Source organism: Phragmites australis, chromosome 16 (genome assembly GCF_958298935.1).
Source record: "Phragmites australis chromosome 16, lpPhrAust1.1, whole genome shotgun sequence".
NCBI classification, from domain to species: Eukaryota; Viridiplantae; Streptophyta; class Magnoliopsida; order Poales; family Poaceae; genus Phragmites; species Phragmites australis.
Window position 1 is genome coordinate 2,455,138 of NC_084936.1, and position 72,089 is coordinate 2,527,226.

The 72,089-nt window shown below is 44.7% G+C and overlaps 1 protein-coding gene and 2 pseudogenes across 2 annotated transcripts; all 3 read right to left on the minus strand.

Moving 5' to 3' along the window:
- Positions 1 to 14,991: 14,991 nt before the first annotated feature.
- Positions 14,992 to 17,626, minus strand: LOC133896097 ((E)-beta-caryophyllene synthase-like; annotated as a pseudogene).
- Positions 17,627 to 21,822: 4,196 nt separating this feature from the next.
- LOC133896007 ((E)-beta-caryophyllene synthase-like) lies at positions 21,823 to 25,050 on the minus strand (annotated as a pseudogene).
- Positions 25,051 to 31,639: 6,589 nt separating this feature from the next.
- LOC133896096 ((E)-beta-caryophyllene synthase-like) lies at positions 31,640 to 58,582 on the minus strand. 2 transcript variants are annotated; one of them, XM_062336614.1, is made up of 6 exons: positions 58,155 to 58,582; positions 33,144 to 33,510; positions 32,831 to 33,049; positions 32,599 to 32,734; positions 32,268 to 32,519; positions 31,640 to 32,188 (listed from the first exon to the last, which is right to left on the minus strand). In XM_062336614.1, exons 1-6 carry the CDS (start codon positions 58,555 to 58,557, stop codon positions 31,907 to 31,909), a joined length of 1,659 nt encoding a protein of 552 aa, XP_062192598.1. In that variant the 5' UTR covers positions 58,558 to 58,582; the 3' UTR covers positions 31,640 to 31,906. The 2 variants fall into 2 exon arrangements, with proteins under 2 accessions (XP_062192598.1, XP_062192597.1); XM_062336613.1 differs by lacking the exon at positions 58,155 to 58,582 and adding an exon at positions 33,630 to 34,111.
- Positions 58,583 to 72,089: the final 13,507 nt, after the last annotated feature.

Consider the following 72,089-nt stretch of genomic DNA (forward strand, 5'->3'; position numbering starts at 1 on the left):
ATGGTGTACTTAAGACGCTCAAAACGCTCCTGCAATGCGTCACATAGTGCCTTAGTGCTGGTCATTGCCATGTACTCATCCTTCAAAGTGGGAGAAAGATGATGGCGGAGAAAATAAAGTGCCTGATCATTCTCATCCTCCGTGGGAACAATTGTACTACTTGGTCCTAGGCCAATTGCAGCGCGAAGCCTTTTTGCTCCTAGTACAATCCGAACATCCGATGCCCAAGTGAGATAGTTGCGGCCATCAGCACTTAGCTCAGCGAACTTCTTGTTCGTGATGCCAGCCATTTACATATTTAAATGATGCAAGTATTACTACCAGTAAAGTTGCTTCATGTTGCTAAATTGGATTGCTGCAATTTTTCGATATTTTCTATGTTATTATGTGAATTTTACTGAATTTAAACGCATAACAGGCAATTTAAACAGCAAAATAACATAGAAATAAATACTGCATAATGGCTAAAACATGTGCAAAATTTAAATTCTAGAGATACTTTCGAGTAGGAAAAGTATTTTCAAGATTCTCCATAAGCCTGAGGGTTTATACGCAAAATTCCAAAAATTTGCGTAATTTTCAGAAACCACAGGGTCTAATTTGTAAAATCAGAGCCTCCGGATAATTTTCAGAACAACCAGGGGCCTAAATGCAAAATTCAGATACTGCGCTTAAATGTTGGAAAATCCGGGGGGCTAAATGCAAGTTTTTTCTTTCTTTTTTCCTTTTTTTTTAGTCATTGCAGCCATGGGATTTGCAACCATCCAGCCTGCATGGCTTGGCGTGCTCTGCAATGCGCCATGCATACAGACACATCAGGAGCAGGGAAGCATGAATCTTCATGTGCTTTATTGCTTGCATGCAATCGTTACTTGCATGGCCTGCTTCCTTTTTCTTTCACGCGGCAGGCTGCAGGCCATCTGGCCAACGGCGGCACATCAACAGAGGATGGTGTGCAGGCAGGCAGCACAAGGGCGCACGGTAGCCAGGCCTTTTCTCCCTTTTTTTTCAATCTGCACAGGGGCGCGGCAGCGCGTGCAACAGGTGGCTTGGTTGGCACGCGCGTCAGGGTAGCAGCCAGCACATCAGCGACGTTGGCCAATAGCAGTACATGCGCTGCAGCAGGGGGGCTTCGGCTGGCAGGACTTCAGCACGCGGATGACACGCGAAAACCAGGGCAGCGCGTCTACGGGATGGCTCCGCGGAAAACCAGAGAGGAAGCTGGCGGACGCTTGCGGGTGGCGCGTCTGTGCGGCTGCCGGCCATCGAGCAAATTTTGCAGATCGGCTTCGGGCCAGAGAATCGATCTACTACATAGCATAGGATAGATCGAAAATAGTAGCCAATTTATAGTAGTAACGACAAACTGTAGCATATTCATATCGTGCTAGTTACGGTTCATAATTCGATTCTACATAGCGACGATTCATATGGTACTCGCTACTGTTCATATGAATTTACTACTGTCATGCGATACGATTTCAGATCTATTTTGACGCAAAACAGTAGTGGCTAGGGTATATACAAAATCGATCGTACCTTTCAATTCTTGCGAATAATTCGTGCCGCGTAGGGCATATAGGCTAGGCCAAAGACCTGCCCGCTTGGCGACGATGTCGATGCAGTGCAGATCGGTCGTAGGCAGATTCTTTCCTCTAGCTTGATCTCTGGCAGAGCTTCGTGCTGATAACGTGTTGAGAAACCGCTGCTACCGGGTGTAGTTCAGTAATCCCTCTAGAGAACAATTGCAAAGAAGACACAAGCGTAGGGGAAAAACTATCTATTCTTTATTTATCTGTTCTTCTGTAGGTTACAATGAGGGGTCTCCTCCCGTATATAAAGAACCAAAAACTCCTAAATATTGGACTCTAATTCTAATAGGACTCGAGACAGGTCCACTTCAATACGTAATTTCTCGGTTGGACTCAGACTATTCTTTTTCAGCTAGTGAAAATCTGACAAAAGATAGGCAATACAATGGCTAATCACATCATTATTCCTACCTCTCTCCCGACATTATTTTGTTTCTTGCTGACCACCAGATCCACAACAGAGTGCAAGTTTTCATTTGTATTGCTGGCTCTAGAGTCCGTACGGTTCTAAACATTTATTTCGCCGATTGCCAATCTATCAGCTTCAGTTGAACTTCCTCCATATTTTCTGTTCTCCATGCTTCTTTCACCCATTTGCATTTTAAGAATAGACTACCCAACCTTCATCCAATCTGCAACGTACTAGACATTTCTTGTCAACATCGATGCCTCGATGAGCCAATCTAGTGCGTAAAGGCGCACATATTGTTGTGTCAAAGTCGCCATATAAGCATCTTCACTTTGTTTGGCACTGGCATCTCTCATATTTTTGTCCAAATCGATTTGATACTTTTATCTCCTTCCGAAGTCGCAGTATATCTCCGCAGACATTGTTCTTGTAGTTGGATTCCCATTTTATAAGCTGGTTTAACATAGAACAAGCCTTTAGCATCAAGTGTGATGCAGGCATGTCCTGGAAATTGTTCCTTTACCGGGATTGACAATATACATTCTGCTGCACTTAGACAAAAAGATTGAGTTTACCAACTCCGAGTCCTATCCAGCCATAATTAAATCAATCAATTTCGAAACTTGATGAAGGATGCATTGATCCCTATGTGTAGCTGGCGGGGTTACCCCTCGAGGGAGCCATGGGTTATTCCATATATATATTGATTCTCCATTTCCGACACATCATATTATTTCTTGCTTAACCAAATGCACGCCTTTAAGAATGCTACACCATGTATATGAAATACCCGGCCGAGATGTTAGCCCTGAGAAAATTTCCATCTGGGAAATACCGAGACTTTAGGATCCTAGCACAAAGTGAATGGGGTCAAGTAACAAACGATATGCCTGCCTCAGCATGCCATATTGAAAGTGTGCAGGTCTCTGAATCTCAATTCACTAATCTTCTTCGATCGTGTCATTTTCTCCTAGCTAACCCAGTGTACGTATCTTCCTATCTATCTCTTGCACTGGAGACTCTTGATAAGGTAGCTTTCGATTTATATTCGATCTGTTTCCACCTGCAGCTCGCGAAGCCTCGATTGCTCCTACGCATGAATTGATTTTAGTTTCCACAAAAAAAATAATTTATTTCATAATTAGGCTACCACGACGACAGTGATCTATAGTAGTACTAGTACTTGTTATCGTACTTGCAACTAGTGATCTAGAAAAGTATTGTTCTCCTGTTTCCTTTGAGTCCTTTCTTTAGGATAAAGCTATAAAAATAGAGCACGTTTCTTTAATGGATTATTATTAATAGCTAGCTCTGCTTAGTGCTAATCCCCATGAACCCTTTATATACTCTCGGGACACATTGCGGTTTCCTACTGCATTACCTACAGACGATCGATAATGGTACAGGTACGAACTTTCTATATACGAAACGCTCACAAACGCACATATTCAACCCACCATATACACGAACTCATACATCACCTACCGAAGACCGGAGATGCAGAATTTAGAGATTATGAGAAAGTTTAAAGATTGACGAAGTTATCATAGGATCATTGTCGACAGATACATCATCTATCACTGAAATTTTTTTGCTATAGTAAAACACACCAGGAGTAAATTTGAAGTTTGATCCTTAATAGACGGGAACACGTTGCACTAACTATCACTTAGAGGTTCCATGAGTCAGCTCTACTTTTGTGGGATACCAGCGCTCAGCTACAAAGTCCGGTTAGTCACATGAATATTTATCGACTTGAGCAAGATTTTTATACCATATATAGTATAAATGATATGCTTTCAGCTATTTGTGGCATCAAAAAGTAGGAAAGTAGAAGTGTTTTTAAAAAGTAACCCAATAGCTTTTTTAGATAAAGGGAGTAAGTAACCCAATAGCTATCGAAGCCTCAATTGCTTCTATGAATATTTAATTGATTTTATAAGTAGGCCGATGAGAGTAGAGTGGTCAAGATAAGTACTTGACATAGCACGATTTGTGTTGGCTGCTCTGTCCATAAAAATATATACTCCCTCCAATATTTTTATAACTCGCGCACATATTTCAAGATTTCACCTTTGTAAATTATGGTAAAAATTAGTCAAACCACATGTAAACTTTGTGATACAAAAATGGTTTCATTGGTTTTGGATTTTAAAGTTTTTCATATGATTATGATTTTTATTGTTTTGAGCAATATACTTACAAGAGAAATTAATGGTCAAAGCTTAATTTTGAAGACCATGCTAAGTCAAACTACGGGTTATATTTTGAAAAAACAGAAGCAATATTGTACAGTTAAATCAGAAGCTAGCATGTATGAGATAAATCATCTCAGAACAATGGTTTCTTTATTAATTTGAAAATTGTAGTAACTGTTTTGGAGCTCTAATAATAGACAAGACTCGCTCTACCCTGTATATTCGTACAGAAACAAACCGGAGAGTCTATATTTGCGACCCAATTACATATATATGGTAAGAGATACAACACACCTCATATTATTTTAGGTCCATGGAGGTAAAGTAGTATACCCTAGACATCTGAACTTAGTCAGACAATATGCCAAAAAGCCATACTTGACGCTGGATCTTACAACTCACGCGAACTTCCCGTACGCATCTTCGCGCTTGTACATGAAATCAATTGTTCGTGCAAGGTCGACTGCCTTCTCCAAAAGTACCATAGGATGTTTTTGATAGAGGCATTCCGGATGATGTCCATCCATGCTTTCTCGATTATTACTCTAAGCTTTTCATTAGCTTCCTCTACTGTGACCACATACTGCTTTATGCAAGTTTGCACAGTGGATACCATATGCTCCGAAGCTTGTTCTCGCTTCAAGAAAAAGAAAGGAACCGTGAGGTACAACACACCTCATATTATTTTAGGTCCATGGAGGTAAAGTAGTATACCGTAGACATCTGAACTTAGTCAGACAATATGCCAAAAAGTGTTCAACACCGCAGGTGCTGCTTCCTCGACAGAAGCAGTCACACCGGATGGATGCCACCATCGACACCCTGCCCCACCAAGTGTTCGACGATATGACCCAGCAGTGACATCGGTGCCGCAACTATGTCGTTGCCGGCGGTCATTGCAGTCGCTGGTCACATCATAGCTGCTGCTGCTCCAAAAGTAGAAGCCACCCTCTCCACCAAGACGCACATTAGCCGTCCATGTTGGGCCCAAACGGCAACATCGCAAGCGGTCATTGCAGTCGCTGGTCACATCAACGAAGGACAGAAGAAAAGAAGCGTTGGCTTCTTCCTCCCCATCCTATGCTCTAACCTCAATCCCCTTTGCTTGCTTCTAATCCCAAATGCTTCAATTTCCTGTCTACATCTCTGTCTCTTCTCAATTTGTATCCGTACACTTGTATCTAGTGAGGTTTTACATTGCTGATCGGAGTTACTTGGTGTTAATCAGGTTGAGATCGCGATAATTGGCATCAGAGCCGTCAATCCCGGTGAGCTTCTACTGTGAGGCGACCATGGACAACATGGAGAAGGAGGGTGAGGCACGATATCGTGCAATGCTAGATCAATTTGCTCAAGGGGCTGAAGAAGCCTCTGCATCACGAGATGTATATAGTAGTTCGAGTTTGGACTTGATGAGGTAAACAAATGATTAGCATAGCAAGCTAAAGAGATTTAATTTTGTCTAATTCATGCATATCTATTGAAAATGGCTATAGTTAGATTATGTGATCGTGATCGAGAGCGGAGGCGAATTATGCAAAAGGGTTGTAACTCTACGAATTGAGCCAGTTCCAATTTTGATTTCATAGCTACTTGTTTGCAGGGTGCAAAGATGTTATCACTCAACAGGACATCGTATTTCTCCTTACGTACTCACCATGTGGGGAGCTATTATCATATGACTACGGGTTAGAATGCATGCGCTAGTTAATTAGAGTCTAGTTGTTCCAAAGTTTACTATCATAGATATCATGCGAAATCCTAACACTTAATTATAGATTGTTTATTATGCCCAATAAAACCTAATCTGCTATACTGTGTACTCGATTGTTTCTCTCCTCTATCCCTCATTTTTTTTGCACTCGTCTTCGTTTGCTCCAACGAGCTTGTAAGGTTTAGTTCTAACGTTTTGGGGTTACAACCCATAGTTCATGTGCCCTGGAACTTAGAGGGAGGTCAGGGCAGTGATGAGGCGTGGATGTGAGGTGGCAACGGCTCCATCAGACCCATAGATTAGTAGGAGGGTGGTGAGTGGTGCTAGCGGTGGGTGTACTACGGGAGCATTACCACAAAATTACATTACCTAGCCATGAGTAAATTTTCACCAATTGTACCGCACATGCCATTATTGTTGTTGGATTCGATGTGTAGTTCGTCTGAGGTTTGTGTGAATAAAATTGCAGTATTCAATTGCTCTTGTCGAATAATTTAACATTTCAATATTATGTCATTGCGTCGTATTCCACCGCAATTTTCCATTAATTTTTTTGTTCACATAAAAAATAGTTCAACACAAAAAAGTAACTAAATTAAAAAAAGTTTGGTGTGCCAATACATTTCAGCACACCGCTTGCCGACAGGCCTGTCGACTTCAATATCGCTGTCGACATACATACCTGTTTGCAGGAACCCAGGGACCTGTCGGCACAGGCTCCATGGCCCACTGCCACGTCAAGCCATGTAGGCTGTCGGCACACAGAGTGTCAACAGGTCCCTAGTCGTCACTCTGCGTGGCGATAAGCACATATTTTTTGCAAATTTCAGATTTTGAATATTTTTTTCAATTTTCTAATAAGAGTATTATTAAAAAAATTCAAGGCGTTGACCGTTCTCAAGGGTTATGTACGTTAAGACACATGACCCTTTCCTTCATGAGGTTTGCACATAACCCGAGGTGGATGTGTGTTGGCAAGTCAATTGCGGTAACCTTAACTAAGGCCAACTCCAGCAGTGCCACTATTCAGTGCTACAGTACCTCACAAAAATACTATACCACTGAAAATCGGTCTCTACCCGGTGATACAGTACCGCACAGTAGTGCTACAGTGTTGCGGAGGGTGAGTAATGTAGCCGAGTACTGTAGTAGTACGCAACAGTGTAGTAGTACTGTTTATAGGGCTGACAGTGGGTCCGGAGGGAGGAAAAAACTGTAGCAACACTATTCTCTCCTGCTTCGTTTCCTGCCTCTCACTCTTGGCTCAACCCTGCTTAGCCTCTTCCTCACTCTCTCATGCCAAGACACAGAGTACACCGACGTGCCATAGCCGCTGAGCTCCATCACAGACGCCACCCAAATTCATCGCTACCGAGCCTGGGATCCTCAGCCGAGCCTCCATTCGCTAGAGGAGTGCCGTGCGAAGCTACTCACCTATTTCCACGCGCGTCCCTGGCGAACCGAGGACCTTTCCATCCTCACACCTGAGCTCGGAGCACCACCGAGCTCATCCTATCGAATCCGATGAACCCAGACCAGATCCAGTGAGCCCGAGCTGAGGAAAGAAGGAAGCAAGGTCAAGCGACACTCCTCCAAGAAGTTTCAGCACGGATCCTGCTGTTTCACCACCGAATCGACACGCAATGACTTCTTCTCCAACTCTGGTGCCCCTTTCGGGCACAGGGAGGGGTCCGTCAAGGTGCTCGATAAGGTGGCAGAGCAGTGGTGAGCAGCGACTCATTTTCGTCGAGTAGGGGCAGGGCGGAGCCGAGCTCTGACGGATAGGGCCAAGCTCCCGGTGGGCGAACGAAGGGTGGGCCCGGGGTGGTCGAACGTTTTTGGGAGCGAGGGAGCATTCCCCATATTTAGCCAGTGAGAGGCACGGGCGCGGTAGGCGATGGGGACGGTAGCGAGGTCGATAATAGGACTGAGGGGAGTGGGAAAGGGAGCACGACAGTGTGAGGGTGGTGGGCGATAGAGATGGCGGCGTGGTCGGCTGCATCGCGCTCAGTTTTGTTCTTTCATCCTTGCTTCGACCTCAGTGACAATCTCTATTCTCATCCGTTCACGTTCGGCTGCATCGTGCTCAGTTTTGTTTCTCCTTTGGCTCCTATATGAATTGACGTCGTCAGGGAATCCCAACTTCCATGGAATGGAAACACCTATGCCACGTGTGTGACCCGGGTGCTCTTTGTTCCTCAAAGCCGAGGTTAGTATGTATTTTTTCAGAGATGGCTGGAATGATCCTTGAGTGGATTCTTCCGAAAGTTACAGGATCCTTTGATCCACTTGCTTGGTTTCTGTCTTCTTGAAGGTGACGGAACCATCGGTCGAGCATACGGCACCTCTCCACAAACTCTGCCCATTGATCCGTCAAGTACCCATAAGCAATATTATTAGGGACAAGATCCTGCTTCACATATGTATTATACAGCTCGCTCTTGAAGGTCTTCCACGCCTTGCCCATCTTGGCTATTGCCTGTCTTTCCACGTCCTCCAAGGAGCACCCTTCAGGAAAGTCAAATTGAGCTTTAATTTTTTTCCACAAGAAGCTTTTCTTGCTCTGTGGCATAACCTTCCAGTTTGGGTAGGTTATCCTGACCCTTATCCGTCTGAGTGAGGCACATGCTCTACAGAATGCCACCTGAGCTTGCTGAGATTGTGTTGGCACACCTGCCTCATTGACGTGAGTTATAGTGTAGTGACCCGTGGGTATTTGGTTTTTGCCTCGGCCACCTCGGTTTCACTTCTGCGTTTGAGTTTCTTCTGTTTGCTCCTGAGAAGTGGCATCAACATCTCGTTGAGTAGTGAGCCCCTCTTGTTGTTGAGGAGAAGAGGTTGGAGGCAGTTCGCGTTCATCTCCAGACGCCATCTTGAAAAGTCACATGCTTATTAGGAACTTGTTATAATGGTAGAAGATTATTCACAGAAATAGAGGAAAGAAAATGAATCAAGGTATGTGTTTTAAATCAATTAAATTTAACATGTGTATTAGATTTGGTACTAGTTAAATCTAACTTTGATGTAAAGTCATCTTATCTCAAAAAATTAACAAATCCATAACTTAAGCTCATGCTATGTGTGCTAAGATATTGCTAATTTCCTGTTTAATTTTTCTCTGTTAGTGTATAGGCTCACAGGGCCAATATTACATGGCAAATTGGTTGGCTAATAGACTTACCTAATTCCTACTGAGATTACCGGGCCAATTGATTGGCTAATAGACTTACCTAAAGGAAATAATGAAGCACTATGGAAATATCTCAATGGACAGTCAAGCACTACCAAGACATAACATGCCTAAACAAACTTTTGATCGAAATGTATAGGATGCAAGTAGATATTAACAATCAGAAGAGAAATTACATATATTGTTGAGTTGAACAATACTCAAAGATAACATAGTCTGTGACACCAACTAAAAGAAAAAATTATCTATATGAAAGTTCAAATTTCTATTTATATTGCAGCAAGTTTTTTTCCAATCCCAATGACCATGGATGCATGAATTCGATATACCAAACTATGGTTGTCCTGCTAAAGAAGCAACAAGGATGAGACCAGGGTCCCAATGAGTTCATTTTTGTGTAACCAATTTTCATCATAGAAATATGGAAACAATATTGCACATAAATATTAGAGCAGTCATACATGCATAACACATGCAATAACTCATAGTTTAGTGGCCATGTATAAACAACAATCGATGAAGGGTATCATGTAAAACAAAATTGAGATGCATGACCAACTTGTCAAACTAGAATAACACAGATCAATACGCATGTCCTTGGAACACAAGGAAGGTAAGAAAATGACCAACTTGTCAAACTACAATAACACAGATCAATACACATATCAGTACCATATACCAATTAGGGGAAAATGAATATGAGTGCTCTCAGAAAATGATCAACAATTGGCCCCAGAACTTTAAGAGTTTTGCTCCCTAATTATTCTAGTAAATACATCATAGAAATAGCAGTGTTTCTAAGATTTTACCTAGCAACTAGAACCTGATTTTGCTCTCAAGCACCTATGTACCAAGCATCTAATAGGTTAACCAAGCTATCTCCAAGTGCAAGCATCTCATCACAGAGCCAAAACACATCGAGAAAAACACACCGAGCTATCTCCAGGTGCAAGCTGAGAATATCACAGAACTAGCAAAATTACAGGTCTACGCTAGTCTACTCAGAAACATGCCCATTCTCATCAAATGTATTTTATCATCGAGCAAACTGTTGTAATACATGCCCAATTGAACACATATATGCAAGACTTTAAACAGCAACATTCATCAAAGAGCGTAACCATCTGGCCTGAATATAAACCAACAGCACAACACCGGCTAGATCACTATCACAAGAATAGCCGGCCTGAATACAAACCAACAACACAGCACCACCACAAATCACAACAGCCGGCCATCACCACGGACGCGGCGCAAGAAGCATCGGCCGGATCACCATCACAAAAGAACAGCCAGCTAACACAAATCACATTGCCACCATCTCAACGGTCGCGACTCGGAGGCCGACTGGATCACCACAGAGGAAATGCGTGAAGGTTGTACCAGTGGCTCGCCGAGGAGGGAGGTCGCCGGGGAGGGACGAGGGCCGCCGGGGAGGGAGCTCACCCGGGAGGAGCCGCTGCGGAGGGACGAGGGTGATGGGGATGGAGGAGCTGCCGGGGATAGAGATCACCGGGAGGGGGCCACCGGGGATGGAGGTTGTCAGGAGGGAGCCGCCGGGGAGGAGTCGCGAGGAGGACGTCATCGGGGAGGAGTCGCTGGGGTGATGAGGGAGACGAGCGGCTAGGGTTACACTTGGTGGGCGCGGGTTGGACGAAACATTATTTATAGCCACATTTGTACAAACGTGTCATAAATACGAGCCGTCTGTACTAATGGTATTAGTACAAACGACTTTTTAATAAAATCTGTCTGTAAAAATAGTATAGACAGCTTATAACTTCGAGCCGTCTGTACAACTACCATTAGTACAGACAGGTCATAACTATGAACCATATGTACTATTGATTTTCCAGCAAAACATTGAAGCTTGCAAAAATCATAAATAATCCATACAAATTCCAAATGAGAAGAAATTTATATGTAAATTTATGATTAAATCTGTAGTATCACATGGTGTGGATACTCATCATAACTAATTCATACGAACTCCAAATTAATGAGATGAAATTTTTAAGTAAAATCATAACTAATTCATTGTTACATTTTACACTGCAATATATAGGTACATAATAATCGAGTGACAACATACAGCATTAACAATAAGCCCTTCTTGATTATCGACGTGTAGATAGCAAGTGGCCCCGGTCGGAAGTTGTTCTTCGTTAATGGCGATGCCATCTCCAAGAGGGTACTCATCAAATTGATTGTACTCTTCTTTGTCCACGACATTCTCAACTCCGACAATCCTTCTTTTTCCCTGAAGGACTACGTTAAGCTTTGGATTTGCTGGGTCTTGCACATAAAAGATCCGGACAACTTGCTTGGCGAGTACAATGGTTCGTCTTTGTATGCAACACATTCGAGGTCGACAGTAGTGATTCCGTACTTGTCTACCTTAACACTTGAGAGTGCGACCCAACGGCACCGAAAGAGGGGATCTTGAAACATACATAGTCGAGTTCCTAAATCTCTTCTATGTACCCATAGTACGCACAGACCCCAAGACGTTTGTCCTACAAGGCATCTATGTGCACACCGCTGTTCTGTATCGTGCTCTTACTATCCCGTGCTCTGGTATAAAAAGTGTACCCATTTATGTTCGATGATATGTTCCGCCGACAACGCAAGCATGATAAGGTCCGTGACTTCATCTGCAACCACCAAAGTGTTCGACACCGCTTGTGCTGCTTCCTCGACAGAAGGAGTGACACCGGATGGATGCCACCATCGACACCCTGCCCCACCAAGTGTTCGACGATATGACCTAGCAGTGACATCGGTGCCGCAACTATGTCGTTGCCGGCGGTCATTGCAGTCGCTGGTCACATCATAGCTGCTGCTGCTCCAAAAGTAGAAGCCACCCTCTCCACCAAGACTCACATTAGCCGTTCCATGTTGGGCCCAAACGGCAACATCGCAAGCGGTCATTGCAGTCGCTGGTCACATCAACGAAGGACAGAAGAAAAGAAGCGTTGGCTTCTTCCTCCCCATCCTATGCTCTAATCCCCTTTGCTTGCTTCTAATCCCAATTGCTTCAATTTCCTGTCTACATCTCTGTCTCTTCTCAATTTGTATCCGTTCACTTGTATCGAGTGAGGTTTTACATTGCTGATAGGAGTTACTTGGTGTTAATCGGGTTGAGATCGTGATAATTGGCTCTAAACAAGAACCATATGTGATAATGAGTAGACCCCTCCGGGAGGGGTGGGACACTTTTAGTACAACCTCAATTCCTCTTAGGAACTATTTGTATTAATATTACAGACGGCTCTAATTACGAGCCATCTGTAATACTGGTTTTATTACAGACGACTCGTAATTAGAGCCGTCTATAATATTAATATAGATAGTTCACAACAGGAATTGAGGCTGTACTAAAAGTGTCCCACCCCTTCTGGAGGGGTCTACTCGTTATCATAGATGGTTCTTGTTTAGAGAAGTCTGTAATAATTTTTGCACAAATGGTTCCACAGAACCGTCTGTATAGGGGTGTTTTATCAAATCATTTCCGTAGTAGTGAGAGATTGACGAAATCATCAATTCTCGGATTCTCTCTCCTGGCTTCTTGAATCATAAGTCTACACATAAGAGTAATGTAGATGAATGAACGTATCAAAGAGTTAGGCGGTTCATTAAGCATAGACCACGATTAGTAATATTTACTGTGTCTAGCATCTCCATAGACCGACGTCCAGCTTGTCAAGATGGTAGAGGAGGAATAAATCATCGAAGGTCACGATGAAGTGTCCAGCTGGTTGCAAGAAATGTTGCCGTTGGTACTTGGCACTGAAACAAGGAGAAAGATGTTTCTCCTGATGGAACCTCTTAAGGTATAGGTCGTGCAGAATTGTACTTGCCCAGCCCAATTGCTCTAATGCTTTCTTGGTGACTAACGGCTCGCCAGACACATAGGTGTTTGAGAGATGTTCTTGTTCTACCTCCCTACTCCTATCCTTCTGTTTGTTGGCTCAACCTTTGTAAATTTTGATAACAGTTAGTTGAATGATATGTAAACTTTGTGATGCAAAAATTGAATCGTTGGATTCGGATTTTAAAGTTTTTCATATGATTTTGATTTTTATTGTTTAGCATTATACTTATAAGAGAAATTAATGATCAAAACTTAATATTGACACCATGCCAAGTCAAACTAAGGGTTATATTTTGAAAAAACAGAAGCAATATTGTACAGTTAAATCAGAAGCTAGCATGTATGAGATAAATCATCTCAGAACAATGGTTTCTTTATTAATTTGAAAATTGTAGTAACTGTTTTGGAGCTCTAATAATAGACAAGACTCGCTCTAATAATAGACAAAAGTATTATATTGAGTTATAACATTTTTAATATGTAGGACATACTCATACGAACCTGAAACAACTGATCTCATAATTTTTGGAGTTCATATGAATTAACTATGAAATTTACAAACTATCAACAAAGTAAAAAAAAAAAGAAAAATGTCTGATGAATAGTAGAATCCAGAGTTTATCTTTCCATACAATCCCGCCTATCGAAACATACTTTGTGAACGCCCTTGTCAACAAGTCTGTCAGATCTGAATACCTCTCTTTGTCGTAGTAAATCGAGTCGAGGTATATGCAGTGTTGATTGTGTGTAAAGATACAAACTAGCATCCAATGGTCTCGGTAGTTGTACGGTAGAAGAATACCATGGACTCTGCGACGTATTTCTCGACCTCCCCCACAGACCAAGTGATTGTTGACCCACATGCGACCTGTGGGTCGAGAAATTCAATTCTCGGATTCTCTCTCCTGGCTTCTTGAATCATAAGTCTACACATAAGAGTAATGTAGATGAATGAACGTATCAATGAGTTAGGCAGTTCATTAAGCATAGACCACGATTAGTAATATTTATTGTGTTTAGCATCTCCATAGACCGACATCCAGCTTGTCAAGATGGTAGAGGAGGAATAAATCATCGAAGGTCACGATGAAGTGTCCAGCTGGTTGCAAGAAATGTTGCCGCTGGTACTTGGCATTGAAACAAGGAGAAAGATGTTTCTCCTGATGGAACCTCTTAAGGTATAGGTCGTGAAGAATTGTACTTGCCCAACCCAATTGCTCTAATGCTTTCTTGCTGACTAACGGCTCGCCAGACACATAGGTGTTTGACAGATGTTCTTGTTCTACCTCCCTACTCCTGTCCTTCTGTTTGTTGGCTCTGCGCTTTCCAGGAGGTGCCATTTTGGTGAACTGTTGGCAAGTTTTGTTGGATACTTGTTGTTGCTTATGTGGTGCAGAAGAAGATTTGCCCTTCGGCGGAGCACGACGAAAAGAGAAGTCGCTGACGTCGCGTACTGGAGACAGAGGCCGTGGAGGCGGTTGAGGTGCAACTAGTGTTATGAACATCTTCGGCCATTGGATGATGGAGTGGACGGTCCCCCCAAGTGTCCTGACATCGTTCTCTGGGGGAATAGGAAACTGGGAGGGACCTGCAATTCTTATGTATCAAGTCCACTAACACCCTAGCGTAACCAGGCTCTCAGCATTGCCACTGGCCAATAATTTGTACTTTTATTGGTCTTACTTTGATTTGTGCTGGTTGTTCTCCCCATACAAATATATACTCCCTCCAATATTTTTATAAGTCGTGCACACATTTTAAGACTCAACCTTTGTAAATTTTGATAACAGTTAGTTGAACGATATGTAAACTTTGTGATGCAAAAATTGAATCGTTGGATTCGGATTTTAAAGTTTTTCATATGATTTTGATTTTGATTTTTTAGCATTATACTTATAAGAGAAATTAATGATCAAAACTTAATATTGACACCATGCCAAGTCAAACTACGGGTATATTTTGAGACAGAAGGAGTATTGTACAGTTAAATCAGAAGCAGATATGAGACAAATCATCCGAGAACAATGTCTTCTTTATTACTTCAAAAACTGTAGTAACTGTTTGGGAGCTCTAATAGACAACAAGACTCCCTCTACCGTGTCTATTCGTACAGAAACAAACCGGAGAGGCTATATTTGAGACCCAATTACATATATATGGTAAGAGGTACAACACACCTCATATTATTTTAGGTCCATGGAGGTAAAGTAGTATACCCTAGACATCTGAACTTAGTCAGACAATATGCCGAAAAGCCATGCTTGACACTGGATCATACAACTCACGCGAAATTCACGTACACAGAAGTTATAGTGTCCTTGAGGCTGAATGAGAGTGTGTATGCATCTTCGCGCTTGTACATGAAATCCATTGTTCGTGCAAGGTTGACTGCCTTCTCCAAAAGTACCATAGGATGTTTTTGATCGAGGCATTCCTGGATGATGTCCATCCATGCTTTCTCGATTATTACTCTAAGCTTTTCATTAGCTTCCTCTACTGTGACCCCATACTGCTTTATGCAAGTTTGCACAGTGGATACCACATGCTCCGAAGCTTGTTCTCGCTTCACGAAAAAGAAAGGAACCGTGAGGATAATGTTTACAATGTTTAAATCTATATGTGGAGATAGAGTTGGTATCTACCTCATGTGACACCATGTCGTTACCAATGCGTCCGATAATACAAGCACCTCTGATAATTTTCGGATAGGTGAAAGCCCACTCAACCGCCTCCCTAGTAGTCACGTCTCCCATTGAAATGAAGGCAAGGTTGGTGATATGCATACAAGCACTGGTTCCCACAGAAACTTGTAGATGCTCCTCAATATCTGCTGGTACGTAGTGTTCATCACGCCATTTGACCTCAGCATTGAAGTATTTGACGACGTCAATTACCTGAATATAAAGATGTACCAGATGTTAAAATAACTTAAAACCAAACTTTTCATGTTGTGATATTCTTGGTGTGATCTTCTTAGCGACTTACCAGTTTTCTGACAATTTCAGCATGCTTGTTATTCTGATGTTTTAACTCTTCCACTATCTCATCTGTTGTGCCAAGTATATTGTTGTATAACGCCTTCAAGTATGCTGGGAATTTCTCTGCGGCCTTCTCATCCCACCTATATCATCGATTTCAAGTAAAGTTAGATTTTGTGTGATGCGTAAATTTTGGTCATTCCACCTTTGATTTAATATTAGTAAGTGAGCTAGGCCAACCTTTCTATGGCTGTAGTGAAGATGTTGCTCTCCTCTGTGGTGCTATAGTTGTCATAGAGGTCATCGAACAATGACACAAATATGATCAACTTTGTGAGCATTATCCGTGAATATGAGTAATAAGGCTCATAAACAACCCCCATCATCCAAAAATGTATCTCCACCAATCTGTCCCGCGCAAACCTCAGGTCCGTCTGTGACTGGAAATCCTTCCACCATCTGTAAATCGACGAATACATATGATTAGCACATATATAGTATGAATTAAGTAATCAAATTATGACTACCAACTTATACCAATGTGCCCACTTACGTTGTAAGTTCTTTCAACTCCTGACAGTAGAGAACTTGCACGATGTTGTAGTCCAGCTTTGCAAACTCTAGTATGGTCTCATCTCGCGCCACCTTCTTCTCGTACACCGAGATGAAGCGTCCTGCTTCCACCCTCTCTACCCGCCTGAACCGAGGCGTCTCCAATGTGAACCTCACCTCCTCTGCCAGCTCCGGATCCAAATTTGTTTTCATCACGGTCTGGAGGCGGTTCTTGTTGAAAGTGATGATGGCGTCAAGTATTTTCTCCCCGTGAGTTCTCAGATGTGCAGCATCGTACAACGTCATCAAGCAGTTAACATCATCACTTGAAATGTCTCCTTGCTCATCTCTGAACTTAAGAAACACATCTGCACATATAATTGAACATTCGTGTTAGCGCTACTCAAAATTACAAAATAGAAAATGAAAGAAAATATTTTACTAGTGCTTTGGACTGAGTTTTTTTTTTGGCTGAACTTACCAGAACAGACGGTGTACCCATGCTTCCTGAGCAAGTAGAACCTCAGCGAGGTGACTTGTCAGAAGCTCCATCCTTGTCATCGTAGACGGCACGAAGCAGCTCGTCGATCTCCTTCTTGTAGTGGTAATCGACTCCGAGCCGCTGCAGCGCGTCGACGAGGTCCAGCTTCCGCGCCAGGTCGGAGGAGGCTGCGGCGTCCAGCAAGATCCGCCTCACCTTCTCCTTCATGGACAGGAGCTCTGCCGGCGTGCACGGCTGGTGGGTGAGGAAGAAGTCGCCCCAGGGGCTCGGGGTGTACGGCCGTGGATTGTGCTGCACGTCCTGCTTCGTCGATTGCGAGGCCAGAGCGATGGGGCCGTGGGTGGTGGTGGTCGCCATAGCTACGGCTGGGGTTGATCGCGCAGGTTGCTAGGATGCTAGCTAGCGCTGGATGATCGATGCCTGAGCTCGAGGGCGGTGGATGGGTTGAAGAAGATGGCTGGGTTCGCTGGCTTTATATAGACGCGCGCGCGCACAACGTCCATTACGGACTCAGAGGGAGCCATGCATGCATCAGTTTACTCTTCAGCGTCAAACTTTTTTCTCTGAGAGATCAGTATACCATTGAAAGGTCATGTTGAATTGTCGATCGCTACTAATAAAAAAAAAGACTGCTGTGTGGATGAGCGAAGGCGATGACCATTCTCCGGTTCTAAAAGTACGAAGAGTGAGAGCGAATGGAAGACTTTTTTTTCTTTCCCGAAGATGAATGGGCTGAGAGAGTGTTACCTCGTCTTGGAGCTGCATGCATGCTTCAACAGAAAACACATGCATGCATGTAGGCCTTGTAGCTAGGACGTTAACCCTCTGAAATATCGTCTATATAAAAGCAATTCTCAAGCCACGTGAAAGACTATTTGCTATCGTCTTAGTCACCGAGAGATTGAAGAAAGCATTGGTCCTGTTTGGATGTTATAGCATTTCAAACCACGTTACTTGAAAATGCATGCATGTGTTAGAGGGAGGTCAGGGTAGCGATGAGGCGTGGATGTGAGGCGGCGGCGGCTCCATCAGACCCATAGATTAGCAGGAGAGTGGTGAGTGGTGCTAGCGGTGGGTGTACTACGGGAGCATTACCACAAAATTACATTACCTAGCCATGACTCAATTTTCACCAATACACAACGATGATACCATGCATTGCACTCTAGGTGGTAGGTACCAACTATAAAAAGGGCTAGCTACCAACCTAATTCTATAGCTTTACCAGTTTTAACAAAGAGTTGATTCATGCTAATCCAACAGTGGACAATTAGCGGTGATAATCAAGATTATTACTGCCGGTCATGCTATCACCCGGTAATGATAATAAGGGTACTGATAATAAGGCTATCACTTCCATAAAACGGACAATGATAATTCCACATCTTAAAATACAAAATTTGCATTTTGACTAACCTGGTATTGCTAGCAAAGTCCTCTAAAAGCATAAACATTAGTTAATTTCGCATTCGTCAATTCACAGCCACATGCTAACAAATATAGCTGCTAGCCATTGTTTGTGCTTCGGTTTAACTATCTATAGCATTAGCGTTAGTGAGATGGTGCGTGAACCAAGGCGGGTCATGGAGAGTGAGTGGGGTAGGGTCACAGCCCACACAGGAATCTGGCCAGCACATCCGGACCGCACGCATGGCACGCGGCAGCTGGGGGATTCACCCACGAGCGCCATATCCGCTTCCGACTGGTGGGACCCATGGAGTCTTGGCCCCACCTACTAGTAAAATAAGATATCCTTGAGCGTTTCACTGCATGGTGAAGGTAGAAAGAAGCCAAGGCGCTGTTCTGAGTGTCCCTCCCACCCTGTGTACTTCGAATGACAATTTGACTGTCTGGTGAGACCGACTCCGTGAACAGGATAGGTCACTCATTCGGTCGTATTGTTACAGAAAAAGTTATTATTGTTAGTTTTTAAATCGATAGTAAATTAGCGATTTTATGAATTGACAGTGATAGTAAGTAACTATGAATTCAAAACTAGAAACCACCGAGAATCATAATCTATCCACCTATAAAAACACTCTACCATGAACTCCTAAAGACCTGCCCATCGATGTGTCACCTGAAACATCAGGCCGAACGACAACTTGAGGGCCAAGGACATCATGGGCTGGTCAATCAAACTTCCGGTTAAGTTTTTACCGGAATATCTGGTTTTGGATCAGAACTTTCGGGCTAATTATTTTTTGTCCAACCCGAGATCCTCATTCTGGAGAAGAATTGGATATTCTGGCATGGTCGGAATTTCCGGTTTAGGGCTGGAACTTCCGGGTTAATTATTCTAGTTGAAACCGAGATCCTCATTCCAGGGTGAATCGGATATGCCGGCATGACCGGAACTTCCAGTTCAAGTTGGATCTGAGATTTTAGAAAGAGATAGAGTCAGATTTGAATGAGAGTTTTGATAGATTTCGACTCAAAATGGGGCAAGATCATCCCACCCTATAAATATAAAGGGCCATGTCCGATTGAAGATGACCAACATCCAATCGAATCAATAAAATTTACATTTATCTCTCTTTTTATCCTTTTTGCCCTAATCCTATTTTTCCAACCCTAATTGCTCTTCGTTCTTGATCTCTACGATGATGAAGAACAAGCCACCAGCCATCTACGCTCTAACGCGGTCCCTCTCGAGCATGGGTGACGACAAAGGCCCAGCAGCGTCTATGGCAACGGTGCTGCCCGTCAGGTGACCAAAACCAGAACTTCCGATTGGGAGGCCGGAACTTCTGGTTTGTCCAGGATGGTGTAGGACTGAGAATGGCAACTAGGGGGGCGGGCGGGGGGGGGGGGGCGAATAGGTGACTTACCAAATTCTTTCGAATCGGATGACCTTCTTCTTTATCTCACCCAACGCATGTCAAAACTCGAGCGGAGAGAAAAGCTAGAGAGAAGCAAGTTGCAATCAAGAATGCAAAGGAATCATAGCTCTCATGTTTGTATGTGAAGTCTAGGTTCCAGTGAAACTCAATCTATGAGTTATTGCCATAAAAGAAACACTTCAAAGGAACACCAGAGGAAGAAACTCTCCAAGTTAATGATTTAGAGGCAAAGGAGTTCAAGACTCACTTATATACATTTGTATGTGAAGTTTATGCCTCTAGCAACAAGAAGAACAACTTCACATGGAGGAAAAATGTTAGCTCAAAAACTAAAACGAAAATCTCATCTAGAAAGGAAAAACTCACAACAAAGCAATGAAGCCAATAGAAGGAAACTAGCAGAAGATGAACACAAGCATCGGATGAAATATGCGCTTTATTTCTTCAAGAGGTCAGCCCTATTTTAGGCAGATTATAAAGTATTTTCCTCACAAAAAGCTATCACCTATTACAAAGGCTAAGCTCTCATATCCCCCTCTCTAAAAACTCAACCACACAAATCTCTAATGGCTGGCTCACCCTTTCCCAATAGCCCTACTCCTCTATTTATAAGCCTTAGAAGCTTCCTTGGATGCCAAGTTTCCTTGTTGCCAAAATACCCCTCGCTTATAATGACCTCCTACCAATCACCGGGGCATTTTGGTCCATTTTCCGCTCTATCCATCGAACGGTCGCGACTCCTTCACAACTCAGCTTTGCCTCGACGTAAGCTTCACGATGATGCCACATGGACCCCATCTTGTGATCTTGATAGCTGGCAAGTCTGTCTCGCTCCCAATCCCTCGGGCCGCCTTGTCACTTGCACCGGCCTTCCTTTCGCTTGACTTCGTCAACACGTCGACTTCATCCATCTCCCATGCTTTTCTTGACCTCCACGTGTACTGCTAGGATCACCCTTGACTTCGTACGACCTTCTTAATCGTCCGACACCAAGCATCCCGCTTAGCCCCGATCCCACGGTCCATCGTCAAGTTGCATCCATCACTTGCACACCATAAGACAAGCAAACATATATCTCCAAATCATCTCCAATTAATCCAACTCAAGAATCTTCAGTTGTCAACACAACTCGCAGAAATTGTGAACACCGGATGTTCCGGTCTGCACACCGGAACATCCGGTGTGTATAACCTGCTCTACTGTCTGTGCTCTTCACCAGAACATCCGGTGTAACTTCCGGAGTACTCACAACTTCTGGCATTAACACCGGAACTTCCGATGTTCAGTACAGTATAGAACCTTCCAAAAAATTCTTCATTGCAAGAAATGGTCCAACGTCATCATCGGAACTTCCGATGTTCAAAGTTCCATTTTTCCCCAAAAATTTCTTCTCTACAAAAAATGGTTCGGTGTGCACAAAACTCTAGCACCGGACCTTCCGGTGAGGATCGAAACTTCGGGTGTGCACACCGGAACTTCCGGTGTGTACAATTTTTCTGAAATCAGAGAAAAAACTTTCAACACAATTTTCTCTTCAACTTTGTTTAGACGTGAACCAAAGACGTGATTACAATTTCAATACATAGACACTCTTATACAAACTTAGAAATCATCAAACCAAAACAACAATTTTGCCAATCACAAATAAACTAAGACACATTTCAACTTAGTTTCTCCGAATATTTCAGTTCAATATGCACATGAGGTACTCAGAGTGTTTGGCGTGACAACTTTTTGTGTCAACCAGAAGTAAATTAGATGCAGATTTGTGGGAAGTCAGCTGAGAACAATGTCTAGCTTCTTTTTTGAAATACAGCAGTAACGTTTTTTTAGCATAACCACAAGCTCTAATAGACAACAAGCGTCACTCTACTATGTATAAGTTCGTACATAAAAGAGCCAGGTATATGTGGAACCCAATTACATGTACATATAAAAGGTACAAAATACCTCATATTATTTAAGGATCATGGAGGTAATTAAAAGTGTACCCTTGACATCTGAACATAGACCGACATTATGCTGAAAAGCAGTACTTGATACTGGATCATCAAGCTGAAATGGAATCCACGTACATTGAAGTTATAACGTCCTTGAGATTGGATGAGAGGGTGTATGCATCTTCACGCTTGTACATGAAATCCATTGTTCTTGCAACATTGACCGCCGTCTCCAAAAGCGCCATAGGACGCCTCTGATCCAGGCATTCCTGAACGATGTCCATCCATGCTTCTTCGATTATACCTCTAAGCTTTTCTTTGGCTTCTTCTACTGTGACCCCGTACTGCTCCATGCAAGTTTCAACTGTGGATGCCACATGCTCTGAAGCTTGTTCTCGCTTCGAGGAAAAATGGGAATAATTAGGAAGGAATCAGCTAGTGAATGCAATGATCGACCATATATAGGAGTGTCAGTGATAAGAAGCTTTTTACAACATTGAAGTTTATATGTGGAGAGGTTTGGTACCTCATGTGACATAATGTCATTAGCAACGCGCCCCACTATAGCAACACCTCTGATAATTTTTGGAAATGTGCAAACCCAATCAACATCCTCCCTAGTAGTCACATCTCCAACTGAAATGAACGCAAGGTTTGTTATCTGCATACAAACAGTGCTACGCGTTGAAATTTGGAGGTGCTCTTCAACATTAGTTGGTATGTAGTGTTCATCGCGCCATTCCACCTCAGCGTGGTAGAATTTGGCAGGGTCAACCACCTAAATAGATAGATGTACAAGACGTTAAAATTATTTTTAAAACAAACTTTTCATGTGTTCCTTAGTGTGATCTTTTGGAGCAATGCAACTTACCAATTTTTTGACTAATTGAGCATGCTTGTTTTTCTGAAGTTTTAACTCCTCCTCAATTTTATTTGTAGTGTTAAGTATGTTGATAAAGAGTGCCTTCATGTATTCTGGTAACTGCTCCGCTGCTTGTTCGTCCCACCTGCCATCGATTTCAAGCAAACGTAAAATTTGCCGATGCGCAATTTTGTTCATCCCACCTGTGATCTAATTTCAGGAAGTGAGCTAGGCGAACCTTTCCATGGCTGTGGTAAATATATTACTCTCCTCTGTGGTGCTACAGTTGTCATAAAGGTCATCGAACAATGACGCGCATATCATCAATTTTGTGAGCATTATCCGTGAATACGAGTAATAAGGCTCATAAACAACTCCCATCATCCAAAAATACAACTCCACCAATCTGTCCCGTGCAAACCTCAGGTCCGTCCGTGACTGGAAATCCTTCCACCATCTGTAAATCGACGAATACATATGATTAGCACATATATAGTATGAATTAAGTAATCAAATTATGACTACCAACTTGTACCAATGTGCCCACTTACGTTGTAAATTCTTTCAACTCCTGACAGTAGAGAACTTGCACGATGTTGTAGTCTAGCTTTGCAAACTCCAGTATGGTCTCATCTCGCGCCTTCTTCTTCTCGTACACTGAGATGAAGCGTCTTGCCTCCACCCTCTCTACCCGCCTGAACCGAAGCGTCTCCAATGTGAACCTCACCTCCTCTGCCAGCTCCGGCTCCATATTTGTTTTCATCACAGATTGTAGGCGGTTCTTGTTGAAAGTGATGATGGCGTCAAGTATTTTCTCCCCATGAGTTCTCAGATGTGCAGCATCGTACAACGTCATCAAGCAGTTCACATCATCACTGCAGCAACAATGTAGCAGTACTGTTTATAGGGGCTGACAGTGGGTCCGGAGAGAGAAAAACTGTAGCAACACTGTTCTCTCCTGCTTCGTCTCCTGCCTCTCACTCTTGTCTCAGCCCTGCTTAGCCTCTCCCTCACTCTCTCATGCCAAGACACAGAGTACACCAACGTGCCATAGCCGTTGAGCTCCATCACAGACGCCACCCAAATTCATCGCTACCGAGCCTAGGATCCCCAGCCGAGCCTCCATCCGCTAGAGGAGTGCCGTGCGAAACTGCTCACCCATTTCCACGCGCATCCCTGGCGAACCGAGGACCTTTCCATTCTCACACCTGAGCTCGGAGCACCACCAAGCTCATCCTGTCGAATCCGATGAACCCAGACCAGATCCAGTGAGCTCGAGCTGAGGAAAGAAGGAAGCGAGGTCAAGCGACACTCCTCCAAGAAGTTTCAGCACGGATCCTGCTGTTTCACCACCGAATTGACACGCAATGCCTTCGTCTCCAACTCCGGTGCCCCTTTAGGGCACAGGGAGGGGTCTGTCAAGGTGCTTGATAAGGTGGCAGAGTAGTGGTGAGCAGCGACTCGTTTTCATCGAGCAGGGGCAGGGCGGAGCCAAGCTCTGACGGATGGGGCCAAGCTCCCAGTGGGCGGACAAAGGGTGGGCTCAGGGTGGTCGAACGTTTTTGGGAGCGAGGGAGCATTCCCATATTTAGCCAGTGAGAGGCACGGGCACGATAGGCGACGGGGACGGTAGCGAGGTCGGTAATAGGACCGAGGGGAGTGGGAAAGGGAGCACGACAGCGTGGGGGTGGTGGGCGATGGGGATGACGGCGTGGCCGGCTGCATCGCGCTCAGTTTTGTTCTTTCATCCTTGCTTTGACCTCAGTGACAATCTCTATTCTCATCCGTTCATGTTCGGCTGCATCGCGCTCAGTTTTGTTTCTCCTTTGGCTCCTATATGAATCGGCGTCGTCAGGGAATCCCAACTTCCATGGAATGGAAACACCTATGCAACGTGTGTGACCCGGGTGCTCTTTGTTCCCCAAAGCCGAGGTTAGTATGTCTTTTTTCCGAGATGGCTGGAATTATCCTTGAGTGGATTCTTCTGAAAGTTGCAGGATCCTTTGATCCACTTGCTTGGTTTCTGGCTTCCTGAAGGTGACGGAACCATCGGTCGAGCATACGGCCCTTCCTCAGAACTAGTTTCGGGCCCACCTTTCCGGGATCTGTGAAAATGGTGTGGAGCTGTTCTCCCGAGTTGCCTGCTCATCCTCCTTGTCCCAGTCCAACTCCTTGCGCGTGTACCCACCAGTGCCGAGCCTGTTGGGGTGCGTGTTGCATAACTGGTGCATCTTGGTAGCCTGATTCTGTTGCTGAAATTCCTCAGACTGGCACCTCTCCACAAACTCTGCCCATTGATCCGCCAAGTACCCATAAGCAATATTATTAGGGACGAGATCCTGCTTCACATATGTATTATACAGCTCGCTCTTGAAGGTCTTCCACGCCTTGCCCATCTTGGCTATTGCCTATCTTTCCACGTCCTCCAAGGAGCACCCTTCAGGAAAGTCAAATTGGGCTTTAATTTTTTTCCACAAGAAGCTTTTCTCACTCTGTGGCACAGCCTCCCAGTTTGGGTAGGTTATCCTGACCCTTGTCCGTCTGAGTGAGGCACATGCTCTACGGAATGCCACTTGAGCTTGCTGAGGCTGTGTTGGCACGCCTGCCTCATTGATGTGAGTTATGGTGTAGTGACCCGTGGGTATTTGGTTTTTGCCTTGGCCACCTCTCTTTCGCTTCTGCGTTTTAGTTTCTTCTGTTTGCTCCTGAGAAGTGGCATCAGCATCTCGTTGAGTAGTGAACCCCTCTTGTTGTTGAGGAGAAGAGGTTGGAGGCAGTTCGCGTTCATCTCCAGACGCCATCTTGAAAATAGGAAAAGTCACATGCTTATTAGGAACTTGTTATAATGGTAGAAGATTATTCACATAAATAGAGGAAAGAAAATGAATCAAGGTATGTGTTTTAAATCAATTAAATTTAACATGTGTATTAGATTTGGTACTAGTAAAATCTAACTTTGATGTAAAGTCATCTTATCTCAAAAAAATAACAAATCCATAACTTAAGCTCATGCTATGTGTGCTAAGATATTGCTAATTTCCTGTTTAATTTTTCTCTGTTAGTATATAGGCTCACAGGGCCAATATTACATGGCAAATTGGTTGGCTAATAGACTTACCTAATTCCTACTGAGATTACCGGGCCAATTGATTGGCTAATAGACTTACCTAAAGGAAATAATGAAGCACTATGGAAATATCTCAATGGACAGTCAAGCACTACCAAGACATAACATGCCTAAACAAACTTTTGATCGAAATGTATAGGATGCAAGTAGATATTAACAATCAGTAGAGAAATTACATATATTGTTGACTTGAATAATACTCAAAGATAACATAGTCTGTGACACCAACCAAAAGAAAAAATTATCTATATGAAAGTTCAAATTTCTATTTATATTGCAGCAAGTTTTTTTCCAATCCCAATGACCATGGATGCATGAATTCGATATACCAAACTATGGTTGTCCTGCTAAAGAAGCAACAAGGATGAGACCAGGGTCCCAATGAGTTCATTTATGTGTAACCAATTTTCATCATAGAAATATGGAAACAATATTGCACATAAATATTAGAGCAATCATACATGCATAACACAGGCAATAACTCATAGTTTAGTGGCCATGTATAAACAACAATCGATGAAGGGTATCATGTAAAACAAAATTGAGATGCATGACCAACTTGTCAAACTAGAATAACACAGATCAATACACATGTCCTTGGAACACAAGAAAGGTAAGAAAATGATCAACAATTGGACCCAGGAAGGTAAGAAACTACAATAACACAGATCAATACACATATCAGTACCATATACCAATTAGGGGAAAATGAATATGAGTGCTCTCAGAAAATGATCAACAATTGGCCCCAGAACTTTGAGAGTTTTGCTCCCTAATTGTTCTAGTAAATGCATCATAGAAATAGCAGTGTTTCTAAGATTTTACCTAGCAACTAGCAAAATTACAGGTCTACGCTAGTCTACTTAGAAACATGCCTATTCTCGTCAAATGTATTTTATCATCGAGCAAACTATTGTAATACATGCCCAATTGAACACATATATGCAAGACTTTAAACAACAACGTTCATCAAAGAGCATAACCATCTGGCCTGAATACAAACCAACAGCACAACACCAGCTAGATCACTATCACAAGAACAGCCAGCCTGAATACAAACCAACAACACAGCACCACCACAAATCACAACGGCCGGCCATCACCACGGACGCGGGGCAAGAAGCATCGACCGGATCACCATCACAAAAGATCAGCCAGCCAACACAAATCACATCACCACCATCTCAACGGTCGCGACTCGGAGGCCGACTGGATCACCACAGAGCAAATGCGTGAAGGTTGTACCAGTGGCTCGCCGAGGAGGGAGTTCGCCAGGGAGGGACGAGGGCCGCCGGGGAGGGAGGTCACCCGGGAGGAGCCGCTGCGGAGGGACGAGGGTGATGGGGATGGAGGAGCTGCCGGGGATAGAGGTCACCGGGAGGGGGCCACCGGGGATAGAGGTTGTCAGGAGGGAGCCGCCGGGGAGGAGTCGTGGGGAGGACGTCATCGGGGAGGAGTCGCTGGGGTCATGAGGGAGACGAGCGGCTAGGGTTACACTTGGTGGGCGCGGGTTGGACGAAACATTATTTATAGCCACATTTGTACAAACTTGTCATAAATACGAGCCGTCTGTACTAATGGTATTAGTACAAACAACTTTTTAATAAAATCTGTCTATAAAAATAGTATAGACAGCTTATAACTTCGAGCCGTCTGTACAACTACCATTAGTACAGACGGGTCATAACTACGAACCATATGTACTATTGATTTTCCAGCAAAACATTGAAGCTTGCAAAAATCATAAATAATCCATACAAATTCCAAATGAGAAGAAATTTATATGTAAATTTATGATTAAATCTGTAGTATCACATGGTGTGGATACTCATCATAACTAATTCATACGAACTCCAAATTAATGAGATGAAATTTTTAAGTAAAATCATAACTAATTCTTTGTTACATTTTACACTGCAATATATAGGTACATAATAATCGAATGACAACATACAGCATTAACAATAAGCCCTTCTTGATTATCGACGTGTAGATAGCAAGTGGCCCCGGTCGGAAGTTGTTCTTCGTTAATGGCGATGCCATCTCCAAGAGGGTACTCATCAAATTGATTGTACTCTTCTTCGTCCACGACATTCTCAACTCCGACAATCCTTCTTTTTCCCTGAAGGACTACGTTAAGCTTTGAATTTGCTGGGCCTTGCACATAAAAGATCCGGACAACTTGCTTGGCGAGTACAAATGGTTCGTCCTTGTATGCAGCACATTCGAGGTCGACAGTAGTCATTCCGTACTTGTCTACCTTAACACTTGAGAGTGCGACCCAATGGCACCAAAAGAGGGGATCTTGAAACGTACATAGTCGAGTTCCTAAATCTCTTCTATGTACCCTAGTACGCACAGACCCCAAGACGTTTGTCCTAGAAGGCATCTATGTGCACACCGCTGTTCTGTATCGTGCTCTTACTATCCCGTGCTCTGGTATAAAAAGTGTACCCATTTATGTTCGATGATATGTTCCGCCGACAACGCAAGCATGATAAGGTCCATGACTTCATCTGCAACCACCAAAGTGTTCGACACCGCAGGTGCTACTTCCTCGACAGAAGCAGTGACACCGGATGGATGCCACCATCGACACCCTGCCCCACCAAGTGTTCGACGATATGACCTAGCAGTGACATCGGTGCCGCAACTATGTCGTTGCCGGCGGTCATTGCAGTCGCTGGTCACATCATAGCTGCTGCTGCTCCAAAAGTAGAAGCCACCCTCTCCACCAACACTCACATTAGCCGTTCCATGTTGGGCCCAAACGGCAACATCGCAAGCGGTCATTGCAGTTGCTGGTCACATCAACAAAGGACAGAAGAAAAGAAGCGTTGGCTTCTTCCTCCCCATCCTATGCTCTAATCCCCTTTGCTTGCTTCTAATCCCAATTGCTTCAATTTCCTATCTACATCTCTGTCTCTTCTCAATTTGTATCCGTACACTTGTATCGAGTGAGGTTTTACATTGCTGATCGGAGTTACTTGGTGTTAATCGGGTTGAGATCGTGATAATTGGCTCTAAACAAGAATCATATGTGATAATGAGTAGACCCCTTCGGGAGGGGTGGGACACTTTTAGTACAACCTCAATTCCTGTTAGGAACTATTTGTATTAATATTACAGACGGCTCTAATTACGAGCCATCTGTTCACAGATGGCTCGTAATTAGAGCCGTCTGTAATATTAATACAAATAGTTCCTAACAGGAATTGAGGTTGTACTAAAAGTGTCCCACCCCTTCTGGAGGGGTCTACTCATTATCATAGACGGTTCTTGTTTAGAAAAGTTTGTAATAATCTTTGCACAAACAGTTCCACAGAATTGTCTGTACAGGGGTGTTTTACCAAATCATTTCTGTAGTAGTGAGAGATTGACAAAATCATCATAGACGAATCGTTGTCGATAGATATGTCATCTACCATTGTAAGAAAATTTTATTATAGACTTGAATAGTAAATCTGAAGTTCGATCCTTAATGGGTATGAGGACACATTGCAGTAACCAACACTTAGAGGTTCCGTGAGTCAGCTCTACTTTTGTGGGATACACGCGCTCAGCTACAAAGTCCGGTTAGTCAGATGAATATTTATTGACTTGAGCAAGATTTTTATACCATATATAGTATAAATGATATGCTTTCAGCTGTTTGTGGCATAAAAAAGCAGGAAAGTACAAGTGTTTTTGAAAAGTAACCCAATAGCTAGCGAAGCCTAAATTGGTTCTATGAATATTTAATTGATTTTAGAAGTACGCCGAAGAGACTAGAGTGGTCAAGAGAAGTACTTGACATAGCACCACACAAGGTATTCTCAGCATTGCCACTGGCCAATAATTTGTACTTTTATTGGTCTTACTTTGATTGGTCCTGGTTGTTCTCTCGATACAAATATATACTCCCTCCAATATTTTTATAAGTCACGCACACATTTTAAGATTCAACCTTTGTAAATTTTGATAACAGTTAGTTGAACGATATGTAAACTTTGTGATGCAAAAATTGTATCATTGGATTCGGATTTTAAAGTTTTTCATATGATTTTGATTTTTATTTTTTAGCATTAAACTTATAAGAGAAATTAATTATCAAAACTTAATATTGACACCATGCCAAGTCAAACTAAGGGTTATATTTTGAAAAAACAGAAGCAATATTGTACAGTTAAATCAGAAGCTAGCATGTATGAGATAAATCATCTCAGAACAATGGTTTCTTTATTAATTTGAAAATTGTAGTAACTGTTTTGGAGCTCTAATAATAGACAAGACTCGCTCTAATAATAGACAAAAGTATTATATTGACTTATAACATTTTTAATATGTAGGACATACTCATACGAACCTGAAACAACTGATCTCATAATTTTTGGAGTTCATATGAATTAACTATGAAATTTACAAACTATCAACAAAGTAAAAAAAAAAAGAAAAATGGCTGATGAATAGTAGAATCCAGAGTTTATCTTTCCATACAATCCCGCCTATCGAAACATACTTTGCGAACGCCCTTGTCAACAAGTCTGTCAGATCTGAATACCTCTCTTTGTCGTAGTAAATCGAGTCGAGGTATATGCAGTGTTGATTGTGTGTAAAGATACAAACTAGCATCCAATGGTCTCGGTAGTTGTACGGTAGAAGAATACCATGGACTCAGCGACGTATTTCTCAACCTCCCCCACAGACCAAGTGATTGTTGACCCACATGCGACCTGTGGGTCGAGGAATTCAATTCTCGGATTCTCTCTCCTGGCTTCTTGAATCATAAGTCTACACATAAGAGTAGTGTAGATGAATGAACGTATCAATGAGTTAGGCAGTTCATTAAGCATAGACCACGATTAGTAATATTTATTGTGTTTAGCATCTCCATAGACCGACGTCCAGCTTGTCAAGATGGTAGAGGAGGAATAAATCATCGAAGGTCACGATGAAGTGTCCAACTGGTTGCAAGAAATGTTGCCGCTGGTACTTGGCACTGAAACAAGGAGAAAGATGTTTCTCCTGATGGAACCTCTTAAGGTATAGGTCGTGCAGAATTGTACTTGCCCAGCCCAATTGCTCTAATGCTTTCTTGCTGACTAATGGCTCGCCAGACACATAGGTGTTTGACAGATGTTCTTGTTCTACCTCCCTACTCCTGTCCTTCTGTTTGTTGGCTCTGCGCTTTCCAGGAGGTGCCATTTTGGTGGACTGTTGGCAAGTTTTGCTGGATACTTGTTGTTGCTCATGTGGTGCAGAAGAATATTTGCCCTTCGGCGGAGCACGACGAAAAGAGAAGTCGCTGACGTCGCGTACTGGAGACAGAGGCCGTGGAGGCGGTGGAGGTGCAACCAGTGTTATGAACATCTTCGGCCATTGGATGAAGGAGTGGACGGTCTCCCCAAGTGTCCTGACGTCGTTCTCTGGTGGAATAGGAAACTGGGAGGGACCTGCAATTCTTATGTATCAAGTCCACTAACATCCTAGCGTAACCAGGCTCTCAGCATTGCCACTGGCCAATAATTTGTACTTTTATTGGTCTTACTTTGATTTGTGCTGGTTGTTCTCCCCATACAAATATATACTCCCTCAAATATTTTTATAAGTCGCGCACACATTTTAAGACTCAACCTTTGTAAATTTTGATAACAGTTAGTTGAACGATATGTAAACTTTGTGATGCAAAAATTGAATCGTTGGATTCGGATTTTAAAGTTTTTCATATGATTTTGATTTTGATTTTTTAGCATTATACTTATAAGAGAAATTAATGATCAAAACTTAATATTGACACCATGCCAAGTCAAACTACGGGTATATTTTGAGACAGAAGGAGTATTGTACAGTTAAATCAGAAGCAGATATGAGACAAATCATCCGAGAACAATGTCTTCTTTATTACTTTAAAAACTGTAGTAACTGTTTGGGAGCTCTAATGGACAACAAGACTCCCTCTACCGTGTCTATTCGTACAGAAACAAACCGGAGAGGCTATATTTGAGACCCAATTACATATATATGGTAAGAGGTACAACACACCTCATATTATTTTAGGTCCATGGAGGTAAAGTAGTATACCCTACACATCTGAACTTAGTCAGACAATATGCCGAAAAGCCATGCTTGACACTGGATCATACAACTCACGCGAAATTCACGTACACTGAAGTTATAGTGTCCTTGAGGCTGAATGAGAGTGTGTATGCATCTTCGCGCTTGTACATGAAATCCATTGTTCGTGCAAGGTCGACTGCCTTCTCCAAAAGTACCATAGGATGTTTTTGATCGAGGCATTCCTGGACGATGTCCATCCATGCTTCCTCGATCATTACTCTAAGCTTTTCATTAGCTTCCTCTACTGTGACCCCATACTGCTTTATGCAAGTTTGCACAGTGGATACCACATGCTTCGAAGCTTGTTCTCGCTTCAAGAAAAAGAAAGGAACCGTGAGGAAAATGTTTACAATGTTTAAATCTGTATGTGGAGATAGAGTTGGTATCTACCTCATGTGACATCATGTCGTTACCAATGCGTCCGACAATACAAACACCTCTTATAATTTTCGGATAGGTGAAAGTCCACTGAACCGCCTCCCTAGTAGTCACGTCTCCCAGTGAAATGAAGGCAAGGTTGCTGATGTGCATACCTGCACTGCTTCTGACAGAAACTTGTAGATGCTCCTCAACATCTGTTGGTACGTAGTGTTCATCACGCCATTTGACCTCAGCATGGTAGCATTTGGCGATGTCAATTACCTGAATAGAAAGATGTACCGGATGTTAAAATTAACTTAAAAGGCAAACTTTTCATGTTGTGATCTTTCGAGCGACTTACCAGTTTTCTGACAATTTCAGCATGCTTGTTATTCTGATGTTTTAACTCTTCCACGATCTCATCTGTTGTGCCAAGTATATTGTTGTATAACGCCTTCAAGTATGCTGGGAATTTCTCTGCGGCCTTCTCATCCCACCTATATCATCGATTTCAGTAAAGTTAGATTTTGTGTGATGCATAATTTTTTGTCATTCCACCTGTGATTTAATATTATGAAGTGAGCTAGGCCGACCTTTCCATGGCTGTGGTGAAGATATTACTCTCCTGTGTGGTGCTATAGTTGTCATAGAGGTCATCGAACAATGAAATACACATAATCAACTTTGTGAGCATTATCCGTGAATATGAGTAATAAGGTTCATAAACAACTCCCATCATCCAAAAATGCATCTCCACCAATCTGTCCCGTGCAAACCTCAGGTCCGTCCGTGACTGGAAATCCTTCCACCATCTGTAAATCGACGAATACATATGATTAGAACATATATAGTATGAATTAAGTTATCAAATTATGACTACCAACTTATACCAATGTGCCCACTTACGTTGTAAGTTCTTTCAACTCCTGACAGTAGAGAACTTGCACGATGTTGTAGTCCAGCTTTGCAAACTCCAGTATGGTCTCATCTCGCGCCGCCTTCTTCTCGTACACCGAGATGAAGCGTCCTGCCTCCACCCTCTCTACCCGCCTGAACCGAGACGTCTCCAATGTGAACCTCACCTCCTCTGCCAGCTCCGGCTCCAAATTTGTTTTCATCACGGTTTGGAGGCGGCTCTTGTTGAAAGTGATGATGCCGTCAAGTATTTCCTCCCCGTGAGTTCTCAGATGTGCAGCATCGTACAACGTCATCAAGCAGTTCACATCATCACTTGAAACGTTTCCTTGCTCATCTCTGAACTTAAGGAACACATCTGCACATATAATTGAACATTCATGTTAACGCAACTGAAAATTACAAAATAGAAAATGAAAGAAAATATTTTACTAGTGCATTGGACGGAGTTTTTTTTTTTTTTTTGGCTGAACTTACCAGAACAGACGGGGTACCCATGCTTCCTGAGCAAGTAGAACCTCAGCGAGGTGACATAGAGGTCATCAGAAACTCCATCCTTGTCATCATATACGGCACGAAGCAGCTCGTCGATCTCCTTCTTGTAGTGGTAGTCGACTCCGAGCCGCTGCAGCGCGTCGACGAGGTCCAGCTTCCGCGCCAGGTCGGAGGAGGCTGCGGCGTCCAGCAAGATCCGCCTCACCTCCTCCTTCCTGGCCTGCGCCTTCTCCTTCATGGACAGGAGCTCTGCCGGCGTGCACGGCTGGTGGGTGAGGAAGAAGTCGCCCCAGGGGCTCGGGGTGTACGGCCGGGGATTGTGCTGCACGTCCTGCTTCGTCGACTGCGAGGCCAGAGCGTTGGGGCCGTGGGTGGTGGTGGTCGCCATAGCAACGGCTGGGGTTGATCGCGCAGGTTGCTAGGATGCTAGCTAGCGCTGGATGATCGATGCCTGAGCTCGAGGGCGGTGGATGGGTTGAAGAAGATGGCTGGGTTCGCTGGCTTTATATAGACGCGCGCGCACAATAATCAGTGATGTAGATCAGAATACCATTCAAAGGTACGGTCATGTCGAGTTGCGGGTCGCTACCAATAAAAAAATGCTGCTGAGGCGAAGGCGATGGAGTTTTTTTAAATAATATTATTTTATTGGAAAATTTAAAAAATATTATCTAAAATCTGAAATTTATAAAAATAAGTGTGTGTTGGTACGCGGAGTAAAGAATAAGGACCTATAAGCACTTCACGTACCCATAATCTACATGTACAGTGAGCCTAGGGCTTGTCGTCACTTGGAGTGCTGATAATTGGTGGGACTAGCTATCATATATCAATAGACTAGAATTTCTTCGCTCTCTTATGTCACCGACGAGTGGATCTTACCTGTCATATGTCTTTTCTCTTCCTTCTTTTTTTCGGTCATCATCCAAAAAAACCCTAACCATGACAATACCAGATCTAGACTACGCCGCCATGTCCACACACTTGCTCTCTCCTGCCTTTGGCTCTTAGCTCGACCCTGCTCGTCCTCTCCCTCCCTCTCTGGCCTGCGCCTTGTCTTATGTATTTATTGCAAACACTTGCCATTACTTCGATTTGTGCACATGAAACACATGGTGCACGCATGTCAGTGGCGGTCTGATTAGATGGATGGACACCCTTTCGTTTTTCAGTTTTACTGTTGATCAGTACCTTGTTAGCAGGATATTTTTCCTACCAAAGATTCCTGTGTCGGCAACATACAAATATTTGAGGTTAATAGTTCAGTCGAGCATTCTAGTAACATAATTCGCCTCTGGTTAGATGGATGGACACCCTATCTTTTTCAGTTTCACTGTTGATCTTGTCTTACCCAAGAATCTCTACCGGCAACATACAAATCATTGACGTTTTTAATAGTTCAGTCATGCATTCTAGTAACATAATTCGCCAGAACATTAGGAATTTTTCATATATGATTCAGATCCTGCGGAGGAATATGAGGCATACAATGTAGACCTTTGTTACTGTATAATAAGCAACATGATTAGAAATTAAGCCAAACTTAGTTGATTAAGAGTGTGGATATACATTTAGATCATTCAAGTGCAAATTCTTTTAGACACAAATTTGAGTGCCTAATTTAAAATAAAATAGTTGTTTGCATCTGCACGTCTTGTTGATGTAGAAACTAAAAATTATACTTCTATTATCTTAAAAAAAAAGCAGCATGATGAATTTGAACAACAAGTGATGCGAACATTTGTAGTGCTGCTAAGAAGACACTGCCTTCTTTTATGGTGCAATAATTGTCATACAAATTATCAAGTATGGACACGACCATAAACAGTTGTGTAAGCATTTTTCGTGAATATGAATATTTGGCCTCAAAGAACACTCCCAGCATCCAAAAATGCATCTCTCCTGCTACCTCAAAATGGGTTATTATAGATATATTTTAAATCTTATCACAGACGATTATAAGTTCTGTCTCTACAAAACTGTATGTGATATCGAGCTTGTTACAGACAGTTACAATTTCATCTGTAACATAGCTATACACAGACTATGAGTAACTGTCTAAATAATATTCTAATTAATCATTAAGTCGATTATTTATATAATCATGACTACACGATTAACCAGAATATCACCCCGGTAGTCCCGGTATATGTTTTATGCCCAAGATCAGAACACACGCATTTGCAACAAGCATATCATCACAAGACATAATAAAGAGCGAGTAATTAAATTAAGTTACAAGTCTTTAAGTAGATTAACTTTATAACCAAGTACAAACCGAACATTGTTAGAGTAGCTACGCAACGGAAATAGTTACATAATGATAAGAGATGGGTAACACCATTGCCCTAAGATGCCACCCCAAAATAACAACACTTGTGCCTGTCGCCAACAACGGCGGGCATAAAGTAGTCAGAAAGTAAACCTTCCTCATCTGAAAAGCAAACGAAGCACGTGAGTACGAAGGTACTCATAAGACTTAATCCATAATGGTCACATATATAGCCTGACTGCAAGAAGAATTATCAAGAATTCGGCCATAAGATTAAGTGAATTTCATATGCAAGAGCAATTTTGACTCAAGTGTAAGCATCTATATCTAACCATAAACAACCTTCTATCTTGAGACCATTACCATACCATAATTATAACTTGAACCATATCAAAGCTTCAACAACATCACCATACATTTCCCAACATACCATCACAACCACAACCGGAACTCTACGATTGATGCAAATGGATAGAAACGTGCAAACCGAGAGCGCGACAATTCGAATTGTTTTACACCTTGCAGGGGGTATTCTATTACCCACATAACTTGAGGACCATACGGCTTGCGTGACCACACAAATCCACACAAGGGAGTACTCATGTCAACATTTCCCAAATGAACCCCAGCCGTTTATATATGCGCCTCGGCATGCGGGGGTCATCTAGAACTACTCTCAGAGCAAACTAGATACCCCTTCCAAGCCTATTATACCCACAACACCCGATACTAGCACGCCAAAAGATCACAGCTACATAAGGTATTCGGCTCATCCGTCCCATATACGGATACGTGGTAAGTACGGACAAGTGCTAAAGCCAACTACAACAACGGACGGTGCTTAATCGATTCAAGCGCTATAGCATCTGAGCCCCCCTTCTTGAGCCATCCCTATTGCTCGCTCGAATCTCGGCTTATCCTCACTAACTTACACAATCCTCAATCATCATTATCTTTGTGAAATAAGGTAAGCCCTAAGCTTGTGAACGATGGCCAAACCACCGCTCGATTTCTACCGAGGACCTAAGCCATGCTAAGCATAACACATTCTTTTTAAGTTAGACCATTACGTGACATGAACAACCTAGGTTACAAAGGATCAAGCGATAAATAATGTCAAGGGAGGGTACTGCAACAAATAGGATCTAACCCAAAACCCGACAGACTCATTGACATGCAAACATACATAAAGCATAACTTATCAATTGACATAATATATGATTCAAAGTAATGGGATGAAAATGCTTAGATGGTTTCCTTGTTTATCAGCTTCACAAGCAAGGGAAACAACTTCCGGATCGCTCTCGATTACGCTCGTGTTACCCTCCGGTCCTTCGTTCACTAAGAAGAATGCATGCAATGATGAGCATGAAAGAGATGCTATGAAAATGCTACAAAATTTTAATGGGGATGTGGTACCAGGTAATGAACATAATACAGTAAGAAACACTCGAATTGAAGCACATATGCTTATGGTATAAATAATTTATTTAAGGGCTATCAAAAAGGACCGTTACTAAACTAGATATCAAGATTAAATGAACTTCAACAATTTAAACAGAACTTTCATACCAAAGTATATTTTTCCTAGATAGCACTGATCAAAACATGAATTGTCCAAGTGGTTTCATAATTTCAAGAGATGGTATTAATTAACAGTGATTTAATTAAGTTGAAATACATTCAATTAAATAATTCATTATTAAAAGTATTATATTGAGTTATAACATTTTTTAATATGTATGACATACTCATACGAACCTGAAACAACTGATCTCATAATTTTTGGAGTTCATATGAATTAACTATGAAATTTACAAACTATCAACAAAGTAAAAAAAAAGAAAAACGTCTGATGAATAGTAGAATCCAGAGTCTCCGGGTGAACTCGGACCCTCTGGGTGAACCTCTGGGTGGGGGTCATCATGTATTTTTGGTTAGGATCACCCGGAACCTCTGGGTTGTGACTCGGAACCTCCGAGTTCCTGCAAAATACATGTTTTTCGATGATTCTTCGACCTGATTCGACTTGTATGTTAAAATCTAACCCACATAAGTATGTATAGGCACTAAAACATGTATTCTAAACCTAATTTATCCACTCCACGAAATCGAATCACTAGCTCAACTCATCCAAACATTTCACAAATGCTCCATTTCATCAAGAACAACATGCATCATCATTCTTCAATTTGCAGCTCCAAAACTTGAATTTATCCATCCTAAAATGTGCATTGTTGCTACGAGATCCTAGGGAACTTACCCAATATCTTTGCCAAGGCTAGTGTACGTCAATTTGGGAAAGAAACAAGGGAAAAAGCTTGGAGGAGAGGAGACCATATTGCTGAAAGTTCAGAAAAAGAGGGGTGACGAAAATTGATTGAACTCCTCCAAATGTTCATGCATGTGAGAATTTCTTGGGTGGATAGGAAGCTTAGGAGATGGGGAAAACAGTGAGATAATATGTACACCTTGATTCATTGATCTTGAGGGAGATTTTTGGTCGAGAGGGGAGAATGTTTGAGAGAGGGAGAGGAGAGCTCCTGCTGCCTTGGTTGTTAGAACGTGAGTGAGGGAGAGAGGGTGCGGGTAGGGGAGGGAAGGGGTGCTGCTGCAGCTGAGGAGGAGAAGTGAACTGGTGGGCTGGCCAAGGTGGGTCCCATTTGCAAGGGAGACAAGTTCAAATAGCCGCAAAACCATCTCTCTCTCCCTCTCTCTCTATTTGTTTTCCCAAACGAGGTACTCTAATGCCCAAGAATTCTCGAAATATATGTGCTACAATAACAAAATGTGATGAATCCAATTTAAATGGCTTCACCCACCACGCCTACGTGAGACTTAAATTAGTGAAAACTCTAACATTGGTTATTTTCAAAATACATAGCAAAGATCAAACCACTATTAGAAATAACAAGTACTCAACCATGCTTAAAAATTAAACCTGATGCTTATGATGATCGCCCCTTAAAAGAATGCATGATTATGCTTAATGATGTGATTACAGAATTTGGGATGTGACAAACCTCCCCCCGTTAAAAGAATCTCGTCCTGAGATTCGGGTGAGCTTAGGGGAGAATACGACGCATCTAGGAACTTCATGATTTCGTGACAACCACGCTGTGGGGATGGAAACTTAAGCAACACTCACATGTTGGAGAAGAACTCAGGGTAATCGGCATGAAGTTGATCTTCACATTCCAATGTCGCTTCATCTTCGGTATGATTGCTCCATTGAACCTTGAGAAACTTGAAAGTGTTGCGCCGCGTCTTCTGTTCGGCTTCAACAAGGATGTGAACAGGGTGCTCGCAATAAGAAAGATCGGGTTTAAGTTCTTGGTCATTCACGGTCACAACTTCAGTTGGAACGTGAAGACATTTTTTCAATTGTGAGACATGAAAATGTTGTGCACGACGAAGAGAGATGAAGGTAACTCCAGCTGATAGGCCACCTTGCCACGCCGGGCAACAATTTGGAAAGGTCCAACATACCGCGGCACCAACTTTCCCTTGATTTGGAAACGCTGTGTTCCTTTGAGGGGAGAGATCCTGAGATAGACGAAGTCTCCAGTCTTGACCACAAGCTCACGCCGACGACGATCAGCATAGCTTTTCTGACGAGATTGAGTTGTGAGAAGGTTCTTGCGAATGGTTAGGACTTGCTCTTCCGCCTCTTTGACCAAATCCAGGCCCAGAAAAGCTCTTTCGCTGGATTTGAACCAATTCAATGGGGTTCGATATCTCCTTCCATAGAGTGCTTCTAATGGGGACATCTTGATACTCGATTGAAAACTATTGTTGTAGGAGAATTCCGCAAATGGCAAGCATATTTCCCATTGAATGGTATGTGGTGCTATGGAAGACATGTTAAGGGCTTGTGCTCTCACCTATGGAAAGATATGGAAGAGTTTAGTCCCCATAGCTTCATGAAGACTCTTTAAAAAATGAGAGATAAAGATAGACCCATGGTCGGAGACAATCTTCGTAGGAATACCATGAATACAAATGATTTGAGCGAGGTAAAGCTCCACACACTGCTTGACAGAAAATGTGGTTTTGACGGGAAGGAAATGAGATGATTTGGGCAACCGGTCCGCAATGACCCAAATCGAGTCATACCCTCGAGTGGTCTTAGCTAGTCCAGTAATGAAATCCATACCAATTTCCTCCCAGATCCAAGAGGGAATAGACAAGGGTTGGAGTGTACCAGCCAGCTTGAGATGTTCGGCCTTCACCCTCCAGCAAACATCACACTCGGTGACGTAACGAGTGACCTCACGCTTCATGCAGGTCCACCAAAATCTTTGCTTGAGGTATTGATACATTTTGGTGCTCTCGGGATGAATAAGACAATAACAAGTCATGGGCTTCACCCAAAATCTTCTTCCTTAACTCATGGACCTTAGGACTACAAATCACTTTCTAAACCACAAGATGCCTTGATTATCCTCTAAAAAGTCCACAGCTTTGCCCTCCTTCATCTTGTCACAAATTCGGGTCATACCCTTGTCATTCTTCTATGCATCCTTGATTTGATCGAGGAGGGTGGATTTGACCTCAAGATTTGCAAGAAATCCCTACGAGACTATATTGAGTCAAAGTCTCTGAAATTCATAATAGAGTGTGGCATTTTTGGGCTTGACCATAAGACAATTGCACCGAGCCTTTCAGCTCAGGGCATCGGCAATGACGTTCGCCTTGCCGGGATGATAATCAACCTCCAATTCATGGTCCTTGATCAATTCAAGCTGTCTTCTTTGCCTCATGTTGAGGTTGACTTGAGTGAATATGTATTTGAGGCTCTTGTGATCAGTGTAGATATTACAAAGATTGCCAAGAAGGTAATGATGCCAGATTTTTAGAGCATGCACAATGACGACAAGCTCTAAATCATGATTTAAATAATTTTTCTCATGGTGCTTCAATTGGTGAGAATCATAGGCGATGACTCGGCCCTCTAGCATCAGAACACAACTGAGGCCTATACGGGAAGCATCACAATAAACGTCGAAACTCTTGTCCACATCTGGTTGAGAATGGACAGGAGTAGTGGTGAGAAGATTCTTCAAAGTCTGGAAGGCTTGTTCGCAAGCCTTGGACCAAGCAAACTTTACTCCCTTCTGCAAGAGTTCGGTCATAGGCTTGGCAAGTTTGGAGAAGTTCTCAATGAACCGACGGTAGTATCCCGCAAGTCCAAAAAAACTCTAGATGTTGGTGTTGTTCTGTGGTTGCCCCCAATTGAGCACATTTTGAACCTTGCTTGGGTCAACAGCGACACCATTTTCGAAAAGGACATGGCCGAGGAAAGCAACTTTCTTGAGCTAGAATTCGCATTTGCTGAACTTAGCATAGAGACGATGTTCACGGAGCCTTTCAAGAATGACTCAAAGATGCTGGGTATGTTCTTCTTTGGTCTTGGAATAAACGTGGATATCGTCGATGAAGATTACGATGAAAGAATCCAGCTCTTCCATGAACACTGTGTTCATTAGATACATGAAGTAACCTGGTGCATTGGTTAGGCCGAAGGACATGACCGTGAACTCATAGAGTCCATAACGAGTGGAGAAAACCATTTTAGTAACGTCTTCTGATCGAATCTTTATTTGGTGATAACCCAATCTTAGATCAATCTTGGAGAAGAAATGAGGACCGATCAATTAATCAAACAAGATGTCAATGCGGGGAAGTGGATATTTATTTTTGATGGTGACTGCATTGAGAGGACGATAATCAACATATATCCTCAAGGTATTATCCTTCTTTTTGACGAAGATAGCCGGGCATCCCCAAGGTGATGAGCTCGGATGAATGAAACCTTTCTCAAGTAATTCCTTCAACTGTTTCCTCAATTCCATTAACTGAATCGGAGGCATACGATAGGGTCTTTTAGACACCAGGGCCATTCCGGGTGCGAGTTCAATGATAAAATAACAATCCCGGTTGGGCGGCATCCCCGATAATTCTTCAAGAAAAACATCCGAGTACTCGCACATCACTAGGATATTCCAAAGGTCTGTGGTTGTGGCACACTCCAAAGTATAGAGATGGGGACCACCCTCTCCCAAGTGGAGGGGTATCTGGACACTGGTTGATTTTTTGAGAGAGATAATCGATGAGAGCGCCATTTTTGGTCAACCAATTGATCCCTAAGATGACATCCACTCCCGTAGTATCAAGAATGATCAAGTTTGCAGAAAACGAAACTTCTTCAATAAGGATCTCGGCCAAAGGAATGACTTGATTGGTTTGCAACTGGGTACTGGGTGCATCAATATGATAGGAAGAAGGCAGAGTTTTGGTGACCATATTGTGACGCAAGACATAATCCTCCTTAATGAATGAATGAGATACTCCAGAATCGAAAAGTGCAACTACAGGGTGGGAATCTATGAGTACCGTACCAATGAGCACGATGTCGTCCTCCTTAGCCCCTTCGGCGGTGATGTGGTTCACCCGGTCACGTTTGGGAACTTGCGTAGCCTTGGATGCCTGCTGAGAGGGTTGTGCTCATAGTGGCGGTCTTGGAGCAGTCACCACTGCTCCAATCTTTGGAAATGACACTCCCACGCAAAGTGCCTGACACGCCCACAATTGTAGCATGGGCTGCTGGGACCACCAGTCACACTTCCTTGTGACCCCGCAGGCCTTAGAGTCCGTCCTAGTGATGAGGAGTATGAACGTTGCACCACCCACATATGACGTGGAGCTGACGATTTCTCATGTGAACTATGGAAATAGATGATAGTTTATATTAAAAAATTCATATATTTTTCATACAAATTCAGATGAGGACATATAAAATTGTAACCCTCGATGAGATCTACAACTTTGTAGTTAACTTTTTTTTCATTTGAAGTCATTTTGATGTCCAAATAATCGTTTGAAGTTTGAGATAGAAGATATCAAAATAAATGCATATGCTACTAGTATCACTAGTAGTTTTATAGTGGGATGGTAAGGAAGGTTCGCGCGAGCTGAGAGGTTTCGAGTTTGAGTTCCAAGAACCACGCGCGCGAGTATTTCGTGCAAAAAATCATGTTACTTGTGACACACGTTTGCTCGAGCACCAACAATTATCATCCTCACACGGTACGAGAACCATTACCAACTGGTGGTGCTCTCACTCTCCACAAATACAAAGGCCAACGTTAGAACTTGGTTGTTCCCAGCAAACACAATAGTAGTCAGGTCTGTCCTAAGTACTTAATGATAAGGAAAGTGTCGTTGATGAACAAGATATGCCGATGATGCTTGAAAGTTTTGGTACATGCTCCTAATGCGAAGAAACATTGGTCCAGATCATACTTGCCAGGTTTGAAAAACAATGCGTACTTGTCAATGTCGTAATACGTCCCTAGGTTATTTCAGCAGTGGTCTACAACAAGTGTAGAAGATTGTCATAAGATGCTTCGTAGGTCCCGAACCTCATCTTAATTTCATTCCTTTTCGCCCTTCAAGCCTTGTTGTAGCTGATAGTATACTTGTACTTCTCAATTTGTCTAACTATGGACCTTGGTTTGTAGTTTAGATTGTTCATAATTTGAGTGTACATCACATTTGCTACAAAGGCTGAGGTGATGTTTTTGTGGTTGGGCTCAAGTTCGTCCATTGTGCAAGTGTGGTCCATCACAATCGATGCCTCCCAATGCTCAACCCACTTGTCCTTGAAGCGGTACACCCACCACAGGCAATACTCCTTCACGCACTTGACATCATATTCCTTCTTGTTTGACTTGAGAATATAAAACTACCATCGAAGTGATGTCTCCTATTGAGTCACAACTTCCTTCATGGCCTATTGGTAGGGTACCTGGCACCCTAGGTTACCTCATTCTACGTATACTTACAGGCCACCTGATTCTCCTCATTGATCATAAGGTTGTTAAAGTTTGGATTGTTTCAATCTGCAGGAACAGGAGCATCGTCCTCATCATTCGAGATGTCATACTTAGGAGATTCGTTAGCCTCAAGATCATCATGCTCCATCTGTTCAATTAGAGAAGGGATCCGTTCCTCCTCATCTGCCTCACCGGTCAATTCAGTCAGATAATCCGATGAATGTATACTATTCGGATCAACATCCTCATCATACTCTTCCTCATCACCCTTGTAGCGAAAGTAGCCCTATTAGGCTATGATTGTGATTTTAGTGATTAATTACAACATAGTCGTTGGGACTAACATATTTATCAAGTATATACTTTAGTAGGTCTCATGGATGCAACAAAAGAGAAGTCGCCGAAGCCGAAACAAAGAGAGAAATGAATTAGACTTATTCCATGAATTTTGAGGTGATCAAATGAAAAGATATGCACATAGGATAGTCTGGTGCTTTTTCCAGTGTTCAATAAGTTATCACAGGATAATTCGATGTTTACAAATGAGTCTGAGTGGGTTGCAACGGGTAGTTTCTTCTGCTATACTCACCGGATGATCCGGTGTTCACAAAATGAACACACCGGACTATTATTTTCAGAGAGTATCAAAATGAACATATACACATAGGATAATCTGGTGTATTTGTCCGGTGTTCAGTGAGTCATCCAAGGATAATCCGGTGTTCGTAGAGATTTGAGTGGGGTTCCAACGGCTAGTTTGTGAGAGTGTACTCACCGGATGATCCGGTGTTAGTACTACTATTCTCACCGGATCGGGTGTTAACAGCTTTTTAGAGTCGTTAGATTAACGGCTAGTGCACGAGTTTAAGGCTATAAATACCCCTAAATTATTCTACTATATCCGAAGACAATGAAAATAAGTAGGATGCCCCAAAATGGGGGTTTCCATCTTGCGTAACTGACCACTGCAAATCAAGTCGAAAGTGCTTATATGCTTAACACGTTTTTGTCTCAATGACAGGCCGCTCGAACATTGTCTAATTTTTTTTTTGAAGCGACTCGATCTTATGTATCTACTTATTGTCTTTTTGCCCCCGCTCATGAAACGGCTCTGCTGCAATGGATGGCAGAGGGTCCGTAGTACCCGAAGCACTGGAGTGATCTAGTAGCCCGGAAGGGGCCAAGTGGGTTACAAATTTGATCACGATCAATTGCTTTGTGGATTGTCTCATGTCTCTTGATTGGTTGGTGTTTATCCCCTCAATATCGCAAATTTCTTACGTCCATCCTTCACTCAGTCATTTGAGTGTGCTGGAGTCCAGAGAAGTTCACATACACCTGAGAAGACATCCAAGCCACAAAAGTGCTTAAAGTGATCATCCAAGGCGATTAAGCACAAGATTAGTGAGTGATTAGTGCTTATAGGCCTACAGAGTGAGTTGCTAGGTGATTGCTGCCTAGAGAGTGGATCTAGGAGTGATCCAATAGTGTACCTCTTAGTACACCGGCACCACACTAGCACCTTAGAGTCTTGGTGACTCGCCCGCAATCTTGTTGACTCGCTGGTATTTCTTAGATAGGTTGCAAGTGCTTTGATCGGTAGAGTAGACATACTAGATAAACCTAGAGCTTATTTAGATAGAAACTGATATAGATTTATCTTGTGTTACTTTTAGAGACAAAATAGTTTTAAGTGTCCTAATTCACCCCCTCTTACGACGTCACCAATCCTTTCAACCCTCCTCCTCCTCATACCCCTCATCCTCTATCTCCCAAATTGCCTCCTTATTCTTTCATCACACAAACAACATATGAGGCCAATCTCTTCACATAACATCCTGCAAGTACCTCCTCCATAATTTATCTTCACTGAGCGGGTACACCTCCCAGTACATACCATCTCTCGCTCGGTTGCCCACAATGCTAGTGGTCATCTCTTGAACCTCGGGGTCTATTTTGAAACTCTGCATCAACTAGGCGTATAAGTATCTGATACTTTTGTACGTAGGTCTGGAGATACCCTTCTCCATTCACTAAAATGTGGATAATACTACCCCTTCCGAACCATATACTATTTCATTGTCCCTATAAAAAATCCTAAACTGCCACATATCCGACATACCTAGCAAGCATCAACAAAACCATAACACTATTGTGATAGAACAGAAATAATTATATAAAACTATATCTACAATGGAAAATTCATTATAAACATGACTCAACATGTAATCTATGCTACAACAATATATTCTTGAGTCGCTACATCAAACACCTCTAAATCCTATATCTACCACACCAGTTATGACTACACTATATCTAAATACTACATCTAATACCTAACATATGTCTAAATACTATATATAATTGCTAAAATATACGTACAAATAAGATATAGTTGCTAAACTATATCTAACACTGATTCTAAAACTAGATCTATATTCTAACCTACGTCTAGTGACTATCCTACCAGGTTTATAAAAAAACATACATCTAACAACTAACCTATGTCAGAATCTAGCACTAGTGGCTATCATAACAGGTTTGTAAAAAAATCACAAAAAAATATACCGAATTACAATTGCAGGTGTAGTAAGATACTCCAACTTCGGTAAAGTGTTTCGGTATCATACTTCGCGCTTTCATCGACAAAACCCCTAGAGGAGGAAGATCAAAAGTAGTTCCCTTCAGAGCAGTGATGAAATTTGAAACCTTAGACTCAAGAATAATTCTGGTCATACCCCATACACTCGCCTAACGAGAGACCATACGCTCGCTTGATGAAGATCTACCAGCGCTGCTTCCAACTTTGCATGCAGGGCGTTGCCAACTCTCTTGATTTTTTTACACCTGCTACTTGGATCTTGCCTATCTCATCACATACCACAAAGCCCCATCTTCTTAATTTGTTTTCCTTATTAAAGAAGCCATCAATGTTTACTTTCGCTACCTGACAAGGTGGTGCTTTCTGTTGAGAAACCGCTGCTACCGGGTGTAGTCCAGCAATCCCTCTAGAGAACAATTGCAAAGAAGACACAAGCATAGGGGAAAATCTGTCTATTCTTTATTTATCTGTTCTTCTGTATGTTACAATGAGGGGTCTCCCCCCGTATATAAAGAACCAAAAACCCTAAGTGTTGGACTCCAATCCTACTAGGACTCGAGACGGGCCCACTTCAATACGTAACCTGCTAGGTTTCCTAACACTCCCCCTTGGGCACTTCTCGTGGAATGCTTATGTCTTATCAAAACTCCCCAAAAACCCAGTGGGAAAAATTAGGAGAAAGAGTACATAGCTCGCGACATGGTCACACGAATTGCCTCATTAAAAACCTTGCCATGAGAAACTTCAGGAAAACTCATATAAGGGAAAAAGAGTACAATTCACCCAAATGCTTCAAGTAATCTTCATGATTAACCTTAGGTACTTAATCTTCTTGACTAAGATTTAATTCTTCTTATCGGTGTTATGTGAAATATCTCCCCCTGAACTGTGCAACTCTCTAAGCCTCATCATCCCAATGCCACGAACACATCTTTCAAAACTAGATGCAGGGAGAGACTTAGTGAACAAATCTGCAAGATTCTCACATGACTTGGTATGATTACCATTATTTCATTCATTTTATGCAATTCATGAGCATAAAAGAACTTGGGGTTGATATGTTTCATTAAGTTGCTTTTCACATATCCTGTTTGCACTTGTGCAACACATGCAGCATTATCTTCATAGATAATGGTAGGGGTGTTAGTAGTGTTCAAGCCACATGACTGCTGGATGTGATTGATCACTCTTCTAAGCCATGCGTATTCTCGTGCGACTTCATATAGAGCTATTATTTCTGAGTGGTTCATCGAAGTAGATACAAGACTTTGCTTCGACGATTTCCAGGATATTGCAGTTCCACCACATAAGAAAACATAGCCAGTCTGTGATTTCGCTGTATGCGGGTCTGACAGGTACCCAGCATCTGCGTATCCAACAAGACTTAGATCCTGATTCTTTCTGTAGAACATGCCCATATCCTTGCTACCTTGCAAATAGCGCAGAATATCTTTCAAGCCCTTCCAGTGTCTTTTAGTGGGCTCTGCACTGTATCGTGCAAGTAGGTTTACTGCAAGCGCTATGTCTGGCCTAGTGCAATTAGCCAGATACATCAGCGCACCTATTGCACTTAAGTATGGGAATTCCGGTCCCAATACCTCCTCCCCCTCTTCTCTAGGTCTATAGGGATCTTGATCTGCTTGTAATGATCTTCCGACCATGGGGGTTTTAGCAGGAAATAATTTTTCAAAACCAAACTACTCTAACACTTTCTGAGTGTAGTTTGATTGATGTACAAAGATTCCATCTTCCATATGCTCTAGCTGCAGGCCCAAGCAAAATTTGGATCTACCCAAATCTTTCATTTCAAATTCAGACTTCAGGTATGAACTTGCTTCTTCAATATCTTCTTCTGTACCGATGATATTCAGATCATCTACATATATAGATATTATGCAAAATCCATTCTGGGACCTTCTTATGAATACACAGGGACAATCCGTGCAATTTGTGTAGCCTCGTTTTCCAAGAAATTCACTCAAACGATTGTACCACATTCTACCTAACTGTTTTAACCCATACAACGACTTCTTCAATTGTACGCTATAAAGGTATCTATTTCCTCTATCCTGATTTGACAATGGTATTCCTTCAGGTACCTTCATATAAATGTCCGAATCTAGGCCCCCATAAAGATATGCGGTCACAACATTCATCAACTTTATTTTCAACTCTAGGTTGACTGCCATTGAGATTAAATATCTAAAGGTAATTCCACCCATCACCGGGGAATAGGTTTCTTCATAATCAATGTCTGGTTGTTGAGTGAAACCTTGTGCCACTAGTCGTGTTTTGTACCTCAAAATTTTATTCCTTTCATTCCTCTTACGAACAAAAACCCACTTGTATCCCACTGGTTTGATGTGGGGTGGTGTGTGGCATACTGGTCCAAAGACCTCTCTTTCATTCAGGGACAACAGTTCAGCTGTTATTGCCTTCTGCCAGTCTTCCCAATCTGACCTCATTCTACATTCAGCGAGCAATGCAGGCTCAGGGTCATGATCTATGACTGTGGCAATTTTATTTGCGAAGTATGTGTCGACTATTGTGGTTGCTCTATTCCAGGATTCCCCTGAATTCACATAGTTTATTGTTATTTCATCATGGGCTGCACTTTCAGGTGCTTCTTCATCTTGCTCTTCATAATTTCTTACTATTGGAGCAAGGTCCTTTAGTTTACCAGCGTCGATTTCAGTGCGCGCATTTTCGCTGGTTTCTTCCTGCGTGGGAAGATTCAAATCTGGTATGTCTACTTTTTGAGGTTCCATACCATCACCAGGTCTCAACTGGCTCCCGTTTTTTTTTCCTTTAGGGCACTTTTGTGATCGGCTATGGTAAGCTCTCATTTCCCACTTTCGCCAGACGTCTCCGGCTATTTGGGACTTCAGTAACTGGATTTCTTGTTCTTTTATTATTTTTTGGAGCTCCTAGGACAAGATGAGGGGTACCTTCTTTTGGTACTTCCACCCTCTCCGGTGCATTGCGTGCAGGCACGTGCGACTTAGTCATGCTCTTCAAATCACAAAAATGATCAGGCAGATTGTTTGCTAATTTTCAGTAAGTCGATGATTTTCTGTACTTCATCATTTGCTTCACTAGTGCGAGGACATGTGCTGCAATTCCTTCAGCCTGCCATATAATTTCCCGGCATTTCTCATCTAAGGGTTTATTTCCTCCCCCTAATGACGAAAAATTATTTTCATCAAAAATGCAGTTAGCGAAGCAGGCCATATGCAGATTTCCAGTTGCTGGTTCTAAATATCGAATTATGGATGCAGTCTCATAACCAACATAGATTCCAACTTTCTGCAAAGGCCCCATAGCAGTCCGTTGTGGCGGTGATATTGGCACATAAACATACATCCAAATTTACGTAAATGGGAAATCTTCGAGATCACCCCTTGCACTAGTTGCATAGGTGAATGGATGTTGTAGGAGGAGGGTCTGTAATTAATGAGGGCAGCTGCATGCAAGACTACATGTCCCCAACATGTAGCAGGCAAATTACAGCGCTGTAACAATGGTCTAGCAATAAACTTTATTCTCTTGATTAGTGCTTCAGCTAGTCCATTCTGGGTGTGGACACGCGGTACAGAATGTTCAACTTTAATTCCCATGCCAGTGCAATAATCATCGAACGCTTTCGAAGTAAATTCTCCAGCGTTGTCCATTCTAAGGGACTTCACTCGATGATCCGGAAAATTATTCCTGATTTGTATGATCTGCGAGATCAACTTTGCAAAGGCGTGGTTACGGGTAGATAGTAAACATACATGCAACCACTTTGAGGACGCGTCTATTAACACCATAAAGTACCGAAATGGGCCAGAAAGCGGCTGAATAGGACCACAGATATCCCCTTGGATTCTGTCCAAGAATGCAGGGATTTCATCCTGTACCTTCAAGACAGATGGTCTCACTATTAATTTCCCGGTAGCACATGCAGGGCATACAAAATCTTCATGATTCGAGAAATTCTTCACATTTATGCCATGACCTTGTGAGTTAGTAATTATGTTCCTCATCATTCTAAGATCAGGATGACCTAATCTATCATGCCATAGGGAAAATAATTTCGCACTACGAAATACAGTCTTTAAGGTAGTGAATACTTCAGGTGCCCTAATACGAGTGTAGTATAAGCCACTGCTCATAGAGGGAAGTTTTTCTAATATTCTTTGTTCACTATCACGCTTAGTGATGTATAGGTACTCCCTATCATCTTCTTCACCAGTTTCTACATGGAAACTGTTAGCGCGAATGTCTTTAAAACTTAAGAGATTCCTTGTAGATTCAGGGTACAGCAATGCTTCTTCAATGTGAAAAGTAGTTCACATAGGTAGTGTGACTGCGGCTCTTCTAGATCCAACTATGCATTTATCACTACCAGTGACAGTCATCACTTTTTCAGAGCTATTTCTGATAGAATGGAAATATTTCTTTTCTCTTAAGATTGTATTTGTGGTTCCACTATCCACAATACACACTTCCTCCATGTGGGCGCCACACATATTCTATAAATAAAGCATTCAATCATTCACATGCAAGAAGGTAGCACAAAGACTAAATACTTTATATATACTATCGAAAAATTATTTGCAGCTAAGATCCGCTCTTCTAGAGCTTACATTTATTCAATCCTCCTAAATTCAGCAACTAACGAAATAAATGACTAATTACTCTAATTCTAGATAGAGTCTGCGAAATATCTGGCCACTTCATCTTCAATGGCTTTGTTTTTCGCTTCATTCATTTCGGCATCTACTATGGTAGTGAAAGAGGGCAAAGCAGAGGCCTCTGCATCATCTTTCATTGGGAGGTCTTTTACAGTCATTGCGGGAGCATCAGCAACTTTCATGTGCGATGCATCCCTTTGAACTTCGACTGCTTTGTCCTCTTCCATCCCTACTGCAATGGTGAGGTGTGCTTCTGGCTGCTCTTTCTTCTTCTTCCGGAATGCTTCCACAACATGCTTAGGTGCTTTGCAGATGCGGGACAAATGGCCCCAAACACCGCACTTAAAGCATGTCTGGTTCTGCTCACCATAAGGCTTGACTTCTTTCTTTGTCTTGCCATTATCATCACTAGGCTTGACTTTGCCTGTCACCACTTTCTTTCCTCCCTTCTCCCGCTTCTTATTGTGGATCTTGTGCGCTTTGAAAGAGAGTTGATTGACTTCTAGTTCACTGCTCCTTCCTTGCGGCTGGGATAAGAAGTTCTTGTTTATGACTTCATCATGAATTTTATGGAGTTGCAACACATTAATCAATTCAGAATACTTCTTGTAATTTGATTGACGGTGATTGCGTGCGGATTCGGCCGCATATGGGTGGAAAGTGGAGAGAGTCTTCTCAATTTTCTCCTCTTCTGTGATCTCTTTCTCATAGAGACACAATAGTGTGCAAATACGGTGCAACACGGAGTTATACTCTCTGACATGCTTATAGTCACAGAAACGGAGCCGGACCCATTCTTGCTCTGCGAGAGGCTTGATGTTGTACTTAAAGACGCTCAAAACGCTCCTGCAGTGCGTCCCATAGTGCCTTAGCGCTGGTCATTGCCATGTACTCATCCTTCAAAGTGGGTGAGAGATGACGGCGGAGAAAATGAAGTGCTTGATCATTCTCATCCTCCGTGGGAACAATTGTACTACTTGTTCCTAAGCCAATTGCAGCGCGGAGCCTTTTTGCTCCTAGTACAATCCGAACATCCGATGCCCAAGTGAGATAGTTACGGCCATCAGCACTCAGCTCAGCGAACTTCTTGTTCGTGATGCCAGCCATTTACATATTTAAATGATGCAAGTATTACTACCAGTAAAGTTGCTTCATGTTGCTAAATTGGATTGCTGCAATTTTTCGATATTTTCTATACTATTATGTGAATTTTACTGAATTTAAACGCATAACAAGCAATTTAAACAGCAAAATAATATAGAAATAAATATTGCATAATGGCTAAAACATATGCAAAATTTAAATTCTAGAGATACTTTCAAGTAGGAAAAGTATTTTCAAGATTCTCCGTAAGCCCAAGGGTTTATACACAAAATTCCAAAATTTTGCGTAATTTTCAGAAACTACAGGGTCTAATTTGTAAAATCAGAGTCTTTGGATAATTTTCAGAATAACTAGGGGCCTAAACGCAAAATTCAGAGACTGCGCTTAAATGTTGGAAAATCCAGGGGGCTAAATGCAAGTTTTTTTCTTTCTTTTTTCCTTTTTTAGTCATCGCAGCCATGAGATTTGCAACCATCCAGCCTGCATGGCTTGGCGTGCTCTGCAATGCGCCATGCATACACACATCAGGAGCAGGGAAGCATGTAATCTTCATTTGCTTTATTGCTTGCATGCAATCGTTACTTGCATGGCCTGCTTCCTTTTTCTTTCACGCGGCAGGCTGCCTACAAATAGGGTGGGAAGGGGGGTTCGGGGGAAACTTTTCGAACTGAGTTAATTTCATGATTGATCAAATCATAAAATGACACTCAGAAAAAATCAACATTTTTGCAGGCCATCTGGCCAACAGCCGCACATCAGCAGAGGATGGCGTGCAGGCAGCACAAGGGCGCACGGTAGCCAGGCCTTTTCTCCCTTTTTTTTTCAATCTGCGCAGGGGCGCGGCAGCGCGTGCAACAGGTGGCTTGGCTAGCACGCACGTCAGGGTAGCAGCCAGCACATCAGCGGCGTTGGCCAACAACAGTACATGTGCTGCAGCAGGGGGGCTTCGGCTGGCAGGACTTCAGCACGCGGATGACACGCGAAAACCAGGGCAGCGCGTCTACGGGACGGCTGCGCGGAAAACCAGAGAGGAAGCTGGCGGACGCTTGCGGGCGGCACGTCTGTGCGGCTGCCGGCCATCGAGCAAATTTTGCAAATCGGCTTTGGGGTAGAGAATCGATCTACTGCATAGCATAGGATAGATCGAAAATAGTAGCCAGTTTATAGTAGTAATGACAAACCGTAGCATATTCATATTGTGCTAGTTACGGTTCATAATTCGATTCTACATAGCGACGATTCATATGGTACTTGTTACTGTTCGTGCGAATTTACTACTATTCATGTGATGCGATTTCAGATCTATTTTGACGCAAAACAGTAGTGGCTAGGGTACGTACAAAATCTATCGTACCTTTCAATTATTGTGAATAATTCGTGCCGCGTAGGGTATATAGGCTAGGCCAAAGATCTGCTCGCTTGACGACGATGTCAATGCAGTGCAGATCGGTCGTAGGCAGATTCGTTCCTCTAGCTTGATCTCCGGCAGAGCTTCGTGCTGATAACGTGTTGAGAAACCGTTGCTACCGGGTGTAGTCCAGTAATCCCTCTAGAGAATAATTGCAAAGAAGACACAAGCGTAGAAAAAAAGATGTCTATTCTTTATTTATCTGTTCTTCTGTATGTTACAATAAGGGGTCTCCTCCCGTATATAAAGAACTAAAAACCCCGAAGTGTTAGACTCTAATCCTACTTAGGACTCGAGACAGGTCCACTTCAATACGTAACCTGCTAGACTTCCTAACACTTTCAATTGTGCTTTTGGTTTCTCGGTTGAGCTTTGACTATTCTTTTTCAGCTAGTGAAAATCTGACAAAAGATAGGCAATACAATGGCTAATCACATCATTATTCCTACCTCTCTCCCGACATTATTTTGTTTCTTGCTGACCACCAGATCCACAACAGAGTGCAAGTTTTCATTTGTATTGCTGGCTCTAGAGTCCGTACGGTTCTAAACATTTATTTCGCCGATTGCCAATCTATCAGCTTCAGTTGAACTTCCTCCATATTTTCTATTCTCCATGCTTCTTTCACCCATTTGCATTTTAAGAATAGACTACCCAACCTTCATCCAATCTGCAACGTACTAGACATTTCTTGTCAACATCGATGCCTCGATGAGCCAATCTAGTGCGTAAAGGCGCACATATTGTTGTGTCAAAGTCGCCATATAAGCATCTTCACTTTGTTTGGCACTGGCATCTCTCATATTTTTGTCCAAATCGATTTGATACTTTTATCTCCTTCCGAAGTCGCAGTATATCTCCGCAGACATTGTTCTTGTAGTTGGATTCCCATTTTATAAGCTGGTTTAACATAGAACAAGCCTTTAGCATCAAGTGTGATGCAGGCATGTCCTGGAAATTGTTCCTTTACCGGGATTGACAATATACATTCTGCTGCACTTAGACAAAAAGATTGAGTTTACCAACTCCGAGTCCTATCCAGCCATAATTAAATCAATGAATTTCGAAACTTGATGAAGGATGCATTGATCCCTATGTGTAGCTGGCGGGGTTACCCCTCGAGGGAGCCATGGGTTATTCCATATATATATTGATTCTCCATTTCCGACACATCATATTATTTCTTGCTTAACCAAATGCACGCCTTTAAGAATGCTACACCATGTATATGAAATACCCGGCCTAGATGTTAGCCCTGAGAAAATTTCCATCTGGGAAATACCGAGACTTTAGGATCCTAGCACAAAGTGAATGGGGGTCAAGTAACAAACGATATGCCTGCCTCAGCATGCCATATTGAAAGTGTGCAGGTCTCTGAATCTCAATTCACTATTCTTCTTCGATCGTGTCATTTTCTCCTAGCTAACCCAGTGTACGTATCTTCCTATCTACCTCTTGCACTGGAGACTCTTGATAAGGTAGCTTTCGATTTATATTCGATCTGTTTCCACCTGCAGCTCGCGAAGCCTCGATTGCTCCTACGCATGAATTGATTTTAGTTTCCACAAAAAAATAATTTATTTCATAATTAGGCTACCACGGCGACAGTGATCTAGAGTAGTACTAGTACTTGTTATCGTACTTGCAACTAGTGATCTAGAAAAGTATTGTTCTCCTGTTTTCTTTGAGTCCTTTCTTTAGGATAAAGCTATAAAAATAGAGCACGTTTCTTTAATGGATTATTATTAATAGCTAGCTCTGCTTAGTGCTAATCCCCATGAACCCTTTATATACTCTCGGGACACATTGCGGTTTCCTACTGCATTACCTACAGACGATCGATAATGGTATAGGTACGAACTTTCTATATACGAAACGCTCACAAACGCACATATTCAACCCACCATATACACGAACTCATACATCACCTACCGAAGGCCGGAGATGCAGAATTTAGAGATTATGAGAAAGTTTAAAGATTGACGAAGTTATCATAGGATCATTGTCGACAGATATATCATCTATCACTGAAAATTTTTTGCTATAGTAAAACACACCAGGAGTAAATTTGAAGTTTGATCCTTAATAGACGGGAACACGTTGCACTAACTATCACTTAGAGGTTCCATGAGTCAGCTCTACTTTTGTGGGATACCAGCGCTCAGCTACAAAGTCCGGTTAGTCACAAGAATATTTATCGACTTGAGCAAGATTTTTATACCATATATAGTATAAATGATATGCTTTCAGCTATTTGTGGCATCAAAAAGTAGGAAAGTAGAAGTGTTTTTAAAAAGTAACCCAATAGCTTTTTTAGATAAAGGGAGTAAGTAACCCAATAGCTATCGAAGCCTCAATTGCTTCTATGAATATTTAATTGATTTTATAAGTAGGCCGATGAGAGTAGAGTGGTCAAGATAAGTACTTGACATAGCACGATTTGTGTTGGCTGCTCTGTCCATACAAATATATACTCCCTCCAATATTTTTATAACTCACGCACATATTTCAAGATTACACCTTTGTAAATTATGGTAAAAATTAGTCAAACCACATGTAAACTTTGTGATACAAAAATGGTTTCATTGGTTTTGGATTTTAAACTAGTAGTGGACAATTAGCAGTGATAATTAAGATTATTACTGCTGGTCATGCTATCACCCGGTAACGATAATAAGGGTAATGATAATAAGGCTATCACTTCCATAAAATGAGCAATGATAATTCCAAATCTTAAAATACAAACTTTGCATTTTTGACTAACCTGATATTGCTAGCCAAGTCCTCTAAAAGCATAAACATTAGTTAATTTTGCGTTTGTCAATTCACAGCCACATGCTGACAATATAGCTGCTAGCCATTGTTTGTGCTTCGGTTTAACTATCTATAGCATTAGCGTTAGTGAGATGGTGCGTGAACCAAGGTGGGTCATGGAGAGTGAGTGGGGTAGGGTCACCGCCCATCACAGAAATCTGGCCAGCACATCCGGACCGCACGCGTGGCACACGGCTGGCCAGGGGATTCACTTAGGAGCGCCATATCCGCTTCGTCGTCACTGATTGGTGGGACCCATGGAGTCTTGGCCCCACCTACTAGTAAAATGAAGATATCCTTGAGCGTTTCACTGCATGGTGAAAATAGAAAGAAGCTGAGGCACTGTTCTGAGTGTCCCTCCCAACCATGTGTACTTCGAATGACAATTTGACTGTCAGGTGAGACCGACTCCGTGAACAGGATGAGTCACTCATTCAGTCGTATTGTTACAGAAAAAATTATCATTATCAGTTTTTAAATCAATAGTAAATTAGCGATTTTATGAATTAGCAGCGATAGTAAGTAACTATGAATTCAAAACTAGAAATCACCGAGAATCAAAATCTATCCACCTATAAAAACACTCTACCATAAACTCCTAAAGACCTGCCCATCGATGTGTCACCTGAAACATCAGGCCTAACGACAACTTGAGGGCGAAGGGCATCATGGGCTGGCCAATCAAACCAAACCGATTTTCTACCGCTTCCAACTGCCGCTGACGCCTCTCTCTTTCTCTCCCTCATGTGTGCTGTGTGGCCGAGGCATCCATCGCGCCGCCGCCCCACGACGCCGGCAGTGGAAGCCGGACGCTTGCTTCTCTGACGGCCGGGGAGGCGGAAGTTGCACACACGGCACGGCCAGAGACGAGGCTCCATCTCGAGTTTGCATGCCCCGGTAGCATGCAGCTGAAAGTGCTACGTAATTTGTTTTTGCTGCCGTTCTGGAGGACGAGAGGTTCGGCTCCTTTTTCAGCGGTACAGCTGCGCGGGAGACTCTTGATAAGGGTAGTATCGGATTCGTATTCCATCCGTTTCCACGTGCAGCTCGTGAAGCTTCGGTTGCTCCTGTGCATTAGTTGATTGTAGTTTCCACAAAAAATAATTTATTTCATAATTAGCCTGCCATGACGAGAGTGATCTAGAGAAGTAGTGGTACTTGTTATAGTACACACAACTTTGATTTTTTTCTTCTAATACTGGTCCAACTATGATTTGTGTGACTTGTTCCTTTCACAAGTGTTGATAACCAAAATTGATATAGAGTAAAGAATTTCAGAGTTGGAAAATTCAATGGGTCAGAATATCCGGTTTTGGATCGGAACTTCTGGTTAAGTTTTTACCTGAATATCTGGTTTTGGATCAGAACTTCCGGGTTGATGATCAGTTGATGATCTAGAGGCAAGGGAACTTTCGATGTTCAAAGTTCAATTTTTTCATGAAAATTTCTTCTCTGCAAGAAATGGTCCGGCGTGCACAAAACTCCAGCACCGAACCTTCTGGTGAGGACCGAAACTTCATATGTTCACACCAGAACTTCCAGTGTGCACAAATTTTCTGAAATCAGAGATAAAACTTTCAACACTATTTTCTCTCTAACTTTGGTTAGACGTGATTACAATTTCAATACATAGACACTCTTACACAAACATAGAAATCATCAAACCAAAATAACAATTTTGCTAATCACTCATCACAAATAAATCAAGACACATTTCAAAATTACAAAATAGAAAATGAACACAATATTTTACTAGTGCATTGGAAGGAGTTTTTTTTTTTTGCTGAACTTACCAGAACAGACGGTGTACCCATGCTTCCTGAGCAAGTAGAACCTCAGCGAGGTGACATAGAGGTCATCAGAAGCTCCATCCTTGTCATCATATACGGCACGAAGCAGCTCGTCGATCTCCTTCTTGAAGTGGTAGTCGACTCCAAGCCGCTGCAACGCGTCGACGAGGTCTAGCTTCCGCGCCAGGTCGGAGGAGGCGGCGGCGTCCAGCAAGATCCGCCTCACCTCCTCCTTCCTGGCCTGCGCCTTCTCCTTCATGGACAGGAGCTCTGCCGGCGTGTACGGCTGGTGGGTGAGGAAGAAGTTGCCCCAGGGGCTCGGGGTGTACAGCCGGGGATTGTGCTGCACGTCCTGCTTCGTCGATTGCGAGGCCAGAGCGATGGGGCCGTGGGTGGTGGTCGCCATAGCAACGGCTGGGGTTGATCACACAGGTTGCTAGAATGCTAGCTAGCGCTAGCTGGATGATCGATACCTGAGCTCAAGGGCGGTGGATAGCTTGAAGAAGATGGCTGGATTCGCTGGCTTTATATAGACGCGCGCGCACAATAATTAGTGATGTAGATCAGAATACCATTCAAAGGTACGGTCATGTCGAGTTGCGGATCGCTACCAATAAAAAAATGCTGCTGAGGCGAAGGCGATGGAATTTTTTAAATAATATCATTTTATTGGAAAATTTAAAAAATATTATCTAAAATCTGAAATTTATAAAAATAGGTGTCTGTTGGTACAGAGTAACAAATAAGAAACTATAGACACTCCAAGTGCCGACAACCTACATGTACAGTGAGCCTAGGACTTGTCACCACTTGGAATGTCGATAGCTGGTGGGACTAGTGCCAGATCGATGCCACATCGGTATTCGACGCACCACGGAGGTCTGTTGGCACTTGGTTTGTCGGTATCAAAATTGTACCGCACATACCATTATTGTTGTTAGATACAGTGTGTAGTTCGTCTAAGGTTTGCGTGAATAAAATTGCAGTATTCAATTGCTCTTGTCGGATAATTTAACATTTCAATATTATGTCATTGCGTCGTATTCCACCACAATTTTCCATTAATTTTTTTGTTCACATAAAAACAGTTCAACACAAAAAAATAACTAAATTAAAAAAGTTCGTTGTGTCAATACCATTTCAGCACACCGCTTGCCGACAGGCCTGTTGGCTTCAATATCACTGTCGACATACCTGTTTGCAGGAACCCAAGGACCTGTCGGCACCGGCTCCATGGCCCACTGCCACGTCAAGCCATGTAGGCTGTCGGCACACGGAGTATCAACAGGTCTCTAGTCATCACTCTGCGTGATGATAAGCACATATTTTTGCAAATTTTAGATTTGAATATATTTTTTTCAATTTTCTAATAAGAGTATTATTAAAAAAATTCAAGGCATTGACCGTTCTCAAGGGTTATGTACGTTAAGACACATGACCCTTTCCTTCATGAGATTTGCACATAACCCGAGGCGGATGTGTGTTGGCAAGTGAATTGCGGTAACCTTGACTAAGAAAAGACCTTTTCCTTCGCGACGGAGAAATACCTCCTCTTGGAAGCTAGACAGCCGCTCGCATGCATGCTTCAACTGAAAACAAATGCATGCATGTAGGCTCAGTAGCTAGGAAGTTAGAGTATCTCCAAAAAACTATTTAAAATTCATTTTTAATATTCTTATATAAGGAGCTTTTTCAATAAAATTTACTCCTAAATTTTCTCTCTCTCTAACCGACTCATAATACTCTATTCCTTATATTTCAACAGACTAGAATTTCTTCCCTCTCTTACGTCACCGACGAGTGGACCCTAGCTGTCATATGTCTTTTCTCTCCCTTTCTTTTTGTGCCGTCGTCCCAAGAAGCCCCAACCATGGCAATGCCAGATCAAGACCACACCGCCATGTCCACGCCCCTGCTCTCTCCTGCTTCGTCTCCTGCCTCTCACTCTTGGCTCAGCCCTGCTTAGCCTCTCCCTCACTCTCTAATGCCAAGACACAGAGTACACTGACGTGCCATAGCCGTTGAGCTCCATCACAGACGCCACCCAAATTCATCGCTACCAAGCCTGGGATCCCCAGCCGAGCCTCCATCCGCTAGAGGAGTGTTGTGCGAAGCTGCTCACCCATTTCCACGCGCGTCCCTGGCGAACCGAGGACCTTTCCGTCTTCACACCTGAGCTCGGAGCACCACCAAGCTCATCCTGTCAAATCCGATGAACCCAGACCAGATCCAGTGAGCCCGAGCTGAGGAAAGAAGGAAGCGAGGTCAAGCGACACTCCTCCAAGAAGTTTCAGCACGGATCCTGCTGTTTCACCACCGAATCGACACGTAATGCCTTCGTCTCCAACTCCGGTGCCCCTTTCGGGCACGAGGAGGGGTCCGTCAAGGTGCTCGATAAGGTGGTAGAGCAGTGGTGAGTAGCGACTTGTTTTCGTCGAGCAGGGGCAGGGTGGAGCCGAGCTCTGACGGATGGGGCCAAGCTCCCGGTGGGCGGACGAAGGGTGGGCCCGGGGTGGTCGAACATTTTTGGGAGCGAGGGAGCATTCCCCATATTTAGCAAATGAGAGGCATGGGCGCGGTAGGCGACGGGGATGGTAGCGAGGTCGGTAATAGGACTGAGGGGAGTGGGAAAGGGAGCACGACAGCATGGGGGTGGTGGGCGATGGGGATGGCGACGTGGTCGGTGAAGGGCTTGAGGGGAGTGAGATATCGAGCGGGCTGACGTGGCCACGGTCGGCGATGGGGACGACGGCGAGGTCAGCGATAGGCCCGAGGGGAGTGAAAGGAGATGGGGAGAAGATGGGCCTTTGGGGTAGGGACGGTCGAAGTGGCAATGGTGACCATCGCACGACCTTGACTGCCACTACCCATCGGGATCAATATTCTGGAGGGGAGTGAGATGGGTAGTGGACTGAGATGGGGATCAATATTCTAGAGGATCAAGATATTTATAGAAGGATTATCACTGTCGATTTGTAATACGAACCGGCAGTGATACATTACTAATGGTTTCGAATACGAAATGGTGATGATAAGGATTATCATTGCCGGTTCATGAATCTTAATCATTGATCTGTCAGTTGAGCTTATGAGCTACTAGTGATAATCCTTATCACTGCCAGTTTGTAACGGTTCCATCATTGATCTGTCTATTGAACTTATGAACCGGCAGTGCTAAGCATGCTAGTTCATAGCTAAAACCAGCAGTGATAGTGGCTATCACTGTCGGTTCTTAATGGCTCAATGTTAAATCTATCGGTTCAATTTATGAACAAGCAGTGATAGCTTATCACTGTCGGTTATTACTGAACTAGTAGTGAAATAGGTATAGATGATCTTTTCTGTAGTAGTGCTAATTCGTTAATATTTCACACTAACCGCATATCAATATATATTTGTCAAGACTTGGCGTGAGCAATTTGTCTTCTTATTGCAAACACATGCCATTACATCGATTTGTGCACATGAAACACATGGTGGACATGAAACACATGAGCAATTTTTCAGTTTCACTGTTGATCAGTACCTGGTTAACAGGATATTTTTCCCACCAAAGAATCCTGTGTCGGCAACATACAAATATTTGAGGTTAATAGTTCAGTCAAGCATTCTAGTAACACAATTCGCCTCTGATTAGATGGATGGATACCCTATCTTTTTCAGTTTCACTGTTGATCCTGTCCTACCCCAGAATCTCTGCCGGCAACATACAAATCATTGACGTTATTAGTAGTTCAGTCATGCATTCTAGTAACATAATTCGCAAGAACATTAGGAATTTTTCATATATGATTCAAATCCTATGAGATTCCTCCACTTTTATTTCCTTTATTCTAAAGAGGCATACAATGTAGACCTTTTTTACTGGATAATAAGCAACATGATTAGAAATTAAGCTAAGCTTAGTTGATTGAGGGTGTGGATATACGTCTAGATCATTCAAGTTTAAGTTCTCTTAGACGCAAAATTGAGTGCCTAATTTAAAATAAAATAGTTGTTTGCATACTGGATGTCTTGTTGATGTAGAGACTAAAAATTATACTTCTATATATTATCTTAAAAAAAAAAGAGCATGATGAATTTGAATAAGAAGTGATGCGAACATTTGTAGTGCTGCTACGAAGACACTGCCTTCTTCTATGGTGCAATAACTGTGAAACAAATTATCAAGTATGGACACGACCATAAACAGTTGTGTAAGCATTTTTCGTGAATATGAATATTGGGCCTCAAAGAACACTCCCAGCATCCAAAAATACATCTCTACTGTCACTCAGAATGAGTTATTACAGACAGATTTTAAACCTTATCATAGACGAGTATAAGTTCTGAATCTACAAAACTATATATAATATCGAGCTTGTTACAAATAGTTACAACTCCATCTGTAATATAGCTACATATAGACTATGAGGAAATATCTAAATAATATTTTAATTAATCATTAAATCAACCATTTGTATAGTCATGACTACACGATTAACCAGAATATCACCCCGGTAGTCCCGACATGTGTTTTGTGCCCAAGATAGGAACCCACGCTATCGGTGATATGGGAACCGAAGGTTCCCGAGTCCCGAGGCCAGGACAACGCAATGCCATATGGCGCCCTCTCTCGGGGACCATATCCCCGAGGGCCCGAGAAAAGAAAAGTCCAGGAGGGAGTGCTGGGGGCCAAGAACATTTGGTCCCCGAGTACCCAGAGTTCACCGAGGACCCGAGAAGAGCCAGATCCGGGAGGAGGTGCTCGGGGCCAAGAACAGTTGATCCCCGAGTACCCAGAGTTCCCCGAGGACCCGAGAAGAGCCAAATCCGGAAGAGGGTGCTCGGGGCCAAGAACAGTTGGTCCCCGAGTACCCAGAGTTCCCCGAGGACCTGAGAAGCCCCTTGTCGGTGGACCCTGCAAGGGCTCCATGATGAGGTGTCGATCGGTGGGAGGCCCAATGCTGCATTTAAGGGGGAGCGTGGCCGGTCACATCCAACCACTCCCCCCAATGCCTGTCGTATTGAGTACGTCAGTCCCTGCCACCGCCTGGTAGGAAGACGTGGGAACAATTAATACGACGGGTCCCAATGCATTTCCCCTCGCGGGGCCCATGAAGAAAGACGGCTTGAAGATATCTTCGATAGGCTCGAGGCGTATCGCCTATCGCCCCATTGCTTCAAACCGTGTCTGACTTACTCTGACTGGATGGGCATGAGAGGATACACAGTGGCTGGCCGGTGGGCCCCCTGCACCTTCTAAAGTTGGTGCGTAAAGACCGACGGGACCGTCCGAGGGGCGCATTTTCAACCCCCTGTAACATCAAACTGTAGACCCATGATGGTTGTTTTCCATTTATTGTTTATGGGAACTTGTGTCCTCGTTCTGGGCACGCCCTGGAGGGCTCCCCCCTGGGTAGGACAAAAGGGGGGAGCACTTCGTAGAAAGGACACTTGAAACAGAAGCTGAAGCCAACAAGAGACCAAAGCTCAAGACTTAGAACACTAAAACCTTGTAACACAGAGATCCAGAGAAAGGCATTCCAAGAGCATTAATAACACACTAGACACAGGAGTAGGGTATTACACCTTCGTGCGGCCTAAACCTGTCTAAATCCGTGGTGCATTTACTCCTACTAGCCAATGATCATTCGTCCCGCCTAAGTCCCATACACTCGCATTAACCCCACCTATGAGGTAGATCCAGGACTAGCCCCCCGGCCGAATCTCAAAGGGGTCCCTCAGGATCCCTGCTTGCGGTGTTCATCCATCGACAGCTGGCGCGCCAGGTAAGGGGGTTGCATCCCTGAATCCGCCTTGTTTTCTACAGGAAAAATGGCGGGCGGACATCGTCTTCAGTGCACTGACTCGAACTCGAGTGAAGAAGTGGAAAACAAGGCCCAGGAGGCCCCGGCTCCTGCTGATCTTCAGCAGCGTCAGCAGTCGGCCCGTACGGCACCTCCCTACATGGGGTTCAATGGGGCCGGGCCCAGCAATGCCGCAGCCGCCGTGGGCGGGCCGCCAAACCTGCAGCAAGCGGCAATTGACCCTACCGCAAGGTCAGCATCCGGACAACGCCACGCACCGATACGGCTTAAACTTAACTTCGATGATGCCAGCCCTGGGAGTGCTTTGCTTGCGGCGCAAGCACTCCTTAGGCACCCGCCTGTCCAGGCAGCGGGGGAAACACCAGAGGACCGTTGGCTACGGGAGGTGGTCGACTTGGTGGGCACGGCTCACCGTCAAGTACTTGTCCAAAGTTCCCGTGCCACCTCCCTCCATGGTGCAACAAAGGCTGGACCATCTTCAGGTGGCGACAGAACCGGCCGGGGGGGGGGGGGGCTCCAAATGAAGTGCCACCCCCTGGTCATGATGGGAGCTCAGGATCTCCGCTTGCACCTCAATGAGCAGAGGGCCGTCGAGGATGCGCGCGTCACCCTCAAACGCCGTCGGGAGTCCTGGCGCGAGGCCGAGGCAGAGGACCAAGCTTCCTCTATGCCGGCCCGCGACCACCAGGGTTCCCCGGCGCGCCGGCGTTCACCCCCCAAGGACATAGCCGGCGCCGAGGGATACGGCATGGGCTGCCGGGCATTCACCGGCAAGCTCCGCCGAGTCAACTGGCCCACGAAGTTCCAGCCTGAACTACCGGAGAAGTATGATGGGTTCCTCCAAATCTACGCCACCGCCGTCCAAGCGGCGGGCGGGAACGAAAAGGTGATGGTCAACTACTTCCACGTGGCCTTGAGGGGCTCTGCCCGCTCTTGGCTTATGAACTTACCCCCACGCTCTATTTTCTCCTGGGATGATCTGTGCCACCAGTTGTGGCAAACTTTCAGGGCACTTTCGTGCGCCCCGGCCTGGAGTGCGACCTCCATGCCGTCAAGCAGCGGGAGGGAGAGACGCTGAGGCGGTTCATACAGCGCTTCAGGCCAGGGCGCAACACCATCCTGTGGATCACCCCCCACGCCATCATCGTCGCCCTCCGGCAGGGCGTCCGTGATGAGCGGATGCTCGAGAAGCTAGGCACGCACGAGGTCGAGACCACTGCGGAGCTTTTCGCGCTGGCCGACAAGTGCGCCAAGGTGGCAGAAGCTCAGGCGTGGCACGATCCGCACCCCAAGCAACCCGCAGCCGACAAAACAAGTCCTTCCCACTTCGATAATTGGGAAAAGAAAAAGAGGAAGAAGCGCGACGCTACCCCTGTCCTGCCGGCGGAAAGCGTCGCAGTAGGCCAGCACACCGGGCGACTGTCGAGAAAAAGCCCACTCTTACGAGGCTAGAGGCGGGGAAATGGTGCGAGATCCGGTCGGTCAAGGGTCTCGTAGAGCGGCGATAGAAGGAGCGCGAGGAGTGCCGTAAGGGTGGCGACAACAAAGCCACCCCCGAAAACCAAGAGCTCGGGTTTCAAGAGCCTGAGCACACTGTCACCTTCATCGATGGGGGTGCGTACACACCCTCCTCTCACCACTGCGTCAAAACAATGCGATGTGAGATGTACTCGGCAACCCCGAGCACGGCGGCCACAAGACCCCTCAAGTGGTCAGAGACCCCGATCACCTTCAGTCAGGCGGACCACCCCGTGAGTACTGCGGGGGTAGGGTGACTGCCTCTGGTGGTGTCCCCCACCATCTGCAATGTGAAGGTCAGCCGAGTGCTGATCGACGGGGGTGCAGGCCTGAACCTCCTGTCCCAGGAGGCGTTCAAGAAGCTACAGGTACCTCCGAAGCGTCTAAAACCGTCCCTCCCCTTTTATGAGGTGACGCCGGGACACACACTATCTCTCGGGAAGGTCGAGCTGCCCGTCACCTTCGGGAACCGGGACAACTTCCGGATGGAGAACGTCGTCTTTGACGTCGCGGAGGTCCCTCTCCCCTACAACGCGATCCTCGGGCGCCCGACGCTCGCCAGGTTTATGGTGGCGACACACTACGCCTACCTCACCGTCAAGATGCCGGGCCCGACTGACCCCATCTCCATGCCTGTCGAAACCGGCAGCGCCGTCTCCTACGCCGAGCAGCTATACCCGGCCTTGGTCTTTGCTTAGACCGAGGTCGAAGGACACCTAGGGGGTCTGGGACCCTCTTCATCCAAATCCCGACTCGTCGCTGATGCCTCCATCCCCATGAAGGAGGTCACGGTGAGCGAAGACCCGTCTGAGGTCACCAGAATCGGTGGTGACCTGGATGACAAATAGGAAAACGCACTCGTCGCCTTCCTCCGGGTTAACGCTAACGTGTTTGCATGGCATCCGTCGGATATGCTCGGGATCCCTAGGGAGGTGATCGAGCACCACCTTGCTGTGCGCTCAGACGCACGACCGGTGAGGCAGAAGATTCATCGGCAGGCGCCTGAGCGCCAGGAGTTCATTCGGGAGCAAGTCAACAAGCTCCTTGACACCGGCTTCATCCGAGAAGTCCTCCACCCAGAGTGGCTAGCAAACCCCGTCATCATCCCGAAGGCCAACGGCAAGCCGAGGATGTGCGTCGACTACACCGACCTTAATAAGGCTTGCCCAAAAGATCCTTTCCCTCTACCTCGCATAGACGAGATTGTCAATTCCACTATAGGGTGCGATCTTTTGAGTTTTCTTGATGCAAATTCAGGTTATCACCAAATTCGCATGGCCAAGCAGGATGAAGAAAAAATATCTTTTATTTCCCTGGTGGGGACTTATTGCTATGTGTCTATGCCTTTTGGTTTGTGTAACGCTGGATCTTCATTCTAGCGGGCCGTCCGCATTACCCTTGACACGCAGATTGGTCGCAACATCAAAGCTTATGTCGACGACATCGTGGTCAAGTCCCGAGAACGGGCCACCTTGCTGGAAGATTTGGCCGAGACGTTCAATAGTCTCCGCAGCACGCGCCTGAAGCTCAACCCCGAGAAGTGCGTATTCGGGGTACCCGCGGGCAAACTCCTCAGCTTCTTGGTTTCCAGTCGCGGAATCGAGGCCAATCCCGAGAAGATCCGGGCCATCGAGCAGATGCGTCCCCCAGCTCAGCTCAAAGAGGTACAGCACATCACTGGGTGCATGACGGCCTTGGGGCGCTTCATCTCCAAGCTCGGGGAGCGGGGGCTCCCACTCTTCAAATTGCTGAAGAAGACCGATCGTTTCGACTGGACACTAGAGGCCGAGCAAGCCTTCCAAGACTTGAAGAAGTATCTCACCTCACCGCCTGTACTGGTGGCCCCCGCTGAGGGCGAACCTTTATTGCTCTACGTCTCGGCCACTCCTCAGGTCGTGAGCATGGTACTGGTGGTGGAGCGTGATGAGGGCTCGGGGCAAGGTGCTGGGTCCGAGCTCCCGGCTGCCCCCGAGCAGCCTCCAGGACTCAGGACCGACCTCGACAAGGGGGTCGAGCCTGGGACCTCCGCAGGCCCAAACCACTGCGTCGAGCTCGGGGCTGTGACAAGGCCTCGGGCGAGGCCGCAGTTGGGGCCCGCCGGATACAGTGACCGGTCTACTTCATCAGTGAAGTCCTCAGAGACGCCAAGACAAGATACCCCCAAGCATAGAAGATTGTCTACGCTTCCAGGAAGCTGGGCCACTACTTCCAGGCGCACAAGGTCTCGTTGATGATCACATACCCACTAGGACCGATCCTGCGGAACCGAGAAGGTACTGGGCGTATCGTCAAGTGGGCGGTTGAGCTCGCTGAATTCAATCTGCACTTCATCAGCCGTCACGCAATCAAAAGCCAGGCTCTATCCGACTTCGTGGCAGAGTGGACGCCGGTCCCCGAGATCGACAATGAAGAATTGTCCGCATACCCCGGGCAAGACGGACCTGGGTACTGGGTCAAGCACTTTGATGGCTCCCTCACACTGAAAGGCGCGGGGGCTAGAGTGGTGCTCACCTCCCCGACAGGTGAAGTACTCCAGTATGTCGTGCAGCTGCATTTCTGAGCAACAAACAATATGGCGGAATACGAAGGTCTCATCGCTGGACTCCGAGCAGCAGTGGGTCTCAGGATCCGACAGCTGCTCGTCAAAGGTGACTCCCAACTTGTGGTCAACCAAGTATCCAAGGAATACCAGTGCGTAGAACCGCAGATGGCGGCGTACGTGGCGGAAGTCAGGAGGCTGGAGCGGCACTTTGACGGCTTGGAGCTGCGGCATATACCTCGCCGTGACAACACCGTGGCCAATGACCTCTCTCGCCTGGCCTACGCCCGGGTGTCCGTCCGGCCGGAACCTTTGAAGAAAGGCTCACACGGCCATCCGTCCTATCTGCCGACCAGGATGAAGGGGAACCCTCGAGCTTAGTCAGGGGGACCCAGACCGCACCTTCTGTGAGAGGTCCCGTCAAGGTGCCGCCGCCCGGCGAGCACGTTGCGCGTGCTGGTAGTTCTCAAGAATTCTCGTGGATTGATGAGATCTGAGGGTACTTGAAAGAAAACATCCTCCCTGGGGACGATGCCTCTACAGAGAGGATTGCACGGCAGTCCAAACGCTATTCGAGAGGTCGCGAGTCAAAAGCGAGAGCAGGCCATAATGAGTACCGCACCTACAGAGCGCACCAAGCAAAGAACCTTGCCTATTTAAGCTTGGAGAGAGCTGCTCGAGCCTCTGGGGTCCTCGAGTAATCCTACTGCTCGGACATGAGCGGTCGGGACCACCTAGCCCCTGGTTCCATTGCCGGGTTTGCAGTGCTCGGGTGCTAAAAGGGTGACCTGGGGGCTAAAGCGCTCTGCACAGAGGAATCCATGTTCCCGGGCGCCCCGAGCTCGGGGCGTCTACCCTGTCCTGGCCTGGTCGGCCAAGAAGCTGACACTGACTCGGTGAGTCACTAAAGTCATCTGAATTTCCGTTCATACATACGCAATAAACTATTGTTCCCGAGTTATTCTCGGGACCCTCGTGTGCTAATCTGTTCGGCGAGGCAGTCTCCTCGCGTGCAAAACCTTGCTCTCTTATTCGCTTTTTCCGGAATGACAAAAACAAACAGTAGTCGGTGTACCGCATAGGCGGCGATCGCTGACCTAAGTCCTTTATGGTGGGCTGTGGTGCTCGGCGGGCATGGCAGTACCCCGAGCACTACCGAGCCTCTGGGGTTCTTGGGTGGTTCTACTGCTCGAACATGAGTGGTCGGGACCGCTCAGACCCCATGGGTGGGCTGTTGGTGCTAGGCCTGGTCAGTCCTACCCCGGACACCACCAAACCGTGGGGACTCTTTGTTGCATTTCCGCCTGCGCACGTCTTCGGTCTATCTGTTTGAGAGGTCGTGAGTCGAAAGGCATTCATGAGTCACGGTGGGTACCGTGCTGGGTGGACTTGCTTCCCGAGCAAAAGAGTTTGTGTCTACTTGTCTCTATTTGACTCAGCAGCCGCGTACTCGCAAGCGCCCGGGGGCTGCATGCCCCGAGCGCGGGATCCTATGCGTGGGCTCGGGGGCTGGATACTCGGGTGGTCCTGCTGCTCGAGTGCGAGTGGCCAGGGCAGCCTCGTTCTCGGGGGTAAACAGCCGGTGCTCGGACTGGTCAATGCCTCCCGGGACATCAGTACAAACTACATCAAGGAAGAACAAGCACAAAACGGAGTTCGATTCCAAGGATGACTTGTATTACACTGAAAGGAACCATTCAGAAGAGAATCACTCCCATAATTACAACTTTCAGAAAAACAAAAACCCTAACTTTTTACAAGCTAAGGAGGAGGGCACGCATCTTCGCTGCTATCACTTCCTGGGCCCGGCTTCCGCACAAAAAATTCCACCACCACAGTGGCGATGTCGCGGACGGTTGCCCGGGTGGCGGCCTCCTCTACCTCAACCACTCCCTGCCGAGTTGTCTCCAACGGGAAGGCAGGGTCTCGGCTGCGATAGCAGGCGAGAACATGCTCAGCCACACCTTAGGCTAGCGCACGCCCCTCCCGGGTCACCAACCCCTTGTCACCCCGGCTCGGCGGCCTGCTGTCGTCTGCGGCAGCGCCCCACGCTCCGTTGTCGTCCGCCCCGGGGATGTGCAGTGTCCCAGGGTCTCGACGCCCCCGGCAGTCAATCAGCCCCTGGGTGTCAAAGGCCGCCCGGCCTGGGTCTGAACAAACACCAGGTCCTTGTGTGGCAGGACCACCTGGGCAAGGTCTTCAACGCCGGTCACCACCTTAAGCAGCGCAGCCAAGGCCCTCTCGTCGAGGTCCCCGTCCTCGCCTACGCACGTCCTCGTCATGTCACGAGGCCCGGTGTACATCCAGGCATGGCGGGCGCATTCCCTCGGGGGGCCCAGCCGATAGCACTGGAAGTCGGCGACCACCATGAGCGAGGTAAGCCCCGCCCGGTGCAGGTCTTCGATGCGGTTCAGCACCGGGCACAGGTGGGCATCTTCCGCGGGGGCGGACTCCCAGATCGGTTTGTTGGGCTCCGTCGGTGATCGGGGTAGCGAAAGGCGGTCGTGGGGGCTAACGTCGACGTAGACCCAGTCCCAGCGCCAGTCGTCTCACTTGCCGTGCAACACTTGCGGGATGTAGGCATCGCCGAATCCCTCCCGCAGGCAAAAATTGCAGCAGCCCACGACCTCCACATCATCCGACCCCTTCTTCTTCCCGGCCGCTCGAAGGATGAAGAAACGCCAGAAGACCGCCACCGACGGTAGCACGCCTACGAACATCTCGCAGAGGTGTGTGAAGACCGCCAGGATTACCACCGAATTTGGGCTAAGGTGGGCCAGCTGGACATCGTAAGTGTCCAGCACTTGCAAGAAGAACGCCGAGAACGGCGGTACCAGACCAGTGGCGATGAAGGAGGCGAAGATTACGATCTGCCCTGGCCTACGCGGGGTGGGTGGATGGGTGGCCAGCGTCACCACCGACACTCCCCGCTGGCTAGCGAGGACCATTAGCTTCCTCACCTTCTCCGTGCCCTCCTCGTTCAGGAGGCGGGATTTCGGTAGGATGCTGCTGACACTTGATGCTTCCCGACGGCTGCCTCCTGCCCTTGGCATTTTCAGACGTGGGAAGTGTGCTGGAGGGGACTGGAGTCGATGTGCATTGAAGGCTGAAGAGAAGGCTCCCAGTGCGCAAGAAAGACAAAGGAAAGAATGGCAACGGCAAGAATGGCGGTTGAGGGATTCGTTGCCCCTCCCCTTTTTTATCGCTGGGACTTCAAACACCTTATTCCTCGGTGCAATAAGTAAGGCGCATCTTCCTCGATCCACGCGGTTGCCAGGGGCGACTCTCGTCACATCATCACCTTCCTCGAAAGTCGGAAGGGCGCGCGCCCTTTTGGCTCCTCCTTGGGCTATACCAAGAGCCTGGGCCAAAAAAATTGTAAGGTCCGAAAAGATTTCAGCACCGGGCGACAGAAAGCCACGAGGCACCAATGCTGTGATCGGCATCGAACAAATAGGGCCCCATCCGCAGTCTCTGGGCCATTGCCTGCTGATGGGCACGGGGGCTGCTATCGATGATATGGGAACCGGGTGTTCTCGAGTCCTGAGGCCAGGACAGCGTAGTGCCACATGACGCCCTCCCTTGGGGACCATCTCCCCGAGGGCCCGAGAAATGCCAAATCCGGGAGGGAGTGGCCAAGAATAGTTGGTCCCCGAGTACCCAAAGTTCCCCGAGGACCCGAGAAGAGCCAGATCCGGGAGGGGGTGCTCGGGGCCAAGAACAGTTGGTCCCCGAGTACCAAGAGTTCCCCGAGGACCCGAGAAGAGCCAGATCCGGGAGGGCGTGCTCGGGGCCAAGAATAGTTGGTCCCCGAGTACCCAGAGTTCCCCGAGGACCTGAGAAGCCCCTTGCCGGTGGACCCCGCAAGGGCTCCACGATGAGGTGTCGATCGGTGGGAGGCCTGATGCTGCATTTAAAGGGGAGCGTGGCCGGTCACATCCAACCACTCCCCCCACTCCTGTCGTACTGAGTACGTCAGTCCCTGCCACCGCTTGGCAGGAAGGCGTGGGAACAATTAATGCGACGGGTCCCAACGCATGTCCCCTCGCGGGGCCCATGAAGAAAGATGGC

Excerpts from the sequence above, each read along its gene's own strand:
- LOC133896096 (XM_062336613.1), bottom strand. The coding sequence starts at position 34,035 with ATGGCGACCACCACCACCCACGGCCCCAACGCTCTGGCCTCGCAGTCG. Across the intron at positions 33,050-33,143 it reads GAGTTGAAAGAACTTACAAC|ATGGTGGAAGGATTTCCAGT; the intron begins GTAAGTGGGCAC and ends GTCGATTTACAG. Across the intron at positions 32,520-32,598 it reads CTGAAATTGTCAGAAAACTG|GTAATTGACATCGCCAAATG; the intron begins GTAAGTCGCTCG and ends CTTTCTATTCAG.